Source organism: Lygodium microphyllum, chromosome 29 (assembly GCF_053477565.2).
Source record: "Lygodium microphyllum isolate KBCC chromosome 29, Lygodium_microphyllum_v1.1.10, whole genome shotgun sequence".
Lineage (NCBI taxonomy): Eukaryota > Viridiplantae > Streptophyta > Polypodiopsida > Schizaeales > Lygodiaceae > Lygodium > Lygodium microphyllum.
In genome coordinates, this window is record NC_141163.1 from 74300735 (window position 1) to 74372823 (window position 72089).

At 37.2% G+C, this 72089-nt stretch overlaps 1 pseudogene; it reads left to right on the top strand.

The window, feature by feature from the left end:
• The first annotated feature begins 30061 nt into the window (after positions 1–30061).
• LOC148010802 (uncharacterized) lies at positions 30062–39955 on the top strand (annotated as a pseudogene).
• The last annotated feature ends 32134 nt before the right edge of the window (positions 39956–72089 follow it).

Genomic DNA, 72089 nt, shown 5'->3' on the forward strand with positions numbered 1-72089 from the left:
GATCATGTAGGTGCATTAACATTGTCTCATGCAATGTGATTGCAATCAAGCAAACATGCAGTCTAAATTTTCTAAACTATCAGTGACCAGCAACTAATTCAAAGCCAAAACTGAGATGTATAAGTCATACATGCTCCAAAACTTCATAGACCTCTGTCAGTACATGTAGTAGTCCAAATATGGCCATATAGGCACAAATCAGTGCATAACTAGCAAGTACAAGTGTCAAAATTCCTATTCAGAGATTGCAATCAGCAAATACTCAGTAAAGAAAAGTTTATCCAACTCCAAAATGTCTTCAAATCAATTCATACATTTGCGTCAATTTGTCGGGGTCAATACATGGCCATACATACAACCATAGACACTCTGTCTTCAAAAAGCAATGTCATGGACTGCATTCCCTACTTGTAACCAGCCAAGACACTTTAAATGCATTTGTTTTCAACTTCAGACTTTAGTTTTTAGTAGCTTTCAATGCTTGTCCTAATGATCCAAACATTCCTAGATATATCCCAAGCCATACATTTGATAGGGACCAATCAATGTCATGTAGTGCTTCAGGAAAATACCATGCTTGTTGTCCACAATTTTATGACAGTTTTCTACCTGTAATTTTTAGATCTGTAAATGCATTCCAAAATTGAATTTTTAATCCTTTTAATCATGCCCAAGTGTACATATGTATTGCCTAGACATTTACTCATCATTCTAGATAGTCATATCCATCATTCCAAGGCATGGATCAAATGGTGCCCTGTATTGGTGCTAGAAATTGCAGGATAGATTTCAGCCTGTCAGATACTTCCAGGTCTAAGTATTTTCTTCAAAAAATTTCAACTCACATGCATAAGACACAATACATATGTCTTGCAAGATGTATCTATACTTCAATGGAGCCAAAAATGCATGGCAGATAGCTTCAATGCTTCCACCAAGATCCAGTGTATGATGTATATTCACTGTTTATAGCATTTCATTCTCTGTTTCAGATCTGTGTACTTGTGCACAACCTTCAAACTGAGCTTCCATCAATGCATTTCCATGTCAAGAACTTCAAGTACCTTCCAAAGTGTGTATGCAAGCTATAGATCACTTGACTAGTGATTATTTTAATAATTAGCACCCATGGGGAATACTTCGGACAGCAGGTGCAATCACATGATGCAACCTTGAGGTATATTTAGTAATCCTTCAGCCCACTGATAATTAGTGCTCTCTCTAGTATGCTCATTGAAGCCTCCAAATGCTCCAGACAGGACCAGACAACCTCTCCTTCAAGTAAGATGAAATTCCTTCAACACATACCTTGTAAAACAACAATGTCAGGCAGCTTGCTATTCACAGAAATCCTTGGCCTTCAGTCTTCAATCTTCTTCCAAAATGCTAGCCACCATAGAGCCCATTCATGGCTCTGCTACCATCTTGAGAGAGAGAGAGAGAGAGAGAGAGAGAGAGAGAGAGAGAGAGAGAGAGAGAGAGAGAGAGAGAGAGAGAGAGAGAGAGAGAGAGAGAGTGTGTGTGTGTGTGTGTGTGTGTGTGTAGAGGAATGGAGAGCTCAGTCATACTCTCTATCTTCCATTCATTATTCCATTGTTATCTCCACTTACTAAAGAGTAAGTTATACACTAAGTTTAGCTAACCAAGGTTAACTTTGGTTTGGTTACACTAACTAACCCGACTTATTGAATGTCCAACACATGTACAATTGGACACAGCTAAGACACTGCCGGTCACGCATAGGATAATGAGCTTGAAGTCTCATCAATATTTCACCAAGACTTGCCAGGGGATGGAAATATTTTCCATTAAACTTGATTTGAGGCCTTACATCTGCATAAGCCATGGCCATAATAGGAAGGTCTTACCTATTGCCCTAGGCAATGGTAGTGTCTAGTCCTTTACAAGTACAAACCAACTAACAGAATTGATAGCCTTACAATTGATAACCAACTTTAAAACTGTAAGGATGAAAGAGGTTGGAAATTATACATATGTAATACCTCAAGGTAAGATTTTGGCAGTCCTTTCCTTCGGACAACCCTTGATTTAAGTTTTACTATTTTCCTAGGATTGAATGAGGTGAACTTTGATTGGACCTTTGGCTCCTCCCCACCTTGTGGCTTAGTGAACGATTGAGCAAGGTCGATTAATAACTTTGACACTTGCTGAAGAGTCTGAGGAGATTTCAATCACATCAATATTCATGTTTCAACATAAGGCAATAACACTAATGTCACTAAATTCCATTTTAGTGCTTAGAAGCACTCGTCTCAAGATTAAGACCACTTGAAATGTTTAGGTATTTACCTTGTCAAGCTTTGTGAGATACTTGACTAATTACCAGTGTTGAGAGTAGGCTTCTCAATGAGCTTATGATGTCCTTCGAGTATTGAAGCTTTGTGAGATACTTGACTGATTACCAGTGTTGGGAGCAGGCTTCTCAGTGAGCTTATGATGTCCTTCGAGTATTGAAGCTATTCAGAAATTAGGAATACACTCTATAGCATGTGATTTAGTGACTAAAATCATTGTTAATGATTTCTAGATTGAAAAAAGTGAAAAATAGGAAGCTTGAAGCTTCTTGGATATGCCTGCCAGAAAACCCATAGTTAGGGTTTTGGTCACAAGTGACAGTAGGAGAGGAATTAGGGAAAACCATCTTAGGTGAAGATGGTCCACTAGGGGACCTAGCAAAAGCCTATGGTAGTTGGAGTGATTTCATCCACAATAGACCCTGCCGATCAGCTAAACTGGCATCAGCAAAATTTGCCCCAGATTTGGAAGAAACTGCAATGCTACCCTCCACATCACCTAATCTCTGCGTTTAATGCACCATGATGAAGCGCCTTGAGCTGGGGAGGAGATCTCTAGAAGGAATCATGAGCTGAAATGCTCTTGTTTGCTCTCCCTAGGTCCTCCAATAGAGGTAGGTCTAGCTGGCTATGGTGGAAAAGAAGATAAATGAGAAGGCAAAATATCTTCTTGTGCACTTAGGTGTGTAAAGAGGTTGAGGAAAGCTGAAGGATTAGAAATGGCTATGATACCATGTGAAAAATCAGAGTGAAATCAAAGATTGAAGTGTGCACAAGAGAGAGAGAAGAGCTCACAAGTACAAGAACAAGTCTTGCTTATTCAGTTGCTCATGAAAGTACAACTTGGGTCACTCTCAATCATTAGTTGATGTAGACCCATGGGATGTTTATATAGCCCCAGATGGCTAGGGTTAGGGTTTCCCCGTCCCCTCAAGACCATTCACACTTAGCTACCCTTATCCCCTCAAGCATAAGGATAGTTCACATGCCTATACTCTCAACAATAGTCACTTGTAAAATAAGAAGTTTATTCACATATAGGACAATCACTATAAACTTTTCAATATCCCTGTAAACATACAAGTTAGCATCTGAGGTATATCTTTTGACATTCAAACCTATAATGAATTTATATATAACTAGTACTATGCTCTAGGGGCTTGTTTCAACTCATACAATGCCTTCTTCATCTTGCAAACTTTATTCTCAAAAGGACCCAAACCCTAGTGGTGGCTGAGCAACATTCACCTCCTCCTTGAGCTCACCATTCAAGCATGTTGATTTGATATTCATTTGGTAAATTGGCCACTTCTTATGAGCAACCAATGCAAGTATTGTGTGAATAGTGGAAATTCTAGTAGTTGGAGAAAATGATTTTGAAAATCAAATCCTTCAACCTGGGAAAATCCCTATGTAACTAATCAGGCTTTGTACTTTTCTAAGTTGCCATCAACCTTATATTTTACCTTCATTGACCCACTTGGTGCTAATAATCTTCCTCTTTTTTGGCCAAACCACTAGCTCCAAAGTATCATTCTTTATTATGCTATCATACTCAACTTGCATAGCTACTCTCTATAGTAGATCGGCAAGTGATTCTTCCAAGTTTGTTGGCTCCTTTGCTTCTCTCATAATCTCAGCTCCATCAAGGCCATATTGACTATGTGAGCAGGAGCCTTTCTTTACTCCTCTATTCTCAATGACCTCCTTGGTCCATCTGCTTTTTCCTCAGTCGTGATAGGCATAGGATTGCTACAACCATAGAGCTACTTCACCCATCACGACAATGGCTTTTCCAGTGGCATGATTGTAGGTTGGTGATTTTTGTCCTCATCATTTGAAGACGATGCGTCCTCCTTAGTAGGGACAGTTCTTTGGATAGGTTCATAGTGGACTAGTTTTCTAGATGATAAAGTGAAAGAACTTATATTCTCCTCATCAACTATATGTGTATACTCCTTGAACACCACAACATGGCTCACTATGATCTTCTTTGCCTCTCTTGGTCAATTTGTAAGCCTTTTTCTCCTCACTATAACCTAAGAAGATACATTTTATGCTTTCTGGAATTAACTTGTTTCTATTATCCTTTCAAACATGTACATAATATTCACATCCAAAAGTTCTAAAATGTGAGATAGATGGTTTCGTACCAGAATAGGCCTCAAGAGGAGCTTTATCCTTACGAGCCTTTGTGTAACTCCTTTGAGAATGTATACTGCAATATTAACAATTTCCCAAATTTGATCAAGCAATCCATTGCCCTTAAGCATGCACCTTGCCATTTCCTTAATGGTGTTATTTCGGCATTCAACAATGCCATTCTCCTCAGGTATATGGGATGTCTTCAATTAGTGCTTAATCCCTTTGCTCTTGCAAAAGTGTTCAAACTCCTTTGAGTTGAACTCAACACCACCATTTGTTCTAAACTTCTTCACACTTTTCCATGATTTATTCTCAACAGGTTTTAGCCATTCTTTAAACTTACTAAAATCTTAAATCTTATCACGAAGGAAGTACATCCACATCTTCCTACTGTAGTCGTTAACGAGGAACATAAAATAAGAAGATCCTCCCACGGCTTTTGTAGGCATTTTACTGCACAAGTCATCATGTACCAACTCTAGAGGACCCTTCACTCCATTCTTGCTTTCTTTTGGAAATACCGTTCTCTATTGCTTACCCAGCATACAAGCTTCATATGGTTCCTTCATTTCAATTAGTGTAGATAGGTGAGCAACCATACCTTGTTTATGCATCTCCTTCAACACTGCAAAACCAATGTGACCAAATATTTCACGCCAAAATTTACTTGTGCCCACATCAGTAGTATACCTGTAAGAGTACTTAGCTCATATAGATTATTCCTCCTTTCTTCTGTGCCAACAACTTTTCCAACACTATTGATAATTTCTACATCTGTCTTAGTGAACCTCAACTCATGGCCAAGATTAGTTATAGAAGTAGTTAATACGAGATTTCTCTTAATCTCTTGAACAAACAACACATTTGAAAGATTCTTGAGTTCACCATTTGCAGTAACAAAGGAAATAGGACCTATGTCCTTTACAAGGCATTGTGCATCATTCCTAACCATCATAGTGATGATTCTTGCAGAGGCTTAATAAAACTGTATAAACATTTCTTGTTTGTCATGTGATGGGAAGTGCCACTATATTCAATACCCATGAGTCAGTGCTAGATATTTCTTACACTAAGGAACATAGCTTCCTCAATGATTGCCATGAATAACTCCAACTTTTCTTCAGCCATATTGGCTGTTTCCTTCCCTTTAGTTTTCATGGTGCCATTCTTTTCATCTACCTTCTTAACACAACAATATGCAATTGCATGTAGTTTCTTCTTGTAGTAGAAGCAATCTTCTTGAAACTTTTTCTTAACACCCTTTTTCATTTTGTCACTATTGGTAGAGGAACCACCTTTTCCTTTCACATTGGTAGAGAATGTAGCATCTTTACCATTGATGTTACCTTCTTGGGCTTTAAGCCTCAACTCCTCCTTCATTAGTAGTACACAAAATTCCTTAAAAGTCAAAGCTTGGGATCTCACATGAGTTTTTATAGCAATTACCAATCCATCAAACTTTAGTGGAAAAATCTGAAGACACCTTTGAGCTAGCTTCTTACTAGTAATTTGTATCCTAGTGCTAGCTATCTGGTGGCACAGATTCTTGATTTGAGTGATGAGAATGCTTCAGCTGTCTCTCCTTTAGCAAACTTCAATGTTGCTAGTTGATTCTCCAAGTTTTGAATCCTTGTTTGCTTTCATGTTTTCTACTGACTCCTCAATACGTTCCAAGCCTCTGATGCCTTGGTTGTGCTCTGAATCAAGGTCAAAACAATGTCAGAATAGCATGTAACTCTAAGGCATATGGTGCATTTGCGTTCCTTGTTTCTAAGCTCATAGAAGATCTACATTTGGAGAAATCCTAACACTCCAATTTGATGGGTCGTGGGTGCACGTGGTTCTAGGTCAATCCCTAGCACTCTCTCTAGAAGCTCATAAGAATCAAGGATAGTTGTGATTTAAAACCTCCACATAGTATAGTTTATACCATCTAACTTACCTTCGCAAAAGGTTGGTGAATGAATCCTCAATGTTTAAATCACCAATACAGTAGTAACACCACTTGATGTGGCAGCACCGCTTCTTGATGCAGGAGATGACATTTCTCGTATTCATTATTGAAGCCCTTGCCTCTCACGTACTCTTCCCTTCTTAAAGCCCCCTTTGACTTTGATACCATGTAGAAATTATACGACACATCAGATAGAATTTGAGCAAGGAGTAGAGAACACAAAATAAATATGAGAAGTAAAGAGACTACTTTCATTTCAAACTAAATGATACAAAGATGTCTCTGTCAACTTGTGCGCTTCCAGTATGAAGTTGAGATGGCAATCTAGATAGATAATATGTGAAGAGATTTGGGTGGTTGGAAGAACTCTAACTGAGTAAAAGATAGATTAATGATGACTTTAAAGGGGTCTTTCTTTTATAGCTTGAGAAGGTAGTCTGGTCCGCATATCTGATCATACTGTGAATATTTTCTAGTTGGCTAGAAAATTATATTTCCTTTAACGTTAAAGCCAAGGGCATTGCCCTTGAACCCTTGTCAGGGGGGCCGTTGTCATAGCATTTGGGTTGAAACTCTACCACGGGGGTAAAAGACAACAGAGTGAAGGGAGATTTAGGGAGGAGAGGAGTAGACAGAAGAGAAGGGGTTGAAAGAAATAGGAGATGTAGAAGAAAACTCACAAAGATGAAGCATGTCAATTTATTTCTGCATTATGAGAATATAAATCTCTTATAGACAAAAACATACATTAAAAAATACCTTCCTCTATGTTGCTCAGATTGCCAATCGGATGCTTTCATTGGCTCCAAAAGGGGAGTAAAATACTAGCATACCTGGCCAAAACTCTTGCCAGATCACTCCTTTTTCATCTCTGAGTTCGAAGTGCTATTCACTACATGAAAACTACGATCGTGCATTGCATGATTTTGCCAATCCTTCTTTTTACATAAAATCCTCCCAAAATGCTTGAAAGCTACATGATTTCTTTTACATGTCATCCTAATCTATAAGTTGTCTACAAATTTTTGGATTTTTACAAGAGATAATATCTAAAATATAAAAAATTGGCTACTTGTTCAACATACTAGTATTTTTGAACCATTCACACTACAAACACTAACATTAATATAGCATTGACTCTCTAGATCAATAAGAAAGCCACACTCTAGAGTTATTCACACATTGTGCATGTAGTGTCACGACACTGTTGGCCCCTCTAAGACCCCCCATCTAGAGGCCACTTGCGGCCCCTAGAATCTAAAAAAGAGATCCTTGGTGATAACTGCCACACCCCATAACTCGATGCATTGTGCCTCGAGTTGCTACTAGTATAAATACCCTATCTAACCCAAAGGCTAGATCCATAAAGGTCATTTTTTTCCATTTGATCACATAGATATCATCTGACATATAAGTCAAGACCCACCCAATGTCCATGCTCACACATGGCTTCTCCTCATTATGGGGGCCTTACGACTTAGAGCACCATGGATCATTGGTGGCACTTACAAGAATGGAGCATTGAGAATATCTAACACGCCACATCAGCAAAAGAGATCATTACCAAACATGATTAGAATGGTTTTTTTGAGATACATGGGCATTGTCAGTGTATGAGCTAATGAGTGGGTTTCATAAATGAGTGCCACATTAGGAGATATGGGGGAATTTGAGAGCCATTTGATGTGGAGAAAAGCAATTAGTGGGAAAGAAATAATGGAATGCAATGGCAAAAGGAATGTAACAAAATTTGGTTTGATAGAGAATGGGCACTAGAGCCGGTCAGCATGATAATGATGGAGTCAAAATTTGTTGACAGGCTTCAGCAATAGCTTACCCTATAAATCTATCAGATAGAATAAATTAGTGCCAAAATCATGAAAGTCTCAAAAAGGACCGCTCTAGTGGAACTTGATCTTGTCGAGAAGTTTTCTCATCTGGGTCTTAAAGACCAAGATGAGTTAGCCCTCTCGAAATAGTAGTTTCTTGGACAACAAATCGACTTGGTGCTTTTGTCGAGCTTGGACCTTGGACAAAATATAAGTGTTGCAGATTTGATCTTCTTCTAGTAGAGCAATGGCTTCCATCCAGAATGGAAGTAATTCTTCCAGAATAGTCTTTCACTACAAGTCAAAAACTCATGACTTAAAACTCCAAGATAGTAATGGCTTGCAAGTCAAAAGCTAGTTTGTATAGAGTTATGCCGATGGTGACTTTTAGGGAAGTCTCGAAAGCCCATAGTGTTGTGGAAAGCTTAGTATCCCAATCTTTTCTATTCTTGTCTACCAACTTGGTTAAAATTTTACATAAGACCTTTTGGTGGACTCAGCTAAGCCATTAGCTTATGGATAGTAAGGAGAAGGTTTCTTATGGGCAATAAAAATGATGTGAGCTCCTTGATGACTTTATTTACAAAGTGCGTACCTTTGTCATTGACTAGTTCAATTTTAGTGCCATATGAAGATATCTGTAAATTAACATTTGGAAACCTGACTTAGTAATGTTGTTCGGTAGGGCCCATGCTTCTTGGGGGTTCACCTTATAGAATATTAGGTCTAGTATCCACTTCTATTTGTTGGTTCTGGGTCTAGTGCATTCACTTCTATGGAAAACAATTGGTCATCCAAGAAGTCATTTTCAATACTAGTTGATGGTTCTCCAAAATCAATGTGGGATAGAAAATTTGCAATGACCTGCTAGGTTTCAGGATGATGAATGATTGTGTAAGCAAATTCCTATAGTGTGAGAATCCATCAGATGAGTCACCCTAGTGACATTTTGTTGCTTTTGACCAAGTAGATGAGCATTGAATGATGTACATGAAAAACAAAGGAATGTTTGAAAAAATAATATCGAAACTTCTTCATGGATTAGTTCATGCCAAGACACTCTCTTTTGGTGATTGAATAGTTTTTCTCAACATTAGACAATCTTATGTTGGCATAGAGCATTGGTTTGAACAAGCCATTGGTATCCTATTGCATAAGCATACTTCCAATAGCAATATTAGATGCATCTACAAAGACATGGAAAATCTTCATCCAATCTAGCATGAGCACAATAGGAGTTTTAGAGAGTAATAACCGAGGTGTTAGAATGCAAAGTCAACTTCTTCATTTCATTTGTAAGCAAATTTAGCCACAAGCACCAATTTTTTGAGGGGAATAGCCATGTGTGCAAAAAGTCGCAGGTGGTAGTCATGCCATCCAATTTGGCCTAAAAATCAAAGTATCATGGATGAAAAATCTGGTAGCTTTCATGATGGCCACCACCTTGGTGGGGTCGACACCAATGCCATTTTGTGAAATGATGTGGCCTAGTACAATACCACCTCCTTAAACAATAAATACACACTTGATCGGATTTAAACTTAAACTTACCTTGCAACATCTTGTGAGGCAAAGCTAAAGGAGCATTAGGTGAAGCATGGCCTTTGTAAAGACACTAAAATTGTCCCAAAATACCCTCATAAAATCAATGAATTAAGGGTTGAAAATCGTCCGCATGTCTCTTTGAAAGGAGACAAGAGCATTCTCGAGACTAAACCACATCACTGTACAAACATATACTACCCATGTAGTGATGAAAGTTATTTTATCTTGTTCTTCTAAATCAAGGTACACTTGATTGTATCCACTAGAACCATTGAGAAAGGAGTGCATCTTGTGGCCAACTACTTCATCAAGTATAGTATCCAAGTAAGGGATAGTAGGGATTGTGGTTGCATTAAGCTTTTTGTAATCCACAGATATCTGTAGCTTCTTGTTCTTTTTGGGAACAATAAAAATTTGGGAGATCCAATCCACTCAATCTATTGGGGAAATGAAACCTACTCTTAGTAGTTGATCCAACACCTTTTTGACTTGTTTAGCTATGTGAGGGTTCATTTGGTAGTGTTACATCCAGACTAGGATAACATTAAATTTCTATGGAATTTAGTGTTAATAGAAATGAGGATCCAATCCTTTCATATCTAAATATTCCTAGGTAAACATATCTTTGATTTTGGTCAACAAATTAATGAGTTGTTGACAAACTACTAGTTGCAATTTGGTACTAATCTTGATTTGTTTATTCTTTTTTGGTGGACCAAGATAGAATGTGTCTAATTCATCTTCTTTTACTCTTGCCACTTTTTACATCTATGCTTGAAACTTGTGCTCTTGATTCAAAGTTTCACTAATGTCAGCATTAGTAATCTAGTCTTGAATAGTATTGGTGTTACCTTGTGTGTAGTTTGAGCTCTAAGTTTTGGAACTATATTGAGTGTTGTCCTTTTCTTTTTCTTTTGAGACTTAAGTTTGTAGAATTTGGAACTGCAGGTACTATTCATCACTGATTTGGAGAATATTTATGCGACACTAGGGTACAGGATGTAAAGAAGCTAATTCCCACAGGAAGCCATTAAATTGAAAATACAAGAAATAGACATAAAATACCAAGAAACCATAGCCAAGGTGGCTAGGCATGAAATGATATTACCAATGTTGGTTGAGAATCAAATATGATGAGTGGTTGCAGCAAGGTATGCACCCCAAGCTATGGTGGCCAAGAGTATTCACCCTCTTAGATAGTGGGAGGTTGAGACCTTAAACAAGTAATGCTGTATAGCGGCAAAAAGATACTTCACATGCTATATCTCCACCTTTTATACTTAACCCTAGCCTACCCTAGACTAAGGCATTTATGCTTTATTACAAGCCATCCCAGCCTAAAAGAGCTTTGTCCAATTTACAAGGAAATATATTATAAGGAAAGATTTGTAAGTGATAAATCTATGTTGTAATGAAACTCCGAATTGAAGAAGATCTCATATGTGAATGAAGTACAAGTATGAAATTTGAATTGATTGCTGGAAACTGTCCAAAACAGGCTGTTGCACAAGAATGGCCATAACTTGAAGAAGAAATGTCCAATCACCATGTATGAGTTATAGAAATGTAGAAGATAATCTCTAGTATCCAGCCATGCCATAAAAATCTAATTTTGATGATCGTAGAGCAATTATTTTTATGACAGAAATTTAATATACCAAGTTGTCTTGTTCAGATATTACTCTATTTCATGCAAAAGCCATGGAATAGAATCAAGGTATGATGATGGTTTCCAAGTAGACTCCTCACTAGGCAAACCTCACCATTTAATTAGGTATTCCAGCAGCGAACGGTTCCTTAAAAACTTTTCTCTTTTGCCAATAACCTTTTTAGGCTCAAAAATGATAAGACCATCTTTATCCATGGGAGGTAACTCCTCTAAAACCTTTATGGCTAGACCCACATACTTCTTAAGTTGGAAAACATGGAAGGTAGAATGAATCCTTATTGAAGAAGTCAAATCAAGCTTGTATGCAAGCTCACCAACTCTTTTGAGGATCTGATAAGGCCCATAGTAACGATGAGCCAACTTACTATGATCGCCTTTGAGAGAAGCATACCTAGATTTAGGCACTTTGAGAAATACCCAATCTCCTTCTTCAAACTCCGAAGGTCTCCTCTTGTCATCAACATAAGTCTTCATAACATCTTGTGCCTTCCTAATGTTTTTCTTGCATTGATGCAAAAGAGCTTCCATTTTCTCAACTTTAGCCTTGGCTTGTGGATTCACGTCTTCCTGAAAAAGGGCTAAAGATATTTGCACATTGTATCCATAAAGTGCTTCAAATGGCGACATACCAATGCTCATATGATGAGTGTTATTATAACAGAATTTAGCAAGTTGTAATCAATGATCCCACAAAGCTTGAGTGTCATGGCAAAAATGACAAAGTTAGACTTCCAACCATTTATTGGCATGCTCCGTTTTGCCATCGGTTTGGGGATGATATGTCGTGCTAGGAGTCAAAATTGTTCCCATAGAAGTGAATAAAATGCTCCAAAAACTTTCCATGAACTTAGTATCATGATCAGATACTATTTTCTATGGCATACCATGAAGCTTAAAAATACATTCCATGAACTGTTCAGCCACTTGCTTTGCTGTAAATTGAGTCTTGGTAGGGATGAAATGAGCTTATTTAGTCAACCGGTCCACCACCACATAAATGCTATTCAACCCATGCTTTGTTGTAGGTAATCCCACAATAAAATCCATTGTAATATCAATCCACTTGTCTTAAGGAATAGGAAGTAGTTGAAGTAAACCACCGGGTAGTAGAAGAGAGGAGTCTTTATTTTGTTGACACGGAAGACATTGCATAACATAATCCTTAACATCCCTCTTCCAATAGAAACTCTTATGGATATTGTCAAATGTTTTGAACAACCCATAGTGTCCCGCTAAAGGTGAAGAGTGCATCTCACGCAGGATATGGTCTTTGAAAGAAGATTGTGATGTCAAGAATACTCTACCACGATACCATAAAAGACCATTGTGCCATTTGAAACTTGGATACTCTTCTCCTTTGCCTTGCTGAAATTCCTTCATCATCTTTGATGCTTACTCATCAAGCAAATACTCCTCTTGAATGTCATGGATCCAATCCTTATGCATGGTTGAAATGGAACATGCCCACATTCTTGATAAGGCATTCACCACCACATTATCTTTTTCAGCCATATAAGATATCTCAAAGTCATATCCTTGAAGAGTAGCTAACCATCTTTGTTGCTTGGGAGATAAATTTGGTTGTGAAAGGAAGTATTTCAACACACGATGATTGCTTTTGACCTTGAAATGGTTGCCATAGATGTAATGATGCCACTTTTTGATAGCATGCAATATTGCTAACATCTCTTGCTCATAAACATGAAATTGACGCTCCTTGTCATCAAGCTTTTGGCTCTCATAAGCTATGACTCCATGATCTTGATGTAAAACAACCCCAATTCCTCTTCCACTATCATCCGCACATATGATAAACTCCTTAGAGAAATCGTGGCATACAAGGATGGGTGATGAAATTAGAAGAGATTCCAGCTCATTGAAACTTTGATCGGGGATGGAGTCCCAAAAGAAAGTCTCCTTTTTGAGTCTATCCATCAATGGAGCTGCCACATGAGCATAATTCTTGATGAACCTTCTATAGAAGGATGATAACCCAAGGAATCCTCTCAAAGAGGTTGCATTCGTAGGAGTAGCCCATTCTTTAACACATTTTACCTTATTGGGATCCACTCTAATCCCTTGTTCTCCCACAACATGACCTAAGTATTCAACTTCATCTTCCATGAAAGAACACTTCGTCATCTTGACAAAGAGTGTGTGTCTTCTTAATGTGTTAAAAGACCTCTCTCATATACTTCAAATTCTCATCCTTGGATTTGCTATAGATTAGGATATCATCAAAGAAAACAAGGACTACTTTGAACAAGAAGGGCTACAATATTTTATTCATGAGGGCTTGGAAAGTAGTGGGTGCATTGGAAAGTTCAAATGGCATAACCAAGAAGTGGTATAACCCTCTTTCAGTCCTAAAGGCTGAATTGAACTCATCTCCTTCCTTCATTCGAATTTGATGATAACCTCATCAAAGATCTATTTTGGTGAAGACCTTTGCATCTTTAAGCTCATCCAAGAGATCATAAATTTGAAGAATAGGATACCTATTCTTACCGTTGACTTGTTCAAATCTCGATAATCAATACACATACAAAATGATCAATCCTTCTTTTTGACTAAGAGAACGAGAGAGGAAAATGGTGATTGACTGTGCTGAATTAAACCCATTTGCAGCAATTCTTTGACTTGTTACTCCACTTCTTCCCTTTCAAAATTGGGCAAGTAATAGGGAGGTTTGTTGATGGGCTTTGTGCTAGGCAACAAATCAATAGGATGGTCAACCTCTCGCTTTGGAGATAAAGATGATGATGGCTGAAATAAATTATTGTATTTCTCCAATAGCTCTTCCAATCTTGGATCCCTTTTCTTTGAAGAAGAAGATGACTGATTTGTTGATTGCACTTCATCTACTTTCGTAAGCAAAAGAGTGAAGATGCATGACTTGGTATTGATTTCTTTTCGCAATTTCTTCAAGGAGATGAGTTCTATTTGTTTGTGGTATATGCCTTTCAACTCCATGTGCTGTCCTTGCAATTAAATCCTATTTGCATTTACTCCAAGTCTAAGGTGAATTTTCCAAGTGTTTTCAACCAATTACATCCAATGAAAATGTCAATAGGCCCCATATCCAAAGTGATCAAGTCTATGTTTATTATGCAAGAGAGTGATAAATCAATTGAAGTGCACAGACACACTTCTTTACTAGACTCATGTGCACCATTGGCCTTGTATCTGCAAGGAACAATCCATATCAATGGGTAGCAACTTCAGCCCATTTAAAGATTTGGTGTTGATGAAGCTATGAGTGTTGCCTGTATCCCACTAAAATATGTGCAACCTTCTCATTAATGAAACCTTAGAGTCTAAGTGTATTTTTCCCTTTGCAACTAGTCCATGCATCATGTGAGATGGCACATAAGGAAGCATGAGAATCATGAGTACCACTTGGATCAAATGGAAATTCATCCATGGGATCATAAAATTCTTCATTGGTGGCATATGCATAAAAGAGTTTGTTGATTGGCTAAAAACTTGCCCATAGTTAGTAGGTTGATTGGAAATATTATTGCCCATACTTCTTTGCTGGAAATTTCATGCATCTCTCTTGTACTTCAAGGAAGATCTTTCAGCCAATTGTATGGCCTCATGTAATGTTTTTTGTTGTTGAGCTTCTACCTCTGATGATAGGGCAGGATCAATACAAAAAATGTATCTATTCAGCTTAGCAAAATTTGAAATGCCTTCAACATACATGGAGAGATTTAAGTAGGTGTTGGAATAGTCTCTAACGGGCATTCCTTTTTGAGTGCATGCATACCATCTTCTTTGAAGCCTTTCTTTTTCCAAAGGAGACACAAAGACATTAATCATTGCTTGCTTGAACTCTTCTCAAGAGGAGTCAAAGTTCTGCCCAATCTTGTGCATGTAACGCACCAAGTATGGGCGTAACCTTCAAATGAAGAGCCGTGAAACAAATCTTGGCTTCTTCACTTCTAGGATAAATGGTGAAGTATAACTCAAGTTTATTGATCCACTTCTCCCATTCCGAGGTGAAGCATTATCTCCTTTCAAATTAGTGATATTGATCTTTTCCTTATATTCTTTTTCATTGTAAGATAGCTGCCCATAAGAATGTTGTCTCCACAAATGTTTATTCCATGAGTAGGTGGCCCAAAACCGTGAGATAAAGGTTGTCCATTTGAAACATGCTCTTAGTTTTGGGATATCATGAGCTAATCTTCGCTCATCATGCCTTCCACCTTCCTGACCTTGATTGTTGACTGCATTTCCTTTTTATGCATTTGAGGGCTGATGATAGAAAGTCTTGTTAACATATAATAATGATTATCCCATCAAGTGTTATCTTGTTCCCCTTCATGTCTATGATTATCTTTTGGGCTACTAAATTGAGGCCTTGGGGTATGAATCCCATGAATTTGTGAAGGATGATAGTTACCCCCCACTCTAGATGGTTCTCCCCTTTCAAAAGTGTGCATAATTGGCAGAGATTTCTCTTTGCTTGGATGGGAAGGATTACCAACAAAGGGAATTTCATGGAAGTCTTCAATAGTGTGAGGTTCTCTTTGTGGCTTGCTTCCAATTTCCTTTTATGGCTAAGATGAGATCTTGGAATAAAGATTTATTGCTTTACTGCAATTCAAAGATACCTTTGTTTACTTGTGCCATCCCTTGTAACAAAACTTGATTCATATGTGTTAAGCCTTCATTCAAAGCCTTCAAATCCTTAGAAATGCCTTCATTGACATGTCCCAACTCTTTTGACAGTAAGAGATAATCATTCACTGCATGCTCTTCATGTATGTCATGCTGTTCTTGATGTGTGCTATAAGCAATCCCAATGCTTAATTCTTCATCTATTTGATCAACATTATGGGCTTCAGTTGTGTAATTTTGATTCTCTTGGAAGTCTCTAACACTATCATTCAATGCCTCAATAATGGGATCCTTCTTCTTATTCTTGGCCATTAGGAGACAGTGATGTAATAAGAGACAGTTTGCCACTTAATCCCCTTTTTTCTCTCAAAATATGGCACCAATCCCAATGCTTAATAGCTCTATATAAAGCTTATTATATAGGGGTATACCGGATCTCGAAAGATATGGACTTGGGTTGGATACTTTGAGTGGAACAATGTCAAACAATGTCCCCTTGTATGCTATCTGGGTGCTGTCTCAACATACCTAGTGTCAAAAAATCAGCAATAACTTGAGCTCACAATGTCGGATCACCAAAATTTTTCATTCAAATCGGAGCTTAGGATCCCCTCTTCGAATTTAGTTATCAAGTTCTTAATTTGGATTAGGACAGAATTTCTTGTGATTGAATCTTCAGGTCTAAACAGGAAATTCCTACATCCTGTCCACCACCTATAAGTACCCTGTTTGACCATGTAGGAATACCTTGAGTGGAGAAAACCCTTGTATACCAATGTAACAACTAGAAGAGAGTTATGGAGCACCTATAGGGATCAAGAATAACCTATAGATTGGTATATACCTACTGTTTTATCTATAAAAACTCTATCCAACACTTGTAGGTATCCTAAAAATAGGAGATGCCCTACACCTATTCCAATGGTCCTTCAACTACTTATGGAACCCTGAATATGACTAATCAATGATGTAATAGTTCCAAAATCTAATAATGGAGAATGTACCTGCACCTAAATTGAAAATTGCATGGGCTCCAAGACAAGAGGGGTGTGCAAAGTTCCACCTCAAGCCAGATTGTGCACCCCTTTAGGGTCTTAATTGAGAAGGGAGGGTCACCTCTCTTTTGTCTTCCCGACTCACCTAACATCTGCTTTTTCTCGCAGGAACCAACATGGCAAGTACATTCTAATGGTTAATCAAACAAGGATGCTATGCATTGATTGAAAAAGCCTTTAAATTCTTTAATGAAATGCAAGTGGGTATTGGAAAATGACTGAATTGAAAGGGATATGGATAGGGCATTACTCTTTTGCAGTGACTCACTACTTTTTACAATATTCCACTTACCATTTTCATCATTATTTTAGTCCTATAGCGTCAATGTTCAATCATCCCCCACAAAAATCCAAGTCAAGTAGGCAATGAAGAGCATTTATGCAATCAATTGAGCTTCAACATTTGAATGGGAGGGAAAGATACTCATCAAGCAATCATAATCAGTCTTGGGCTAAATTCTACATGCCCTTCAATAGGAATTAAGAGGTTCTATTACACTCAATCTCTCTTATGAACAATGGAAATAGTTCAACAATTGGATGAAAAGAGAAATTAAGCTGAAAGCAATAGAATTACCTCTTTAATGTTAATGGAAAGTAGTAGATGAATCCAATTCAATCAACATTCAGCATAAACCACCATCAATAGATTAGAAGACCAACTTCAAGAAAGCTTTGTCCAATATGATTGCTCCCATGTAATCTTTAGATCCTGATCAATAAGATTGCTCCAATGCAATCAAAAGAAGTTAATGATTTGATAGAAGTCTACAATAGCTTGTTGGAGAATATCCTTTGAGCTTTGATGAGTATAAATTCACATTAGAATCATGGATTCCATGAATTTTCAAACATTGCCATGTTCAAGAGGCTGAAAATGCTTTCAAACTTGAAGAATTTCTTCAATGTAAGCCCAATCTTTGAAGAATACCTTCAATTGAACCTTACCGGGGTTATAGACAACAAAAAACCCCATGAATTGAAGCCTCAATGAAGCAAGATTTGATGAAGATTGATGGCTGCCATGTTTTCCCCAATCTGAGATGAAAAAAATGCTTCAATCTTGCTTAGTAGCTCTAATGTTTTCTCAATGTCGGTCCAATGCTTGATGTAGATGCTTGCTCTTGCTATTAGGAAGCTAGTAGAAGCCAAGAAGATGCCAAATCTTCAAGAAATTGGAGGATTCTTCATGCTATACATTTTCAGCCATGGTTAGGGTTTGAAGAGAGCTTCAATCTTCAAGGGAAGAGGAGGAAGAATGCCATTGATGCCTTATACATCACCTTTGTGCTCCAAATAACCTTGTGGAAGAGCTTGTAGCCTCCAATCTATCAAGCCTTTGATGAAATGGCAGATATAGGTACAGGAAAATTGGCGCAAAATGTTGCCAACATACTCCTTCAATCGCGTGATGAATACCTCATTAAATCCAAACAAATAGGTGTTTAATCTCAAGCTAAGGATGCCTGGTTTAATCCTATATAGTTGCATAGATTATAGAAACAATGGGAGAGAGCGATGAGTAATTTCCTCCATGGCAGCTTGAAGAGAAAGCTTGAGAAAGAGGAAAGAAGCTTGTTCCAAAAAGTAACCATGGTTTAAGCTCTCTAAACCCCGTTTAGGCTTCAATTAAGTCCATGATCCTTCAAAATGGCCAAAAATTGACCACGTACCACCAAAAATGACCATGAATCTGCCATTGTTTCTTCAAACATTCTTCAAGACCATCAAATTTAGGCACGGTTTACTGCAAAGACCTTAACTAATCATGGTTTTAACTGAATCAAATCATGTGACTAATTCTTGTCCTCCATTTACTTTGTGCCTAAACTATAACCAGATTCACCATGAAAATGACTCTTCCCATGGATCAAAGTACATGCTCTCATACCAATGTAAAGAAGCTAATTCCCACAGGAAGCCATTAAACTGAAAATACAAGAAATGGACATAAAATACCAAGAAACAATAACCAAGGTGGCTAGGCATGAAATGATATTACCAATGTTGGTTGAGAATCAAATGATGAGTGGCTGTAGCAAGGTATGCACCCCAAGCTATGGTGGCTAAGAGTATTCACCCGCTTAGATGGTGGGAGGTTGAAACCTCAAACAAGCAATGTTGTATAATGGCAAAAAGATACTTCACATGTTACATCTCCACCTTTTATACTTAACCCTAGCCTACCCTAGACTAAGGCATTTATGCTTTATTACAAGGAGGTTCCATTAGCCTTCAAGAATTCCTCTTTCTCATCATCACTTAATCTCTCAACCATATTGAATGTTTCAGCTATACTTGGTATAATGCAGGGGAGGAAGGGGGGGCAACATTAGTCAAGAATACCAATACTTTGTGCTGATTCCAATGGATTGTCACTTTATCCTTATCCTAGTTATGATTGAATCTTGCTTAGCATAGCCAAGTTCTTCCTAATAGTAGATAATAATCTTCACCAACATGCTCCATATTCAAGATTATGAGGGAAACCAAAAATTGAAGTATGGATATTTTGAGAAGTACAGACATGAGGATGCCCAAATTCTTACCCATTATTGCTAATTGGCCATCCTCATTAGGAACAGGGATGGTTCTCAATACATCAATCTCAATTATTAGCAAGTCACTAGTGTGATGATATTGACACTTGATCCACTATCGAGTAGGACATTTGAGATGATCTAATCCTTGCATCAAAAATAGAAATCACTAGAATAGTTGGACCAAATAGAAGACAGACTGGGATGTGCTATTGATGGATCTTTTGAATTGTTTCCTTTAAAGCATGGGCCATCATGGACCTACTTTTGTTCATATGTGCTCGACTTGAATCATTTTTAGGAGGTGATCTTTGAAAGTTGAGATCTTATTTAGGAGATCATATAGTGAAATAATAAAGTTGACATGTCTCCATTCAGTTGATGCTTCAGATGAGTCTAAAACAATCAAAGTGCTTGGCATGTTCCCTTCCACTATTATGAGTTGGTTGCTCAATATTCAAAGAAAGGAAGAGAGAGAGAGACAGACATCAGGAGCATAGAGAGCATAGTAGTCTCTTTAGTTTTCTTCATTTTCATTATTCATTCTTCTACTAACTTACACACCCAATATTAAGTAAGACCTAAGTCTATATAATAATGTAAAGGGACTTAGTCAGTAATTGACTAGTATAGCTAGTTTAATCCAACTAACTTACAGCTAGAGAGAGTCAATACATCCTAGAGCTTGATTCTTCACACTTTCCCTCAAGCTCAAGTCACATCATGTATTCCAAGTAGTAATCTAAAGTAAGTAAACTTACCCTTACCAAGTGATTTGGAAAATATATCGGCTACCTGGTCTTGTGTCTTCACATGGATAAGATCTATCTTACCTCCAAGTACCATTTCTTTGATGAAATGGTAATGCAATTCTATTTGATTCAATGTTGTGTGATAAATAGGAGTACTAGCAAGAAGCATAGTGCTCATGTTATCATAGTATAGCTTGACTAGTTTATCCACACATACACCCAAGTCATCCAAAATCTTAACCAGCCATACAACTTTGCATGCTGTTACAACTACACCTTTGCATTCTACTTCAATACTTGAGAGAGCCACAGTGGGTCACTTTTTACTACAACTAATCATGTTGATTCCATGACCAAACACATATATAGTTGTCGATTTTCTATCATAAACACATCCAACCCCATCCACATCATTGTAACTTGTCAATTCAAGAGTCTTACCATGCTCATATAACAACCCATAGTATAATGTAGCCTTCACATACCTCATAATCCTTCTCACTGCATCTAGTGATGGTAAGATAAATCAAGTTACCAACATAGTCACATTCTCAATCTCATTTCCTCTATCAATAATCAACTTGACATTTTTCTCTAGTGGATTATCCATGAGCTTGCATTCCAATATACCATACTTTTTCAGTATATTATATGCATACTACTTTTGCAATATCCAGATTCTTTGAGGTATCTATATGACCTCAATACCAAGGAAAATTTTCAGCAATCCCAGATCTTTTATCTGAAACTCTTCCTATAGCATAGATTTGATCTCATCAATGCCTTGTGTATCATAACCTGTAATGACCAAATCATCTACATAAACCACCAAAATCACATAGCCATTCTCTATCTTCTTAGTAAACAAGCTATGTGTTAACTTCAGCACAAAAAGAAAGTGAAAAAAGTGAAAAAGCGCAAGCTAAGTCCAAGGTATAAGCACATTCTTATACACAAGGTGCCCCTAAAATATTTTGTAAAAGAGTACTAGGCTCCCTCCTATGCAAATTGTAAAGGTAGATGGGTAGTGGAAAGGAAGTTAGGAAGATAGAAGGACTAAGGGAAGGAGGGCCTAGGTGTCACTAAATGGATTGCTTATTACACATTATCTATTTAGTAAATTTATGTCAATAAATTAATGACTCACTTTTCTTTAAGTGTTGATGATGATCTAGCATAGCCATGAGACCATTTAGAGACCAGTATTCCTAGTGCATCACTTAATGAGGTGATCAGAGCACTGTGATGGGGGTATTTGGTGTAGGCAGTACAAGTTATGAAGGGGGAAGGAAGTGTCTACCAAGTGTGAGAGTGTATACAAGAACCAAGGAGTTACACATAAATGAAGATGGATTGAGTTCTAAGAAGAGGAAGTGCATTAGCATTGTGTATATGTATTTATGTGTGCATCTGGGGACGCCTATGAACATTTACTTGTGTGTAATGAGCATTGAATTCATTTGGGGTCATCCTCTCCCTTACAAGTCAAGGTTTAAGGTCTTTTCTCTCTTAATGAATTAAGGAGTGAAGTAATTCCTTCACTAAGAAAAATGAGAGAGGTAATTCTCTCACTAAGAAAGACAAGAGACGTGATCCTTTGGAAGTGAGGAGAGAAGTGATTTTCTTTTTCTAAGGTCTAAGATGATGCAAGCTTTTGTGTGGAAGTCAATCTTAAGGTTGAGGCCCAATGAAATCTAATGAACTCTCCTTATCTATGGCTCAAGGTGGTTCTCAAATAAGTTACTATGTATAAAAATGTGTATCACATGAGTTCAAAAGAAGGGAATTTTAAAAAAGATAGGCTTACAAATATACATTCATAGAAGGAAAAAATTTAAAATGCATAAATTTATTAATAAAAGGAGTATATATATTCAAGGTGTATATTTTTTACATAAGGGTGTTATTAATTCATAAAACCAACCAAGATTTTCTTACAAAAAAGGGGGTCTCAAATAAAGCCTTCCACTTATGAGCACTCATGTAGTGATAGAGTTGTCAGTTTTGTAGACTCTTTGTCTCCTCTTTGTAGACAATAGAACTGCTTAGATGTGATAGGAGCCAAGATTTATAGGTAGGGGCCATTGGAGGTCTTGGAATGTTTGTGGAGGTTGCATAAGTGAGACATCCAAAAGCCTTAGGTATGGACAGGTTTAGTGGCATGAGTATTGTAGTTGTGGAGCCAAATGGTGACCACATGAGACCACTTGCTCTTCACTCACTCTTCAACACTCCAACATCTCCACAAGTTGGTTTGACATGTGTATGAGATGGCTCCTAAGAGTTGCATCACCCCTAAATACATGACTTGAGTAAGAATGCAAAACAACCACATGTAGGTAGAGTTGTATAGTGGACGAGTAGTGGACTCAGAGCTTGATCTGCTACACAAATGAGAGAGAAACCACAATCAAAGGAGAGAGAGATAATCCAATGCTCAACAAACTTCCATGTTTGGAGAGTCAATAGAGCAAACCCACTAGACGAGGTTCCTTATTTTGTGGGGTTGAGGTGGGGTTAATGTTTAGAGAGTTATTGGACACATGCAAGTCAATGGCTCATCAACGGCCACTTTTGCAACCTGCACATGTCAATTGACCTACATGTGTCAAGCGTGTGTCTTGGCCCTTATACCTTTTTCATTATTTTATAATTACAACATAATTTCTCTGAGATTTCTCCCTAATTAAAGTGATATTGAAAAACATGTATTTTCATGCTCCTCTCTCTCTCAAATAGGAGTGTGTGCATGTGCACACACATACACATACTCTATCTCCCTCTTGTAATACTTGAAGCTTGAAGGAGGCTTGAAGTCACCACTCAGGTAAGCTACTATGTTCTCACTATGTATAAATCCTAGGCATTACATGCATTCAAGGCATCTCTATCACTCTCCCAATGAACGTGCACCAAGCTACCTAAAGTTTTAGACCTCTATAAAGAATTAAGCTTCAAGTTGCACACTATGGTCATCCCCTTGAGCCATTCTCTCTCTCTCTCTCTCTCTCTCTCTCTCTCTCTCTCTCCCCTGAACAGATTGTGCTTCATAAAATAGGTGAAATTCTTTCTTATGTTGATGCAAGGGCCTCAAAGTTTAGATAAAAATTTACAAGTTCTAAACTATTCTAAAGTTCTTTTTGCTAATTTCAGGTCTAGTTATTCACAGCAAAAGATGCTCCTTGTTAGACTGGCACAAATTCCAATAGGATCTTTTACAAGAAATCTTTACATGCAAAAGGCCATGTCAGTGCAGACGACTCACCTCCAGGATTTGAAGGGATTATTGTAAAACATGCCAAAGTTAATGTACTTGCCTCTCACTTGCCTATTCAGTAACAAAAACACACGAACAACACACATACGAGACACATACCTTGGCACTGTATTGACAAGGTCATCTAATGAAGTAAGCTTAGATTTGGTTAAAAGCAGTCACTTTTTTATTCTATAATGCTTTTGCAACTTCTAAATATACATTTATGGATATTTCAGATTATTTATGACTCTCCCCACAAGTTGTTTTTGAATGTGAAAGTACTAAAGTGACTACGTAGCAACAGACAGAAGTGAGAGTATTGGAAGCTATACATCTATAGATTTCTGTAATCCCTCCTCAATCCCTCAAAGGCTCCTCAATGGTGTTCTTTCTTGTCACCTATGAAATTTCATGTGAAACATTAAATGTGATGTAGTGATACTATGTTGTGCAATCTTCCAGAACCCAAGGAAGTGCTAACAAATGTTGAGGATAACTTGGTTCCTTCTATAGCTTTGATACATGTTGAAGATGATGATGGATTTAAGGAAGGAAGTGTGCCAGATAAAGTGTGGCAATGCATCTTGGTATGAGATATTGTATACTTTTTAGTGTGTATTTTTTATTGTCTTAATTGTTTTTCAGTAGTAGCAAGTATAATACATGGTACACCTCTTCAGAGATTTAGTAGTGAAGTCGATGGAGAGTCAATGGACAGGTCTACACTCCTCTTAATCAATGTAGCTCAAAGGAAAATACAAGAGAATCTGTTTCGCTAAGATCTGGCGGCATTCTCCTAGTCTCCAGACTCCCAGTGATTGCAAATAACAATGACAGTACCTTAATGACTGCAAATTTTAGTGGTAGTACCTCAGCTCTCTCGTGCAATAGTCTCATGCAACAGTCTCATGCAGGCTACCATTCCATGATGCAAACATGTTCACCAACCTCCCTCTTTCTTTACATGTCGCAGACTCATTCCCTCTACTGATTTCTAGTAGAGCTGATTGCGAGTCACTTCCTCTCACTGAGTCACTTCCTCTGACCAAGTCACTCTGCCTCTAACCAAGTCGTTGACTCATTTCTGTCTCTTTCTCTCACCAAGGCGCCTCCTCCATTGCACCCCTTTCTCCATGGAAGCATCTCTGTCTGCAACCAGATCACATGCTCATCAAATCAATGCTCATTAGATGCTCACTAGATCAGACACTCATCAGATCAACGCTCATCATATGCTCACCAGATCAGATGCTCATTAGATAAGACGCTCACCAGATTAGATGCTTATCAGATAAGATGCTCACCAGATCAGATGCTCATCAGATAAGACATTGATAATCCTTCGCATCAAACGAGGCACCCATCAAACAACAGCCCCATCAATGTGTTGTCTGTCCGCCAAATCCACTACTCCTTTGCCACAGTCCTTCGCCGGTCCAAAATCTCCTCTCCAGCAGTCCACTACTCTAGCCTGCTATCTATTGCCAATCCACTACTCCTTTGCCAATCCTTCGCCAAGTCCACTACTCCTTCGCCAATCCTCTACTCTCATCTGTTGCCTGTCAGTAGTAGTGTCTCTTCTACGGCCTCATTAAATGAGCCCACTTTTGATTCTCCTGCGGCCTCATCAGACAAGCCTACTTCTATTACAGAATCTCCTACATCTCCTCTTCATCAATAGACTTCTCATATCCACAGCATGGAAATAATCATGGCCCATAACAATAATGGTCATGGTACCCCCTTTTCCATCGTTTCTCCATCAATGTTGGCCACTTGCCACCACCTCCTTCTCTGCATGTCTTTAGAATCCCTCCCCCCCCTTAAGGAGATAGTACTTAGTGCTCCTTTCCTTTGTTGTTGCTAATCCTCAGTAGTAATTGATCCTTAAACTTTGTTTGGAGGAAGACAATAGGCATCACAATATTGGTTGATAAGCTAATCATTTGGTTTTTGCATATTAGTTGATAGAACTCTTCATCATGCAAGGAGTTTCATTTTATTGTTCAATAGAACATGTTAAATGGAGCACTGCAAACTTAGAACAATATCTACAACACTTGACTAGAAAACCTTTTGATGTTGTTGAACTTGATGATATTGCAAGGAAATGCAAGTAGATGAGGCACATTGTTTGAATACATATTAAAGAAGCTTATAGTGCATTGAGAAGAAATTGCTACAAAATAAGGGCATTCTATTCAATAGGCAAGCTTTATCAATGCTTTAGCTTTGAAGTACTAACATTTTAAGAAAAAGGAGTGTACTTATGAGTTAAAGTATTACATTTGTTTAGCTTGTCTTTCTATAAGTTTTTGACTGCATGCACAAATTGTAAAGTTCGCTCAATATATGATTTTAGGATGGCGAGATCTAGAAAAGACAAACACCAATTATTGCTAGAGCAATGTAGAACCACCATTCCAAGCTTGCATTATGCTGGAATTGAAATTGGAGATAATTGTGTTCTCAATGGAAAAAAACAACATATATGCCTAGCTATGTCTCCTCCTAGAAGTTATTGTATCCATGATCATACTCTATCATTGTCTTCTATTTCATTATCTTCTTTATAGAACAATGTTATTTAGGGACCTATGTTTGTGTGGCTCATAATAATTTGAAAAGGAAATGCCAATTATATAATAGAGGGCATATTCAAAATGTGGTTAACTAAAGGATTCTAGATTGAAAGGGTTTCTTGTTACTGCAGATTTTCTCCCCATGGCAAGTGCTATTTTACTCTCCATAAATGTGTTCCCTCAAGCAATCAAGATTTGTATGATGTTTAAAATCATTAGCCTTTCTTTAAGAATTATAAGTGCTGGTCCTTGAAGTAATGAAAGCAACTAAAAATTGTGTTTTAGGGTATGGCAAAGCTTTTATATGAGTAGTTAGTGACTTAAATAAGCTTGTAGATAAAAGAAAATTTCTATAATATGATTAGTCCCATCTTTGTTATCTATGTATTTTGATATGCATGTTACTTATGTGTTTTGTATGGTTGATTCTATCTTCGTTATTGCAAGCTATCTACAAAAAGTATAAACTACTATAGTTCAAATTGTACATGGGAGTTTTCGTGACTGCGTGTATATGTGTATGCATGGTAAGGAAGAGTTTGATGATTGGCATACGCTATGTGTGTCATGAGGTGCTTCTTACTTGTTGTGCTTTATTTGTATATATTGAGTTTTGATGTATATGCAAGTTGTCTTGTTACTTGTGGGACATGTGGATTGGCATGTGTCATGAACTCAACATATACATATCATGATATTTGTGTCGTCTTGTGATACGTGTATGCAGGGCAGAAATGTGCTTGCCAAATAGGCACTTAGCCATGAATTCGGCAAGTGAGTGTCTTTTGGTGGGCATGTCACAATCGACTTGGCACTGTGTCGTGAACTTGACATAGAGGTGTCATTTTAATTGTGACACCCTCCCTTCTCCCTTGGATATGGATGGGCACTTGATCATGAATTCGGCTAAATAGTGCCTTCCCTTACATATGATGAATAAGTGATGGGAATTTGGTCGTATATTTGGCTGCACAATGTCTTGACACACTAGTTATCTAGTATTGTTTGATGAAATGGGCATTTAGGTCGTATACTCGACCAGAAAATGTCCTCACATGTGTAGTTTAAAAAAGTGGTAATGTTTTAGCATTTTTTATATTGTTGAACTACGACTTAATGTAGTTTATGTAAAATTTTCAATGTCTAAATGGTATCATGCAATTGTATAGTTTAATCAAGGTTTACATAGAATACCAGTATAACTTGAGATTGATGTTACACATTTTTGTTTTCAATCAAAGATCACATGTCACACTAATTTATTTGAATCAATCATAGGTGGAAATTATGTTTTCAATTGAAGATCTAATGCAATCTATGTTGCATTTTCAATGTTTTTCATATACTACAATCCTATATTTCAATGTTTTTCATATGTTGTAATCGTATCTTTCTTTTAATTGTATAGTTTGATCAAGGTTTACATAGAATACCAATATAACTTGAGATTGATATTACACAATTTTGTTTTCAATCAAAGATCGTATGTCACACTAACTTATTTTAATCAATCATATGTGGCATTTATGTTTTTGATTGAAGATCTAATGCAATCTATGTTGCATTTCCAATGTTTTTCATATACTGCAATCATGTATTTCCTTTTTAAGTTCATACTACAATTGTGTATTTAAATGTTTTTCATATACTATAATCGTGTATTTCTTTTAATTGTGATTATAATTTTTGTTAGGTTTTTGTCATGTCCATATGCAAGTGCATGGTTTAAACCTTTGTTATCATGCATATATGCTTGCCTTTCTTTATTGTGGACATTTTATGATTTAAGATGGCCCTCAACATTGCCAAATCTCTTTGTATTTGCTTGATAGAGGCCATATCATCTTGCATAGAACATCAAATATCCTTTGTTAATAGTAATGATGTTGCATTTGTCATCTTTTGCAACTGGGCATGTGCAACCATGTGTACAATGTTGCATCAACAAGGGCTTTCACACTTAGTCATTGATGTGCTTTGGGATTCAGAGAAAATTTTACATCTTTGTCACACATTGCTTGGAAATGCACCCAAGATGCTAGAAGATCTTGAAGAATTAGCACCAATGTCTACATCAAAGGAGAAGCTAGCCTTATGGAACACTAAGTGGAGAGAGGAGGTAGCATGCTCAAAGAGGACCAAGGACTTGTCTAGTGCAATTTCTTTGCCAAAGCATCTTAAGACCACCATAGGTGCAAGTCCTAGTTTCAATCCCACCAGGCAACAAGGTGATTTGTTAGGGGTAGGAACTATATTGCGCACATTGAGGAATCGCCAATGTGCACCAACAATTGGCATTCCCTTTGATGCTATCAAGCCAGGGAGAGTTATTGGCCAAGGTGCCTTTATAAAGTGTGTTGAAGCTACCATAGACAATATTAGCCATTTTCCTTCAAATTTAGCATATTGTGCTAAAATGTACAAGGGCTCCAACAACACTAAACTACAACAATTTCAAGTGGAGTGTGGGATGCAAAAAGTTAATGCATAAATTATGTGATGCATTGCCTTTACTTTTGAGCCCCCTTGGGTTATAATATTTCCCTTCTTCAATGGTGGTACACTGAATGATATATTGATGTGGGGTCCTTTTCAAGAATGTAAATACAGAAGAATAATTGAGCGTCTACACAAGCCATCAATGGGATTTAGACCTGCTCCTAACATGGTGCCCAGTGTAGAGGAAATGGCCAGAATTGTGGGTGTCATAAAAAACATGCTGAATATCATTTATGCATTGGTAGATGGGACAAAGACCATGCGTAATTCCGGTGTCATCCATTCAGATTTGCATGCTAACAATATGGTATTGGACTTTACTAGAGATAGTACCCCTAGAATTGGTATCACATATTGGGGTCTAATGCTTATTTCTGGTATGACAAGACCATCCCTCAACTGGAAATGTGGGGAGGTAGATGATCCCATGCATATTATAGATGAGCGTAGATGGAAAGGAGTGTTGGAGAGGAAAAGAAGGCCATGGATTGCACCCAATATCTATGACCCACTATGCTAGTCTCCATATGGTAAGGAGTCAGATGTGTATGCAATTGGATGGCTCCTCATCTACCTCGTTGAGTTTTAGTGCTTAGGCCAATGCTTGTGGTTACATAGGGAGTCGTGAGATGCTCCAAATAAAGAGATCATGCACCTAATAGAGTTCAAGGCAAGGAACCGCATGTTGGTAAATGATAGGGCCATGCGAGTATCATTTGCAAATCTTGATGACTTTTTGAGGACGAAGTGTGGCATTGATCCTACAAAGGCACAAAGACCGCTCGTAGAGCTTGGCCTTATCCTAGCTCACCCTTACTAAATAATCCACATCTTGCAATCTCTTCCCATATTTTGTAAGACATCTAATCTAGTTTTACTTGTCCCTATGACGCATGGATCCAAAGATGCCTCGAAACAAATCATAATTTTTTGTAAAAATCTATGGAATACAATCTGTAATTTGTACTATATAATACCGTCTCATGAGCATCATACTCCATCTCCATGCCATCACGTAGAATGTAAATGCTTTACATGCTTGAGTAATATTTGTATGGGTTGCTTCAAGCCATTTGACTCATATATGAATTTTACTATTATTAATCACATCTTGATAATTAGATTTTAGATCAACGGTCTTTCCACAATGCTTTTCACTTTATAATTTATAAAGATAACACTTAAAAATATCATATTTTCTCGTGCAATTAGGATATGCTTCGGTAACAATATTTTAATATTGAATGCAGGTTTTACAATTGAATAAGTGATTTTTCATTTGGATTTCATGGGAGCTTTTTACAAGATTCAAGTAAATTTTGATGATACTCAAGAAAATCTAGGTCTTGTGAGACTAAGAAAAGGAGCCAAACCTACCTTTGCTCAAATTCGTGAACAATTTGAAGGTGATGAGCTCGTAGATGGATCTTTTAACTTCATTGAGAACAATTATATTATTAAAAAGTGACAAGAGGAGCGGTTGACTGTTAGTGATAATCTTCAAGTTTGCATCAAGAGGTGTGCTAGTGTGACGAATGAACCACGTTCTCCAAATAAGCGACAATGTTTAGAACAAGTTATAGATGATCAAAATGAACCTTTATGCAACCTCACTTCAAAGCTAAAAAGCAATTTGTTAAGTCCAGTCCAAGCACTCTTGAGACTTGGAAACATGAATGCAATAGAATAAGGCTAAAGTTAAAATAGTCAACAATCTCAAGGGATGATAGGTTTGAATCACATCGTGAAGATATCAATGGAGAATCTCGAGTTTGTGTTTGGTGTAACGAATGTAACTCATTGTATGGGAAGGGATCAGTGGAAGGGAAGCATGCTGCATATACTTGTCTTTCTAACTTCATGAGGACACACATCATGCAAAATAAAAGTCATGAGAAAAATTAGCTTATGTTTCGAGGGCTTACAAAAGTGGATATACAACTACTGTAGTTGATCAAGAACTAGATGATAAGAAAGAAATAGAGACATCAATAGAGAAGTTACATTCTTACATGGAGAAACATAAAGGTATTATCTTTTTTCTTTGTTTAAGTTTATATATGCAGTTCTTTCTATTGAAAAATAGATTGTGCATTAGATTAGGCTTTTTAATATCAAACTCGTTATATAATATAAGTCTACTTTTCATCATGTAGATTGGGATTTTGAGGTCATCGAAGCTACCTTACATGACTTCAAAGACAAAAGCTTTGCTCGTGTAAGGTGCAAGTACAATGACACGTGGCTACGTTTGTGTCCTTCAAGGTTTGACCTATATACAATTTTGATAGAGCATACAAAATCAATATTGCACACAAAGGCATTTTTGAAGGAGGAGGAAAAATCCAAGCCATTGCTCACAGGATTGCATGGACGTCCTCGAAAGGGTATAGTGCATGATCCAAAACAAACATCTCTTAGCAAGTTCATTGTATCTACAAAGGCTAGAAATTCAACTCAGGGTGATCCATTGGCCTCATCTCTAAATGACCATAAAGATTATGAAAATTCATTGGGAAGTTTAAACTTGTTATGTTGGGGTTTATGGAATCACATAATTGAGGTCAGCAAGAAGAGCATCAATGTGAAATATTTATTAGATGATCAATGTAGTGGCAAACTCTGGTTTTCAGAGCCTTTTACTAGGGAAATTTTGAATGATGGAAATACATGCTTTCAAATATATGGTTGTTTTCGTCAAATTGATTGTCCACGTATTTCAAATAGTGGGCAACCATTCATAGACTTCTCTTGTGCTCATTGCAAAGGTATACCTAAGCTTTTTGACTTTAGGATGAGAGTATATAGGGAGAAGTTAGCCCAATAGAAGAGAGGGGATAGGGGAATTGGATTTGGTAGAAGATTAGATTATCTCACTAGATAGGAACTCAAACAAACAACACTTGTTGCCAAAAAGCATATAAGAGAACTCACTTTTAAACTTTGCAAGTATAAGCTTCGGCTTGCAACTCTTTCAGTGAAAATAACGAGCTTACATGAAGCCAACATGGAATCTCTTAATCGAAGAGATGTAAAGAGATTTTGTAACAATATAATAGAAGCTCATAGATTTGGAAAATTTGGTGGAAAACGTGCTCTATGGGACTTCTTGCAAGACATAGCTACAAATATGTTACAATCAAAGGGAGGCTAGAGATAAAGTGCAAATACCAAAGCTTTGTTTGAGGTTGCAAAGATGTGGGGTGGACCAAGGTTACGTGATTTCCTCACTACTAGCCTCAATGGCCCTTCACTCTCAACAACAAAGAGCCCCACTTCATACCTGGTATACATGGATATATTTTTGACGCCATTGCTGAAATATATTGAAAGGAGAAAGAAAAACATGGCATTGCAGGAAAGATTCCCTTTATTTTGGTGGAAGGTGAGACTACCATAAAGAAGCAAATAAGGTACACATATTGCCAAAAAAAAAGGATCGTAAAAAATATTATCGATCAACTTTTAAATTTTATGACATTTTTTGTTTTGATTGTAGGTGAAACCCTAAAGATGATATGCTTATTGGGTTTGACGGATGCAAGTCTTTAGACCATGAGTGCGGGACTTCATCCATGATTAAAGTTGGAGAAGGAAAAGCACGCTATGATGTAATTGTTGATGCATCTAAGACTCGTATCATTGGTGGTTATGCAAGAGTCTTTGTTCCAAATCCACTTCATGAAGCACTTCCGCACTTAGTTGTGGCTGCTCATTGCACATGCAATCGGTTTGATGCAAGTTTTGTCCAAAGGAAATGGAGTGAAATCTCAACATTGTGGGATGAGAAGCTTGCCTTGACAATAGATCCTATTATTGGACATTCATCAGATGGAGATAGGTGAGGAAGAAAACTAATATTAGCTAATTATGTTCACAAACATGGCACCATATACAAGATTGAATGGGATGGATGGCCTCTCTCAGCCAAATTATCAAATGGAGAGGTTTTTGGTCTACATGATCAAGATTTTATACATTATTGAAAAAGGCTTGTCAATATTCTTGACAAATCAAAGCGTCAACTAGCTCTTGGTGATGTTTGGGTTACCTTGAATCATGTTTCCATTGTTTATGATTCCTTTTTAGTTGACAATCATATGCTCAAGGAAGCTGATATTAGGTGAGATGATCGTCAAAATTGGGTTGTAGCACAAAGAATGTGTAGTAGGCAAGTCCAATGGTGTTTGGGAGAGCTAGAAAATAATGGAAAACATAGAAAAGAGAGGAGCATGGTGGGAACACAAGCTTACCTTGAAATTGTAGGAGACTACATTGATATTTTCTTGTCTCCACACTTCAGCTTGGTGGAGAGATTCCATTTAGTAGCAAAAGTGGCATTTTTTTTTCAAGTTCAGAGATCTTGGATTATGAAAAATGCAACATATACATTGTCAAAAAAAATTATTAGTAAGGAGGAATTTCTAGATGTACAACTCGTGCCACTTTGTTGTACTACTCATAAAACAATTTAAAGACTTTCATTCAAATAAGATACTTTCAATACATTTAACTAGATCTGATGCAGTTGAAATCTTCTTTAGCAAAGTTGGGAGCATGGTTGGGAAAGAGCGCACTTATGATTTGATGGACATGCTACATAGTATAGGGATCTTGAATAGGCTTTCATATTTTGAGTGCAAGGAGAATAGTGTGAAATTTACATGTGCCCATAAGAAACAGGAGCATGTATGGAGAGAGTTGAATCTCAAGGAGACCATGGAAGAAGCATATTTAGGTGATTACAAATGTGTTTCAACTGATGAGAAGATAATTGATGCCTTGAAAAGGGGATTACAAAGTGCTCACCACATTTGTGAGCATTTACAAATGAAACCAAAAGGTAAAGAGGATAAGCAATGGTAGGTGGAGCCTTGGTCTGAAGGTTTTTTTAATGCTTACGCGGACTCTAGCTTTGAAAATGCCAAGGTGTTGAGTAGAACACACTTATGGATTGGAGAAATATTTTGTATATCACATTTTTTGTACAGCTATATCTACTTTGTGAAGGAATACAAAATAAGTTTTGTATAAATGCAAAAATCAAAAACCATATTTTTCATTGAATCATCATGTGTATTTTGTATATTCACATTTTTTGTATAGCTACATCTACTTTATAAAGGAAAACAAAATAAGTTTTTTGCAAATGCAAAATTTAATTATGTGGATTATTCTAGAAATTACTTTTGGGCTATAGAAATACAACATGTTTTTTCTTTTAATGTACCTACCTCCTTGAATCACAAATGAAGTGTGGCTTCATTCTGTTGCTTGAATTATGGAATGAATAGCATTTATCTCTTATCATCTGAGAGAGAGAGAGAGAGAGAGAGAGAGAGAGAGAGAGTGTGTGTGTGTGTGTGTGTGTGTACGTGTATGTATGTGTGCGACATATATGCCTTTGATCTAGAAAAGAGGAGTAGAAAAGAGGAGCTGTGGAGAGGATATTTTGAGATGAACTAGATACAACATATATAATGATATACCTTGCTAGAGCCCTACTACCACCATAATAGTGCAACATCAAGATCAATATTGCAATGTAAGCGAGCCCAAAGATAGTAATAGGATGGTCAAAGTATTTAGTTTTGTATTTTTTTTATTAAAGACCTCTAAGACTAGCTTTGGGCTAGTCTAGCTTCCTAGTGATTGTGTATCATAGCTTTAGGCAATGCTAGTCGTAAAGATACAAATGTGAATGCCTTTTGGTAGCTAGTTCTGGATTGAGAATTGCATGCTCTGTTTATATACATGATGTCTCTATCTAGAAATTATTTTAAAGTCTTAATTTTATTTATAAAAATTTGAAATCTATCTTTGTATGTCCTATATTACAATGATATTTTCGTACTCACTAGAACTACTAAGAGATTTTATGAACCATTGGGAGTTTCTTTGTGGTCAATTCAATATTGTCGTATCTTGTATTTATACTATTACATAGGGATCTATTAAATTATTTACTAAAAAAAACTCACAGTAAGAGATTTATAAATAATACTAAAAATTCACATAAGGGCCAATCAAATTTTACAAAATAGGTTACATAGGGATATTTAAAAGATGCCTTGAATGCACGTGATGCCTAGTATTTATACATAGTAACTTACCTGAGGTGTGTGTGTGTGTGTGTGTGTGTGTGTGTGTGTGTGTGTGTGTGTGTGTGTGTGTGTGTGTGTGTGTGTGTGTGTGTGTGTGTGTGTGCGTGTGTGTGTGAGTGTGCGTGTGTGTGTGTGTGTGTGTGCGTATGCGTGTGTGTGCACGCGTGTGTGCATGCGCGCGCGCGCGTGTGTGTGTGTGTGTGTGTGTGTGTGTGTGTGTGTGTGTGTGTGTGTGTGTAGTACTTTTGTATATAGTCTATGTGTTGTCAAATTCATATAATTTTGTAGGCTCAATCTATGTGGATAGTAAGCATGGCATGATAGGCTCCATGTGAATGAAAATAACCATTAAATGTGTTTGTCTTTGAGAAACTTTAAGAAGCTATCATAATGATTTTCTAAAGATATAGTCAAGGCTTGATTCTGTTGACATTGATCTTCCATTTCCTATATACCAGTGAGTGCCACATCCTCATACATTACATTTCATACATTCAATATTGTATTAGTCTAAAAAACCAAATCCTTCAAAGCTTGACTTATGTTCATTATATCAACCTCTTATGAACCCTTTTTCCATATATACCATGTACTTTGAACCTTGATGCAAAGCACCAGAACAACACCAATGTGAAGTGCGAAGAGAATCTAGCACGTTGTTGAAGCATTGTGCATGCAATGGTCAGAAGATGTGGGGTCTCATGAAGCAAGCATGGCAAGGCAAGAGCTAGTACCCTCGGGGCGGGGGGGTGGGTTTCACCTTATAAAACATGTAATATACCATGTGGCTTCAATAGAAAGGGCATTTGTATTATGTTGACTTGTAGTTTTCCAAAAAAAGAAGGGGTTTATAAATGCACCTCATGTAAAATTTACATTAGGGGTCTTTTCATTTAAAAAAATTTCACAAGCACACTTTTTTAGGGAGGTGAGGGGTAGGGGGTGTTGTGGGGGGTGGGGTATAAAAATTTGATATCTGATGCAAAATGATCTCTGTGGCCTCCAAAGGGTTAGGCGGTACAAGGAATGATAGTCATACCATATTAGAGAGACTAGGGTTTGTAGGAGAAACATAGAGTGCATGACAAACATTGAGAAAAGAAAACTTAAAAACTCAGAAGAAGATGATGATGAATGATGAATATCAAATCATGTTGAATAGATCAAGCTAATACAATGGAGCAAAGCTCAAAGATGATTGCACTGCTCTAGTTGATTAGGTGGCAATATCTAAAGGGAATCTGCACAATGAAGCTCGTGAAATGTAGTCCTTCGGGTAATAGAATATCGAAGTAGGTGCTAAAAGATGAAGGACAATAGTGTAGGGGGAAAAAATGCAATACTCAATAGTGATGAAAACGCAAAAACGCAGGTATTTGATGCAAGGCTGCTAAAGAGAGTGTAACTTGCTATAAGTGACCTAAATCTGCTATGCAAATGAAGCTTTCACAAAGTGGCTAATGGCTAGGAACTATCATTGGGTGCTGGGGTGGTAGCATCTAGCAGAAACTGAAAACACACAATAATGATAAAGATAATATGTTGTATCAGTCCATAGAGGAGTGAAACCAACAAATGTAGGTGCAGTAGGGATGATGGAGAACAGGTTGTCAAGTTGAAAACATAGCAATCTGTAGTGCCTAAGTGCATAATCCATCTCCTTGTCTCTGCCAATGCATTTATCATCCTCAAAGATGACCTAAAAGCCATGCTTGTTAAAAGCATAGATAGATAGCAAGTTCTTTCTAATGTCAAGCACAAATAATACATTTAGAAGCATGAAGTGAGAACCATTTGCAGCAGTAATAGCGATTCTTTTAATGCCATAAACATCATAATTGTTGTTGTTCACACATGTAATATGCTTTCTAGTAGGGGTTGAATGCAAAGAGAAAAGCAAACACTTCCTATAAGTGATGTGCTTTGAAGCTCCACTATCAAAATACCATGTTTGCTGCATTTCAGTAGCACTAAATACTAAATCAGCCATTGAAGAATAACAACTGCAAGTTATAAATGCATAGTCCTTCTCCGCAAAGTTGGTTGAAGCATCACCATCAATAGATTTGTTGGTTGATGTCTCTTGGACAACCAAATCGGAGTCCTTTTTCTTCTCTTTGGCTAATCGATTATGGTATTCATCAATATAGTGATGTGGCTTCTTGCAATAATGCCATTTTACCTTCTTTTTCTATGTGTTGGGGACAGTCTTATTTTATGGATGTCTAGCATCACCCTTTTTGTTGTTTTTTTGGATTTTGCTTGACTTTTCCTTTGCCTTTGAACTTGAAATGCCTAGCCACATCTCTTGGACGCAATGCAACATTCTTTTGAGTTTATTCATCTTGCAATAAGAGGCCTTCTAACTCCACAAATGTAAGAGCTTCCCCCCCAGTGATGCCCCACTCACACCTTAAAGACAACGCCAAAGAGGTGTGGAGACCAAGATATAACTCTGGAAGAGAGTTTAGTGTGATGTTTATCAATTCAACATCTTGAATATTTCATCCACTTTGAGCAAGTGCTCACGCAAATTCTCTATGTGAGATTTGTCATGCTATCACCCTCATCCGTGTTCACATTGGCCAACTCTCTACATAGATAAGATATTCTGGCCTTGTTACACATGTAGCAAACATGCACTCAAGTACATTCCATGTTCACTTTGAAGTCTTACAAGACCCGTTGACGTGTGAAATGATCAATATTTTCATTGAAAAGGCAAAGAAAGTGCATGTGCATCTTTTGAGTCCCATCTTTTTTCATCCTTGCTAGGAGGGGGAAGAAGGGGAAGTAGCACCAATAGCATGTCCTCTAGCATTACGTTGAGGTGTTTGAGGTGCAAGACCTCTTGGTCACTGCAAATCACTTGCAACATAGTCCCACAAGTCCTTCGCTACTACTACAAGAACGTTGCGGACCATAAAACTCCACAACGGGTTGTTTGATCCATCAAGTTTGTCCTCCTAATGAGTGAGGACACCAAGGCTATTGCTTTGATCATTAGTCCCTTAACATGACATGTTGTTAGTAATGGAGAAAAATTTGCAACTAAATACTTCTTTGCTAAATTATAGATTGTACTTAAAGTACTAAAAATCCCCTCGATATTATGCAACAAGTACCAAAATGTCACATAAATGCCAAAGTGTGCCCAATTTGATCCAAATCAGCACACTCGGCCAAGAAATAATAGCAATGCACTATTGTACCAAACCTGCCTTCTTGTAATGTGTGCCCTCAAAAGTACAAATTATAGTAACTTAATGTTAATTCTTACCAAAATTTACTGAATTTTCCCAAAATTTTCTACTCAATCTCAATGTAAACAACAATTAAATGTTGATATACCACTTATTTTGCTACCTTGGAATACATGTTGGGTAAAATCTCCAAAATTCTTCCTAAAATTTCAAAGAAATTGAAGAATTTTATACCTTACAGCTTAATTTTTGTAGTAATGTTACCTCGGCGGTGTGTGCCAACAGTGAACAGTAGTTGGAATTTGCTTTGTGATGTGTGTCGAAGCCTCTAGGACAATAGGCTCCAAATTTCTTGCACAAATGTGAATAAAATTGTGTAATTTTGGCATTTTGAATGAAGATTCACACGTGCAACTGCAAATCGAGAAACAACCCCTAGCTTTTTGGCCAAAATTCAAAGAAATTGTGAAATTTCTTCAAATTGGTTGTCAATTTAAACTCCGGAGCAAAAAATAACAAAAGCCCCAAATTTTGGGCTACACAAGTTGAGATTCAGAAAGAGATGGTAAAAATCGATGGGAAATGGCAAAATTTTTGAAAAACCACAAAATCTGAAAATTAGGATTTTGCACTTTTTATGGTTTGCAGAAAATTGCTGGTAGGAATGAGAATATTGCATGTAGAGGTGAGAAAATAAGCAACAGAGCTAAAAATAGCAGTAGCTCCTCCAAAACAATAGCTGCTAGGGCTGCATATGGACTACATACAACAAATTATGCATAGGGATACGCGCACAGGCTGAAAATAGTAATAGCTCATCCTTCTCTTCCTCGGACAGAGAGCTGGCTGACAACAATAGGACCTTAGGCGTGGTGGCATCAATTGATGGTGGCTGAATTGAATCCGTGTATAAAAACTTGCTCCGATACCAAATGTTGGAAAATGACTGACAAGAGGAGAAGAAAGAGAGACATGGAGGGTGTATTGAAGCAAAAGAGTAGAGTGTACTTGCTGAACTCGAAGAATAAGAATATAAGGTACAAGATAGGATCCATTCTTGATTACTGCGATAGATTTTTCAACATGGTTGACCATCTTTTACTAATTTTTGGCTTGGTTTCTAATCTTCTTCTCAGTATTTTTTAGTTCACCATTTGCATTTTAGGGATACCAGGTTGAGCTGACCAGGAGCTGACCTACTTTTATGCAGGTTGACTACATTTATTGCATTAATTAACTGTGTTTTGACTCTAGCCTTTGCATTTTCACTACTTGTGCTTGTGCAGGGCTGGGTGATAGTGTTTCAAGCTCATTTCAAGTTGATTCTTGCTATGTTTGGTCCATATTTTCACCTTATCCATTGTGTGTGAACTTTGTCGTAAAGTCTGTGCTCTTAGTTTGGATGTACTCTTTTTGTCCTCCTTTTCTTTCCATTCTTTTCTATCCTATTGTCTCTAGATGGCTTCCCCCTATTGTTCCACTGATGAAAAATTGCACGGCCCTAATTATCTCACATGGAGTGCTATTATGAAAGCTTGGTTTGTAGAAAAGCAGTTTTGATACATTGTATTTGGAGCTTGTGAGCATCCTACTCCTCTTTTAGCTAATTTTGACTAGGATACATTGTATTTGGAGCTTGTGAGCATCCTACTCCTCTTCCAGCTAATTTCAACTATGATAATTATGAAGAAGCTATGCTCACATTCAGATATTGATGATGCTCTTGAATATTCTGCCCTTCTTCGCTACATTTCCAAAGAAGTTCTTTTGACAGTCATCACTTGCAAGACTTCTCTTGAAAATTGGCCAAAGCTTCAGATACTGTATGAGGCTTCCTTACATATGCATGCCATTACTGTTTATGGACAACTCTAGCAGATGATGTTTGAGCTGAAGGATATTGATGTGCTCTTTCTTACTTCATGTCAGATAGGTATAGGGCGAGCTTTAGCATATGCAGTCCACCCTTCTTGAGGCTCATCTTGTGGGGAGTGTGCTCTACAAGCTCCCTCTAGAGTTTAATGGAGTGGCCAATGCTTTATGGGCTCAAACAACATCCACACTCATAAGTTTTCTACATATGTTCTTTCTCGAGCATGAGATGTCTTTGTAGTTATAGGAGAGGCTTCTCTCCTAGTCTAGTGGATCTAGTGAGGCCTTTATAGCTTCAAAGAGGGGTGATAAGAAGATGAAGTTGAAGGCCTAGCCTACTATTATAACTGTGGTAAGAAGGGACATTTGCGCAAGGATTGCAAAGAGTTAGCGGATTGGAGGACGGCAGAGATGAAGATGAAGTAGGATCTAAACTCTTTGCTTAATCATCCTCTTTCTTAGACTCTGACTTGGATCTTGGCCAAGGCCAAGGCCAAGCTTTAGACATGAAAATCTTCTTCAAACCATGGAAAGGGCTTGGCAGCCCCTCCTACTTTCTAGTACCGATGATGCAGTCATCCCTCATGACTCTCAAGTGCAAGAAAGGGAGTGTGAAGACATGGTGAGATGAGGTAGGTACACCTCATCTATAGAGGTATACATGTGCATAGGTTCCAAAGAGGGGCATCCCTAACACATCAATTGAATTCTGATAGGTTTTGAAATCTTGGAGTCAGGGTTGACATCTAGGTACATGATGGGCTATTATTTTGACAAAGATGATATTGGATTCTAGTTTGAGTTCATATGAGGTGACACTTTGACTGTCTTGGTGAAAGGCAAGAAATTGATAGTCACGTATGTTTAGAGGCATTTTTGATAGGATGGTCTTGTACCAGACACTTGACATAAACACTTAGGTACTCTTTGAGGCACCTTGGTGGTGGCTTCATGGCCCATTTCTTGGGTATCCATGGTCCTACTTTGGTGATCTTTGTTGTATGGACTATGATGAGTCATTATCATTGTATCATTCTATTGTATTAGATCACCCGTGATCTGAGAGAGGGTGTTAGCAGTGGTTAGCTTGTGTAAGTTTAGTTAATGCTTGATATTTCTAAGCAATTTAGACATTTTATTGTGACCATTGTGATGTTTATTTGGGCATTTTATGCAAGTGAATTTGTTGCCATTTTTAGCTTATTTTTGTCCTTCATATTCCGGCTAGTCCTTCTCAGTCAGTCATTATATCACACATAGGTTTTGTTGGAAAGAGGGAATATCCATCTTAGATCATAGTTAAAATTCCAGGGCTAAGGTATTATAGCATCACGTTTTAATCTGAATTATATAGAAAGGGCCATGAAAATAAAAATCCTTTTGAGTTTTAGATTTTTAGAAGGAATGTAACTATTGCCTCCAAAATTCACAGAAGGGGTATATAAAATGAGGGAAAATTTTAAAAAATGGGTTTTTAAACTATCCTTTGAATGCACATGATATAGAGGGCTTCTATAAGGTGACCCTCCCTCGCCCTCGCCCCCCTCGAGCTAGTACCTATGCAAAATAACAATAAGCCAAAAAAGCTAAAAACACACTCGAGTAGACACCTTATCCTACAAGCCAATAGCTCAAAACTCATAAGAAATACTATAGGCAATTAGCTTGTAACTCGACTCCTTTCCCAACATTTCACTTTCAGGAGAAACTCTGACTCTTAGTCAAGTCCACAACACATCAGCTACTAGCATAGATCGTATCATGGCAATCAAACCTAGTGTTTTCCTATCTTCCAACTCATAAAGCTTAAGATAAAGCCAAAGTGCCTCTCCTTTGAAGATATTGTAGAATGAATACATAAAGGATTTCATAATAATGTCAATCTTATCTCAAGGTAATTGAACCATAGCTAGAGCTCCAATGATTTCACATAGAGCTTCTAAAGACATCTATATTAGGTCTTGTGCAAGATTATAGAAGACTTAATTAATACCTTTGCAAGATAGATAAATGGGCAACTAGGATTGAAGTCAAGTGGAGGGAGAGGGATCTTTCTTATGAATATTTCACAAGTCAATATAATCTCTCAAGACTCCAACTCATGCAAGCGATGATGGCTCCCCTACAAACATGACCAGCTGCTACTATTCCATGATGTCACTTTTAGCACAACAAGTGAGAACTTGGCGATGATAAAAGAGCCAAATCTTGAGGGCAAAGGTGACACGTGCTTCTATTAGAACTTTGATCAATTTCAAGTTTTCCATATGCAATAGTGATTCTTGTCATCCATCACGCTACAATTGTACCAAAAGCAGATTGGTTGTAGGGTACCATATCAATTGTTTGGATTGTTTGCAAGGAGACAAAGCTCATGACAAATTAGAAGGCACCTTCTCCTTCACCTAATAATGATGCATATAAAATACATAGTCCTAGTGTAGCTCAAGGATTGCTTCCTATTTAGTTGACATATCTCAAGCTGCCACCTAAGTTGCCCCAAAAAGATATCAATTTTTCATTAGTAGATAAAGATCAGGATCTACATTTTTAGGCTTAACTTTTTGAACTTCCTTCTAGCGAATGTCATTGGTGTGCTAAATAAAGTTGATATCCCTATGGATGTATGACAAAACATAAAGTAAGTTTAGAAATAGTTTGAACATCTTAGGTATGGGATGTCACTTAGTCCATGGTATAGTGATCTCTCTCTCATGGCTCTCTCCTAATTTTTGCACTTTTTCTCGATGGAAAACCTTCCTTGCATTCCTTGCCATGCAAAGGTCCTCCTGATCTCTCCATCTCCTCTCATTACATTGAAGCTTTTATCTATTTTGCTCAAGGCCCCACACCAAAAGAATCCCCTCTCTCATGCAAAACCACTTCCCCAAAATTTGTCACTCTCCAAAGCATGTAAGTAGAAAGCTTGCATAAAGACAAGCTTATTATAGTGCCAAAAAAAAGCTAGCTAAAAGAGCTAGAAAAGCTAGCATGCTTTTAGCTCCTTATTTGTGCAACCCTTAACCTTTCCTCCATTCCTCCTTCTAATGCATCAGCTTAGAAGGTTAATCTGTCACATTTAAGAGTATACATCCTTCTAACATGTCAAGGACTCCAATATCATTTGCAATACACTCTCTTGGACCCTAGCATGTGTAACATGCATGCATCCAAGACAAAGTATAATAGGCATGAAACTTACCTTGCCAAAGCATAACTTTATTTGCATCCTCTACTCATTGTCACTAAAGTTTTATTGAGACCCTCTTTTGTAGTGCCATTGTCATGTTGTCCATCAGTTTGTAGTTAACCCATCACATGAAACATTCTGAGGTTTCACATGGTGTAAGATAACCTGCACGACAATGTAGTGCCTAGTGCCTAGTGCCTATTGTAGTAAGATTCACTCATTGTGGATTTTTAAGTCATTTTTCTATTTTGTGCATTGTTACTAAATGAAAAGCCGTGTCTTACTCTTATGCTTTCAATTATTCAAGGTAGATATTATCTTATCATATGAAGGAGTTTATTTGCAGTATTTATTCCAAGCTATTTCCCAAGGGCATTGGTGGAAAAAACATATCTACTCCTCAAGATTGATACTTGATGGAAGATAGTGCATGAGTTGTGCTAGGCTATCACCTAAGAGCATTTGTGGACACATCAAATCAAGGCCTTCCTTGAGATTAGCACTTTGCCATGAAAAATGGTCAACATATAAGCAACAAGGTATGCATATTCTTTACATCTATTTCATGTGATCTTGATCATCAACCTTGAAACATGCTTCATTGGAAAAAATTTCACAAGGTTTGTCATTCCTATGTGTGAACATTATCTAAAGAGATAGCTATTTAATATGGAGTGATATTACCTAAGAATTGTCCCAATGATGAGTGATAGCTCTAACATCATGATAATTCGAGTGATTAATAGATCTTACACTTGCATAAATTGTCTTATGTAAAAAGAATATATCTTATCATTGATATGCTTGTTAAAAATTGATTCTATAATACATGACAAGTTATTTAACAAAATGAATAGGGTTAGCAAAGATCCATTGCATCCATCAGTGTTTTGTATGGCGAATATTTTGACTATTTTATTAACATAAATTTGTCATAATAATTATGTAGATTAAAGAGAAGCAATTTGCAACAAACTATTTGTTAGCAATTAGTAGTTCGCTTCATTGCCAATTCTAGTTTTTGAAGCCAAAAAATGAATATGCATTATAACTACTTTAGTGCTTAGTATTTCAAATTTTTTTAGAAAACATAACACTATAATATAGTCATCTCATCTTCAAGGGGACACCAAACTTTGACCTTTATGTTCATGTTTATATCTTTGTAGAAAGCTCCATTATCTATTTTATGTAAGTGGAAGGAGTTGTTAGGAGATAAGAGTGATTTTTCATTTGTCTCTTGTCATAACATGAGCTACTTTGAATTCTAAACTAAACTACATTATGTTCTTTGGAGCTTACATTTGGGGCTATTTTATAGAAACCTTGTTTGTATTTGAAGCTTCTACTTTTCATTTAGCTTTAGTACTAAAACAAAGAAAGAAAGGCAAATGCATGGAAGGAATTCACAACAATATAAGTTTTTTGCTTCTAGATAGACATATCAAGAACTTGTTTGCATTTAGATGGATATGTCATAGAAAACATTTTGGATAGGAAAACAAAATTATAAATAAGACATAGAAAACCATACCCATTTGTGTGGCAAAAATGAATCTAAGAAAGGTACAAACAAAATGTAAATATCCTCTCAAGCATAGGCGAGAATTGCTAGGTACTCCACCTCAAAGTTAGGACTCCCAAAGATGTTTGCAATAGCCTATATGGAAAGACAAAGTAGTAACCACAACCTACATGTTTAATATCACTAAAGACTTGAGAATTAAATCCCTCATAAAGCATTGGGAAAAAGTGATTAATTGGAAGTTAAAAACAAACTATATAGGTGTTGTCACACTCCTACAAGTTATCTAGTTATGTCATGGAGCATCCAATGACCATTTCTCACATGTCTCTTAAAAGTTGAGGCTCTTGAAAAGCTTAGATAAGAAAGGTTTGGCTAAATGGGTTAACATTTGGGCTATGGATGATTCAAGTTGAATCATAAAGAGAAGGAATATATGTGTTTTGTGCTTTGAAAACAAGAGAAAAATGAAATCTAGCCACCATAATCACTTAACTGTACTATTTAATAATGGTGGTCACACATTGAATGGAAAATGGATATGTTTTATTCATGAAAAGTTCAAAATAGAGGGGTTTTTAAATTGGACCTTGAACGCATGTGATAATAAGGGTTTACATATACTAAACCCTTCACAGGGGGGCTTGAAGGCATATGGAATTGTCTAGTCAATCATAATAGGAGATCGACCAATAAGATAGAGAAAATGCACACTCTCTAGACATGATCAAATGATCTTTTCATTCTTAAAAAAGTGAGGAATGAAAGGGGTTTTGAAGACATAGATGCCCTAGATGAAGAGAGTTTCAAACTTTGAAACATATCTAGGGTTGTGATATGCAATCATTTGTGGAATAATAGAGCAAGGTAACAATAAGAAAAGATAAGAAAGTTTCAATAGAGACTTTAGTTAGTGTTTGTGGAGCTGAAGTTTTAGCACTATTCAAAGTCTTGAATAAGAAGATGCAATTGTATAAGTCTCAATGTATTGAGAATGGTGGGGGAAATTGGGCATAGAGGACTATGGATGCCCTCTCTTGGGTCAGTAATCCTTGTCGAGAATGCATGCGACCATGTAATCCCTCTTCCCGAACCTACCCCCTTCCCAAATCTCCCATTTCTTAAATAAAACCCCCTTTCTCTCACATTTAATCACTTCCTCTCTCTTCCCCCTACCCTTTTTAATTAAGCCCCCCCTCTTTCTTACGTGTAGACTATCTCTCTCCCTCTTCCCTCTCCCTTTTTTAATTAAATCAAACTTTTCACAAATATCTCTTTCTCCCCCTTTTTAAATTAAATCTCTCTCTCTCTCTCAGATTATACTTTTTTACTTGGACTTCCCTCCTTTTTTCCCTCTTTTTTTAATTCATGTTTTTAAAAGTTATTTTTAATTATAAGTATTTTTGACATAGTTTTTCACATACTTTGAGAAGAAGAAGAAGAAGAAGAAGAAGAAGTTGTGTGTGTGTGTGTGTGGAGAGAGAGAGGGGGAGAAGATAAAATTTAAAAGAGATAATGAAAAAGGAAAAAAGAGGGGAGAGAGAGAGACAAAGAAGGAAAGAAAGGAAAGAAGAAGAAGAAGAAGAAGAAGAAGAAGAAGAAGAAGAAATAGAATTATAGAGAGAGAAAATAAAAATATATAAAGAGAATGAAGAGAGAGAGACACAGAGAGAAGAAGAAGATGATGATGATGATGATGAAGAAAGAGAGAGGAAAACAAAGAAAGAGAAATATAAAATTATAGAGAGGAAAAATAAAATTTAAACGGGAAAGAAAATAAAAAAGAAAAAAGGGGAGAGAGAGAGAGAGAAGGAAGAGAGGAGAGAGGAGAGAGGGGGAAGGAGAAAGGGCAAAGAGAGAGAAAAGAATAAGAAGAGAGAAAATTAATAGAGAGAGAGAATTAAAGAGAAGAAATATAAAATTTAAGAGAGAGAGAGAGAGAGAGAGAGAGACAGAATTTAAAGAGAGAATGAAGAGAGAGAGAGAGAAGTAGAAGGAAAAAAGAGAGGAGAGAGAGAAAGAAGGAAAAGATGTTGGGATAAAGGGTAGTGCTTGTGTCTAGTCCGTAAGGACCACGCTGTACATAGTACATATACCTATCTAAAACATTATTGAGGTACACTCTTCACTACCACAAATATTGTGTCTCTATCTCTTCTCTCTCTCAAACTACATCTCTACACCAAAGCTCCATTGCAGCTAACTCAAGAAAGTGGTATCAGAGCTTGGTTTAGGCAATTAAGAGCTTGGCATTTCTTCAGGTGCTTGAACTTGAAGTTGAAGAAGAGTTCACTGTGAAGAATTAGTAGGAAGGGTAGCAAGGTTTGAAGCTTCTTCTTGAAGCTTGAAACTTCCCTCTTCATTTGAGCTTGTTGGTAGCCATCATTTTGACTGCATATGCATTATGTCTTGCTTCTAGACATTAGGAAAACAATAAACTCACAAATGGGCCTTTTAGCCCTCCCTCTCTCCTCCTTAAAACAAGGAAAAGAGGAGAGAAGAATAGTGAAATAATCCTCTTGTCTCTCCACTTTTGCAATCTCATTTTGCCTTTTTTATATTATCTGCAAAGATATACTCAAATTCCTTCTCTCTCCTCATTCAAGAATTTTTTTTCAACCAAATTTTATTTTCAAAAAGGAGTTAGTTACGAGAGTGTGGTGCTTCGTTTTCAATGCAAAATGATTAGTAGATATGAGATAGTTGATTTTTTAATTAAGAACAAGGAAAATGAAAATTTAAAAGTTTCTTTTAAGATATTTTGGGGATTTTTTATATTCTAGATTTTGGTTTAAAAACAAACTATTGGTTAAATTTCGTGTTTTTTGGAAATGTTTTTGGAGGTAAAATATAAATGTTTAAAATACGAAAAGTCTTGGACATCCCTCTCTCTAAGCTATTTTCCCCCATATCTATACTCTCCCATGGCTCTATTGTGACCTCTTCTCTGTGTTTATGCAACCTTCATTAATAGACTGGATTTGGTCATGTGCTGATGAAGAGAAATAGAATCATGTCTCTTTCTCAACCTTCAAAGTTAATAAAGACCTGACAGTGACTTAATACAAAGGTTTTGAGTTGATAGGAGATCCCATGCATGTTCAATGCATGGAAACACTAACGGTTGGGACCAAAAATACATATGAGGTGAAGTTCACCGAACTCAACATTTACTATTTAGATTTGTACAAGGTGCAATCGGCAATAGTAATGTACTACAATATGCCTGTTAAGGAATATAATGGTAAATTGCAATTTGTTATAAAATTGGATGAAAGTGAGATCGTCAAAGGAGTAAATCTTGAAAGATTTGGTGTAACTTTGATGAAAAGAGCTTTACAATTCGACAAGAACAACTCAGGGAACTTTAGTGCTCAATCCGAGAGCCATGTGTGGTGGCTGGCTACATTTGAAGTTCCTAAGGAAATATTTGAGGTGTTGTAGCTATTCTTTATATACACAAGAATTCCAAGCATCATCAATCATTAGGAACATGGTGAGATGCTCTTGGTTGAAGGGTATGGTCAATAATTGGTTGAATGGTGTCTTGCAAGAGACTTGAAAACTTTAAAATGCATGTATGGAATCTCCAATGGTGTGAATACAAAGAAGCCATGCCTATATTGCTTGATAGAGAGGGTGGAAGGAAAAGACGAAATGAAGAACTGGCAAAGGATGATAAGTGCTGCACCGACGCGCAATAGAGAAGATCTCACTTAGAAGCCCATCTTTAATATTCCATTGGATCATATTCACATTTGTTCATTGCATGTTTTTGTCAAAATCATGGAGAAACTTGTATACAAATCCATTTGCTTTACTTATAGGATGCAACAAAAAAGAGAAGCCATTGCAACATGTAGGAATGTGGAGCGAGTACTATCAGAAATTGGGCTATACAAGCATTAAGTGACGATTGAAAAAGATGAGAAGAGATCAGGCAAATCTGGTAACTTGCCAAAAAAGCCTTGCTTTGGAGTAGCAAAGGCCGAGAACTTTCTCTTAACACCATCGATGAGGAAGGGAATGTCATGGTTCGTAGACCCTAGGACTATGATGGGTGAAAAAAGTTACATTTTTTCGTTCTTGATTAAAGTAATGGAGGAAAAAAAAGGTTGGCCAAATATAAGGTTTGGATAAGTCCTAAGAAATTGGCTCCCTTACTTCACAAGATGGTGTTTAACAATGAAGATAAGCAAGAATTTATTAATGTTGTGCATAGCTTCTACGAAAACATGGTGGAAGCATGGGGCAAAAGCTCTATCACACATTACATGGTGCGTACTAAGTTAATATTTAAAATTATATGAATTGTATAAACTATTGAGCATAGTTTTACTTATGTGTGATATGTGTCTTTTTAGCATATCCTTGAGGCACATGGGTCATACTTTGCAGAAAAGGGAAGCATCAGAGTTTGGTCCACACAAGGGATGAAAAATTCACATTGGATAGTGCATGGTACATACCAAAGAAAAATCAATCATGGTGGAGGGGTGAATGGTAGCAATCCAATGATCCAATTACTATATTGGTGGTATAGGATTATAGTAGCAGATGAAGCTAAACTCTCGCAAAAGAGAGGAAATGAAAGTGGTGATGAATTGGTTGTAGACATGATGGAATTACGTCATGTCAATAAAAGAGTGCGTTATGAAGCCTCAAGTTCCAAAGAAGACCATGCCAAGTGGCTAGAAACAAGGCTTCGACAAGGCAATAAATGGGTTCGAAGAGAGCTAAGATAGTAAGATGAATAATGTGTTCATTGTGAGTGCAATTCATAAGTTAAGAGAGAAAGAGACAGTGCGCATCTATGTGAATGAGTATTGCAGTTTAGGGTTATATAAAAGAGGGTTTCACTTTCAATCTTATTCATTGAGTTCTCACATCTCTTGTGTAGGAAAGATGGTTGGGCCTAAGGTAGTTGTAAATAAGCTTCTGCTCAAAGCCCCATATCGTATTCAGCCCCTTAGAGCACCTACTAGCTCAGATGCAACCCCTTCTCAACCTAATCTAGCTTCATCAAGTCCCCTCACAAGGATCCTCCTTAGCATCCCCACAAGAAACGCAAGTGGAAGCAAGATACAGTGGCAGTGAGAGAAATCAAGAGGTATCAACGCTCTTTTGATCTCATCATTCTGAAGGCAAGCTTCTCAAGACTTGTTCGCAAGATTGTGCAAGACCTCTACCGCACAGAAAGCAAGAGGTGGTTTTTGGCATAAGATCAGGATAGACCTGATCTCTTCACAAAAGAATGTCTTTACGCTCTACATTGTGTTGCAAAGGCCTTTTTAGTTGACTTGATGACTGATTCAGCATTTTGCAATACATGCGAAGCACATCACTGTAACTCCCAAGGACTTCCAACTTGTAAGAAATCTTCAAGCAGTGAAGGATGCATTCGTTCCAATGGAATGAACATAGTTTGTAATGTTATCTTTTTTGGCATAATGTTCTCCTTGTGCATTGGACATATGACTATGTCCTAGTGCAAAACTGTTGTATGCACCCTTAAATATGAATTAAATTTTTACTCTTGTCCTTTGTTCTCAACTTTGATTGTGCATCTTCGCTATGTTTTCAACTCTTAATTATAATTTTTTCTAGCACTCTCAATTTCAAAAGGAAAAACATGCAAATATTTACCATTTCTTGTTGCACACTTTACTCTTGATGCCTCTATATATTCTATGTAGTGTGAAGTTTCTAAGGGCCAGTAGTCATGTGATGTTGATCTCTCGATTATCAATCCATCCATAATTCTGGTGTGGGATAGTTTTTAAAATACTAAACTGTATCAGAATGCGATGAAACTTCACATGCGCACTCATTAGGTGGCCATGAGCCCTTTTTTTTGGGGGGGGGGGGGGGGGGTGAACAATGCCTGCAGACCCTTGGTCCAAAGTCTGGCGTCTCGAGCCACTTTTCTGAATACTAACAAGTGTGCCTGTGAAGTTTCGTCACATTTCGATACAAGGTTATGGATTTACGATCACACGATGGACAGTGTGTATGAAGTTGTATTAACCTACTTTTGGGGTTTAAATGGGTTAAAAGTTTATTTTTCTTCTCATTTTCATATTCTTTCTTTTCTTCCTTCATTCTCACACCCTCAACCTATGTCTCTTCTCCATATTTCCCTCCTCACGCTTGCATGGCACGCACCAAGTAATTATGTCACGGTTTGGGCCATGGGAAGGCCTCACGCCAAGGCCCACCACCTGGAGCACAAGGTGGAGCCTCCTCTAGTGTAGTAGGAAGTGCTCCCCATAGAGCAGAAGGACCACCACAAAAGAAGAGGAGATGGAAACTAGACATTGTTACCCTTTGGGAGATAAGGAGAATCTAGTGCGAATACAAACTTCTCATCCCAAAAAGATCTTTTCATAAGGTTGTTCGGGAAGTCATGCAAGACTTGGAGTTGAAAGGGATGGAAAGATTTTGGGCGTGAATGCGGGATGGCCCACCAACACGAAGGTGGAGTGTTGCAGCTATAGAGGCCTTGCAAACGGTTGTAGAGGGGTTTCTCATCGACTTGTTTGATGATACACAGCTAGCGGCTATCCATGCAAAGCACATCGCAATCACAGATAAAAACATTAACTTTATCATTCACTCAGCTTAGAAACGGCAGGGGGACTTCTCCATAGGTTACAAAATTAATTATGCAAGGTTTTGTAATGAGTATTACAACACCATAGAATCTTGGAAGGCCAAAAAATTTTGCATACTTTGCCTTATTGGAATATTTTTATATATGCGTAATATCTCGTGCAATGTGCACTGAATTCAAATAATTGAGTAAAGTTGTTTTGTTTTGTTTCTTGAAATGCACAACTCTTAATTCATATACACGCATCAAAAGTAGTAATACATATGGATACGAGTTATGCTATTGCATATGCACAATCACAAGTGCAGTACTATGCATTGACATAATTAAATTGGATTATGTTAGCATATGCGAATGCGTCATTCATATACCACAAATTATCATCACACTTACACAAACCACACATTTATTCAATAAATATTTATTAATAGAAACAAAGTAAAATTAATTATATTCATCAAGAAAAATACATGTGATGGCTAATAGTGATGGTAGATATAAAAAGCCGATAGTAGCCAACAAGAACTCTTATTCGTTGCTTGGCTTTTTCATCGGTGGAAAGGAGGGGACCAGCTTCTGATGAAAATATAAGTTCCTTCTTCGCTTAAAAAACGACACACTTCCCCTTCAGTTCTTTCTCCAGGAGAAGCAGATTTGATACTTTAGCAAGGTCACCTAATATAGCAAGCACACACATTGCTCCACCATGAATTTGGTCAAACAAGTAAAGAAACTTTGACCGCTTGAATAGCACTACCTTCTCCAAGCTGCTAGATGTCAGATTTCATAGGTATCGCTCTAAAAGATCAATGCTCAAATTTTCATGATTGTTTCTTGCCCTCATGGTGAGCACTTCTTATGGAAGACCATTAAGTCTACAACAAGGTTGCCAATGTACTCCTTCAGAGCTAAATTCTTCAAATTGATATGCATGTCGAGCTCCTCCTTGCCTTGATGCAAACTCATCTATACACAGTATGTCCTAAATAACAATGTCAAATTAAAAAATATATTTTGCAACTAACCTGTTGAGGAATAAAAAATTATGTATGCTTCAGGAAGAGATGTCCTGAATCCCATATTCACAAAGAGGAGAGTGAAGAAGCTAAAAAGCTATAAAGACATGTACTTGGTTCATTTTTCATGCAATGCTACTTTGTACTTTGTACTTCATTCTGTGTCTCTGTCATGGTCAGCTCAAGATTGTGTTTATGACATGGTGGATTCACTAGTAGTAATAAGGAGATGTCACCTGCATGCAAGAAGTATATGAAAATACCCATTATCTACCCCCTATTTATGGGATCTTACCTTATAAAATGTTCCTTCCTTCCCTTAAATAACCCCTCTCCCTTATACTCACGTGGTACCATAAGGTAAACCCTAGTGGACCCCGTGAGGTTTATGAGTCCAAGCCTACATCTTAGAACCTAATTCACTTGAGCAATAGTTTGTATTCTTGTCTATGTCACTATGCATCTTGTTATCGACTTCCGTCCTCCATAATCAATGTTCCATAATCATTGCTATGCTCTAGATCCATGTTTTGTCAGACCTAGAGTTATCAGAAAGTGACGAAACTTGACAGTACGGTGCATTAGGTCCCCTCAAAGTTCACTGGTGAAATCTTGGCAAAAAATGATACCTACAAACTTTGGACAAGGAAATTGCAAGCATCATTTTTTGCCAAGATTTCGTCAGTGGAGTCTGGGGGACCCGATGCACCCTACCGTCAAGTTTTATCACATAAAAATATATGGAAGTTAGAAATATCACCTTCTCCAGATCATCTTGTATCTTTATTTCCTTGTGCGTCAACGAGGCACCTCTTTGGGCAGATGAATCTATGGTAGGAAGGTGGGGCCTTGGTCCGAACAGATCATGTAGTAGTACTTCAAATTCAGCATCTAGCACAAGGTAATCTTTTTCAACCGAGGTAGTATACTCTTGTGCTGCTATGATGGCACTCACTGTATCTAAGTGTGTGCCATCATATCTTCCAATCTGTGCGATTGTCGGATGCACATCCATGTAATCATAATCAATCAAGTCTTCCATCGAATCCTTGACTAGGATGGAAAACAACTATTCTACTTTCATTTCCAAGTATTGTAGCACATGTGACAGAAGCAAGTATTGTACACCATCTACTTCAATGGGCAACAAGGATGCAAGGTTGGGTTTGTCAATTTGTGGCTACTCTAAAGAAGATGGCACCATGAGAGCCAACCCTTGCTCTACCACCACCCAATGTTCCTCTTCAACATTTATGATCTCTTCAATCAGTTCTTCTCCCATGTATGTGATAGCAACAACCTATAGAGTTGTATCTTCATCACTCTCCTCCTCTAGGGTATATCCAATTCAAGGAGGTAAATTAACAATGCGCAATCACACTCCACGAGACCCAAAGGTGTTGTACCTGATGCATTGCCCATGGGAACAGTGCATACTTTGTGCAAAGGATCCACGTGGGCTAAACACCTATTCACCACTTTTTAGTGATTCTTCCCTGCTTGCAATACCATGAGCTATTCCAGAGGTACCCAAGTCATGTCAGATCAATCGATAGAGTATGTGCGGGTAGCAATGGTGCTCACAAAGTCTTCCAAAACTTTAAGAGAGGCATCCAATAATGAGAGCACGCTTTCAATGTTGAAGTTCTTAAAGAAAAGCTGAAATATCTTGTCACCCTGGCTGGCAAAGATAGTCTCGTGGATCCACTTGTCAAAGTGTGTGTGAGCATCCATCATAGTAGGTAGGAGGGATGTGTTGGATATAAAGAGATGAATAGAGAAAGTGTGAAATGAAACAATGAAACAAGAACTAAACTAGTTCTACCTTAAAAACCTTAAGTTTTAAACCATTAAGGGTTGTTTGCATATAATATTTAGTTATAGCTTTATTTACGTCTTTGTAAAGTTTACATGCATATGCAAATGTGTTGATGTGAAAAGTGTATAGCAAGTGTATGATTTTACATAAATACCTAATTATAAAATATTACAAGTTTACAAGCGACAATATTCTATTGGCCAAAAATTTTCAAAAAATTAGAACTATTGGATATTACAACATGTGGTGTTGGGATTTTTAGGGAGACTCTACAATTTCTAAAATTGTGGAGTCACACACTTTCCATTGGTAACAGTATCCTCAGCTTAGCTTCAAATTTTCCTACCATCTAGTTTAAAATAGAAGCTAACAAGTGGAATCTGTATTAACATTGTAGTTTCTTGGCGCATTACACTCAATGGCTAATCATCCTTCATTTACAACACTTGGGGCTCGTGGCCCTCACAAAAGACAGTAACATCCACAGTTGCACTTTCACGCATGTCTTGATCAAGGCACAACCATTTACCCTTGAGCATCCTCCATCTACGATACTTGAACACTAGGCATAAAGTCTGTCATGTGACAAAGTATCTGTAATTGGAAGGAAAGTTAGCCGATCCATCCCAAAGTAAGATAATAGTCAACTAAGAGAGAAATTTTTTACTTGAAAGTCATATCCCTTGTTGTGACTTTACAATACTCCACTATGTCAAGACTATGAGTCATTTTTTATGTCCAAGTTTTGCCTGGAATCCTTATACATAATCCTCTAATACACTTTTTATGATGTACGTGCTTTTGGTACGTCTCAAACCCTTACATTCCTTGAACATATGTGCAAAGATTGCAATTGGTATGAACTATCTTAGATGTGCATTCTTTGAGCCAATGCTTGGCTTCATAGAGTTCAATATGTTTGCTGAAATTTTTGTGCTACACATGTGCAAAATGTTGTTACTACACAATGGCCATTCTATGCTATTGAGATTTGATATGTGCATAGATTCAAGGGTTCCATATTTTCAACCCCCCTTGGGCAATATGTACTTGGAGTCTTAGAAAAAAACAAGGTCCTCTGCGAGCTGCTTAGTTGTATGCCCCTCAAAGAGAAATCTACCAATTTTGAGGTGGTAACACTTAAAAGAACCTGTGAAACCCTCGACATTTTGCCATTCTGTAATCTAAACGGTATAATTCTATAAATACAAACAAGTAGTTACATAGATATCATGAAATTTCTCATTCTCAATGAGTTGCAAATACTTATTGTTTGCAATGTTTCATTGAAAGGGCATAGTGGGTGCAATATGTATTTGTTTTTGCATGAATACATGTTGTACAAATGCCTCTATTACAAGGTGAGAATCAACATTCCTTTGTCTAAGAGCTAAATTTTTACCCTTCTAGTGCTTTGATACATCTGCATTTGCAAATGCTTTTACCCTGAAAACTCCCTTCATACTTGGATGCATATGTACCCAAGGCGAGCAATGATACGTATCAGTGATCCAATTCCCTTCTTCATCTTTTCTATTACGTACTTCTATCAAGAGAATGCTTATTCTTCTCTCAGGCATTATAACCTAGGCATTAGATGTAAATATATATGTATTAACTCCTAAATAATAAGCATTTTAAGTCTATCTACTAGTCATCACCAATATACCATACAAATTAACATGGCATTAAAATATGTTTACACTTTTGTAAACAGTCACAAACATCAATATTAAAATGCAATGGATATGTACATCGACACAAAGTATAGATCCAATTTCAAGGCCTCACTTTAATCATACTATTTACATGAAATATAATGGAAAGAATAGCACAAGAATACTCAAAGAATTTTACCAAAATAAATTTCATTATAATGAATAGGGTCTAATTTGACTCAATACATTGTATGAAACGTGGGTATTATAGAGTAGTTGTTACAAGGATAGTAGCCACATGGCATGCAAATCTTAATAGGCACATTGGATTAACACCTGAGATATTCTATGACTCAACACATTGTGCGTTTTATGGATGATATGATACAAGAGTTTCATGGATCATTGCCAATTGGCATGGAGATCCGAATGGACACACATGACCAATAAAGCAGAGGATTTTTGAACCATCAACTTTTAGCAAATCCATATCATCTAGCACATTGTCAAAGGAATCGCTCACCACATTGAAATAGTTGATCGAGAATTATATGCTTCACCTAAACCTTGTACAATACCTGCATGTACAAAAAAATATTTGCATGAATCACTTTTAACAAAAATACTTGCATGCATTCCTTTTAATAAAAAATATCTAGATAATTGCATGAAACACAATACTAGTGAGTTTGGGAATCTCCCATTTTTTGAATGCTAAAAATGTGGCACCCAAATAACATCCCCATAAGTTTCTCAAAACCCTATGATGTCACCTATCATTGGAAAGCGCTTGGAAAATGAAATCTATTGAGCCATAGAGTGCTCGATTTGGAGTTATAGTGTTCAAGTTATGACAAATCCAAAGATTTGACCACATGTCCCAAACTTATGGAAAATTCCCATATTCCCCAATATGGTGTTATGAATAGAAGCAACACAAAATAGGGCCAATTTATCTATAAGCTAATTTACTAAAGATAAGATTGAATTGTTGCTAATCAAAACCCATTGCAAATGATGGACAAAAGAAAACATCAATCCCATCAAACATAAAAGTCACTAATTAAATGAATAAATTTTGACACCACAAAATATGAAAAATTTACTCGTAAATTAAGGTACAGAATCTCTACCCTACCTTGTGTTAAGTATTGCAACAACAATTGATCATTAAGTTAGAACTAGCATCAAACCCTATTGTAAAGATAGTAGAAAAGGGAAAATGCAGAGAGAAAAAAGGAGAGAGTGTGTGAGTACGTGGAAGAGAGAAAGAAATGAGCACCTATCCAATCTTTCCCAAATCAATCTCTACAAAAGACAATAGTAGGAGTTAGTATTTACATTAAGGTATATTGAAAAAATAGTAGAAAAGAGGAAACATAGAGAGAGAAAGAGAGAGGAAGAGAGAGATGAGCACTTATGCAATGTTACCCAAAATGATCTTTGCAATAAAACAACAATGAGGGTTAGAACTAACATCATGTTGTATTGAAAAGATAGCAGAAAAAAATAAATAGAGAGAGAGAGAGAGATTAACACCTTTGCCTCTTGCTCCAAATAAACTCTGCAAGAACCAACATCAAATTCTATTGAAAACACAACATAAAAGAGAAACAACACATAGAGAGCAGGGGAAAGAAAAGAGAGAGAGATGAGCACCTGTGCCTCCTACCCAAAACAATCTCTACAATAAAGCAACAATAACAGTAAGAAATGACATCAAACCCTATTGAAAAAATAGCAAATAAGAGAAAATGCAAAGAGAGATGGGCACCTGTGTTTTGCCCAACATCTAGAGCTGCATGGAGAAGAAAGTCCAGAGGTAAGCAAAACGCTCAAAACCCTAATTACTCTCACCAGGGAGCTTCAATGGAGATAAAAATTCACCAATATAGAGAAGAGAGAAAAAGTGGTATGTTGCTCAACTTTTGGGTCAAATCAATTTTGTGAGAGGAAAAAAAACCAAAGTTGAAAATTCTCCAAAAATAGGGAAAAATACGAGGCGAGAGAAACTCAAATTTTGTGTACTATTCATTCTCCCTTTTTTGAAATCTCACACTATCCTTTTTTTTAATTAAAAACCTAAGATTTGAAGAGAGAAGATTCACCCTCCATGGATGTCAACATCTAGCCTTCCTATTGGACAATCCAAAAGGTCCACATCTTAAACTATATTATTTTTAAGGGCCAATTTGTGAGTTCATTTTTTTCCTAATGCTTGGTCTCGCGCATTCTAAATCAAGTATTCATGCTTATGGTTGATGTTGCATGCTTGGATTTGGTTCCAAAATGTATTTGAGCAGTGATTAAAGCTCATTTTTGAATTAGCTTTACGTATAGGTCTATTGTTATACATTCAAGACAATTTCTTACATATTCAGGACAACATATCTCATTGTCAAGAAACTTGATATGTTTCTATGCAAAAAATTATGGTGATATTTTGAGCAGCTTTGCATGATCTTTGGAGCTCAATCTCAGTCAGGTTTGAGAGGTTATTTCAGTTCTGAATTTTTAGGTTAGATATTTCTTGAATGTCATGTCTGCGCTCCTAAATTGCAGGACAATCACCTATATTGTCAAGAATTTTTGGACTGCATTTTGTTTTTGTTAGGAAAATGGTATGTTTACTATAATGAATGCTTTTGAGGCATTTTGGGCAATGAACTGATGTATGTTCTTTTATTGCTACATACTTCGGGACATTCCTAACATACTACTGAGTGGATTTTGGAGCTTCCATTGCTTGGCATTAGCTGTCATTTACTGTCATATAATTATTTGGTTGTGAATCATGGCTAGTACCAGTGACAATCATTTTATGCATATCGAGAAGCTTGAAGGAGCACACAACTTTGCAATTTGGCAAAAGAAGTGCCATAATATCTTGTTGCAGAAGAAGCAAGCAAAGCCAATTAAAGTAAAGAGAAGAAAACCAGCTGATGTAGAGCAGGACAATTAGGATGAGCTGAATGAGCTTGCACGCTCGACCATTGAGCTATCAATTTCTGATGCCTTGTTGTTTAACATTGAAGGGTTAGATTCTTCTTATGACATTTGGAAGTGACTTGAAGAATTGTATGCCCAGCAGAGTATTGCAAGCAAAGTCTACTGGTTGAAGAAAATCATGGATTTGACTATGAAAGAGGGTACTGCAATGTCTACTCACCTTAGTGAGTTTAACTCCATTTTCAACCAACTTTCTGCTTTGAAGTTCAATATTGATGATGAGTTCAAAGCTACATAAGCTACATTCTTGCTTTGCACTCTGCTAGAGAGATGGGATACCTTGAGGACTGCTTTGGTAATTCTAATGCTATGCTGATGCAGAGAGAGCTCTACTCATGGAAGAAATGAATCGGTAGAACAATGCATCCAGTAAGTCTTCTAATGATTTGCATACTAGAGGTAGATCACAACAGAAAGGAAAATCTAATAACAAGGGACACAGTAAAGCACGTAATAAGGATGTTGAATGTCATCACTGTGGCAAGAAGGGTCACTTCAAAGGTGACTGTTATAAATGGAAGAAAGAGAAAGAAAAGGGCAAGAAGATGGATGATAGCAAGGAAGAGAAGAAAGAGAGTCAGCTTGCTAAGAAGAACAGTGTAAAGATCAAAGAGGTGAATGTAGTTAGCCATGAGAGCGATAGTGGAAATGATGTACTCTTTGTCTTTTCATGTTTGAGTGCACGTGATTTGATAGCCTATACGGATGATGACATGCACACTTGGATTTTGGATTCAGGTGTCTCTTTTCATGTCACCCCTTACTGTGAGTGGTTTATAAACTATACAGGAGGTCAACATGGTGTTGTCCATCTTAGGGACAATCATGCATGTGACATTGTAGGCATTGGCAGTGTGCAACTGCAGTTTTAGCATGGATATGTCTTCACTCTTTAGAATGTAAGGCATGTACAATAGCTCAAGAAGAGCTTGATTAGTACTAGTCAACTAGATGATGATGGTTTTTATACCACCTTTGGTGATGGGAAATTGAAGATTCGTAAGGGATCTAGGGTTATTACCAGAGGTTGCAAGAGTGATACTTTGTATCCACTTCATGTATCTAGTGTGCATGACCATGTTGTCGTCGTGACCAAGCAACAAATTATTTCCTTATGGCATGGCCGGTTGGGACACATGAGTCAAATAGGAATGAAAGTACTTTCTCATTTCGGTTACTTGCCTTGTCTTCGTTATGCTAATTTTGAGTACTATGATCATTGTGTTTATGGTAAGCATGCATAGACATCCCATAAAAAGTCTATATCATTGAAATCTTTGCCTCTAGAGTTAGTGCATTCTAATGTATATTAGATGCTTGGGTTATCTCTAGGAGGAAAGAAATACTTTGTCACATTTGTTGATGATGCTACATGCAAGATATGGGTTTACCCTATTCATAGCAAGGATGAAGTGCTTGACAAGTTTAAAAAATTCTTGGAGTTGGTAGAGAATCTGATTGATAAGACACTTAAGTGTCTTTGCTTTGACAATGGTAGGGAGTACGTGTCCAAGGCCTTTCAGGCATTTTGTGATAGTAAGGGGATAAAGAGGGAGCTCGCTGCCCCTCATAATCCACCCCAGAATAGACTTGCAGGCACATGAATCTGACTATAGAGGAAAAGGTCTGTACAAGGTTGTCTCATGCTACATTACCCCATGCTTTTGAGCTGAGACTGTTATCACAACCAGTCATTTGATTAATAGGTCACCAAACAGGTCTTTGAGGGGAGAGTCCCTCAAGAAGAGTGGTCGGGAAAGCCACCTTCATATGCTCATTTGCGAGTGTTTGGCTATGAGGCTTTTGTGCACATAAGGAAAGAAAAGCATAGCAAACTGGAACCAAAGTTCTATAAATGCATATTCCTAGGATATGGTGATGAGGGTGAGATGGGATGGGATTCGAAAAAGAGAAAGATAGTACGCAACAATGACATCATCTTCCATGAAGATCGCATGCATAAGTAGCCCATAAAGACTGATGAGGTCAAAATGTTCAAGGAGGATGTACCATTTGGGTAGGAATTTATGGACAACAACGCATACCTATTGTAAACACTCCTCAAAAAGTAGAAAACGGTGCTAGAAATGACCAACAAGGTATTGTCCATGATACACCATAGTTTCATCCTGAAAACATTTAGTTAGAATAACCTAAATTATCAGGACAACATGTTGAATTTTTAGGACAACAACCTGTACATGCAAAATTGTAGGCTTGTATTTCAGGACAACAACTTGTACATGCAGAATTACATGCCTGTATGTTAGGACACCAACTTGTAAATGTAGGTTTGCAAGCCCATTAGCCAGCAAATGCAAAACCTTCGCTGCGTAGGTTAACCTGACCTTCAAGGTAGTCAAATAGGTTTATTCCTTGTGCACAATATGCAACAAATTATGTCATGTTGATGGATTGTGGTGAATCATCATGCTTCAAGGAAGCAATGACTAGACCGGAGAACAAGAAGTGGTTCCAGGCCATGGTGTCAAAGATGGAATCTCTTGAAAATAATACTACTTGGGACTTGGTGCAGTTGCCTAAAGGGCAGAAAACCCTTCCATGCAAGTGGGTTTACAAGATAAAGGTCACTTTTGATTCTCCGCCAAAGTACAAAGCACGGTTGGTTGCAAAGGGGTACAAGTATGAACATGGAATTAACTTTGATGGGATCTTCTCTCGTGTAGTCAAGATAACTACTCTGAGAACCATATTGGGCTTGGTTGCAACAAAGGATATGGAGCTCATACAAATGGATGTAAAGATTGAATTTTTACATGGTGATCTACATGAAGACATATGCAATAGCGTGAAGGTTTTGTGGCTAAGGGAAAAGAGAAGATGGTTTGTAAGCTCAAACATAGTCTATACGGGATGAAATAGGCACCGATGGAATGGTATCATAAGTTTGATACTTTCATGTAATCTCAGGACTTTTAGAGAAGTCAAGTTGATCATTGCTTTGTACACCAAGAAGGCAGCAAATGGTAGTCCGATTATCTTGGTTATGTATATTGATGACATGTTGATTGCTGGCAAGGATCTTGGTGATGCCAATCACATTCTTGGGATGAGATAGATAGATTCAAGGGGTTACTCTATCTATCTCAGTAGGAGTATGTATCCAAGATTTGTAGCGTTTCAATATGGAAGGGGGGAAAGCAATCAAAGTTCCATTGCCTCCATATGTGAAGCTCAGTGCAGAGGACAACCCTACATCTGATGATGAGAAGGCTGAAATCGTCAAGATTCCGTATGCATCAACTGTTGGCAGTTTGATGTATGCTATGGTTGCTACATGCAGTGGAAGCAGTTAGCAGGTACATGGCAAAACCTAGCAAGAAGCATTTTGAAGTAGTGAAATGTATTATTGTTAAAAACACGAATTTAGAGCATGATAAGAGTTATGGAGGATGAAAGATAAAGTCAAGACTGATGTTAACATAGACAAAGAGAGACCAACTGTTCCACAAGTGAATTAGGTTCCAAGATAGATTAGCTTGGACTCATAAAGACAATCTTGTGTAATGAACTGACACTGACAAGGCACTAAGTGAAAGTACAAAGCATCATGATATTGTATTTATTCCCTTGTCAAGTACAATGCTTTATAGAAGTTGAGTTGTTCCAATCTCCTCACTGTGCATATGGGATTCAGGTCATCTCTTCCTGGAGCATACATCATTTGTCTATCTCTCAACACCCCCTCAAATGATGAGTCCCTACACTTGTTGCTGGCTTTTGCCCCCCCTACTACATGATAACATGGCCTGCGAGACTTAGCACATAGGTAGCCTAGTCAAGTTAAAGCTTGAAAATTTACATCTTTGGCAATGGTTTTTAAAAAAAAAAGGCAAATCCACTAAGGGAAACACAGAGATCCACTATGGGAATAAATTCTTTAGAACAATTTGTCAGAGTTGTTGATGGTAGCGAAAGCATCTTCTTCTTCTTTTTCATTCATGAATTGGTTCTGGTGGTGATCATTCTGCATCTGTTGTGCTTTTTTCTTGTGAAAACATGCACTGGCTACATGGCTAGTCTTACAACAATAATGACATATCATCTGAATTTTGTTGTTGGTGTTGAATCCTCAACCTCTTCCTTTGGGTCCAACAGCTCCTTTGGTGTATAAGAGATTTTCCCTAGATGATAGAATACCATCTTTTGCATTCTTGTTCTTTTTTTTGTTCTCTTCATTAAGAAGAGAGTGTTCAATATCTTTAAGTGAGAGGTTGGGAGCATTACTCATTTTTGAAACAAGGTTCTCATATGGTTCATGATTAACAGTGGCAAGTAGCATTGCTATTGCCTCATGCTCATCAATGTTCTTTTTAAGAGTTGCTAGCTGAGTTTTAAGGCTCTTGAACTTATTGATGTGTATAGTCATAGATGAACTATCTTTTACATCCAACTTATAAAATTGTATAAGTAGTTTTACCTTTGAGTTCTTTGCTTGTGTACCAAAGATCTTGTCAAGTTCTTCCCATGCCTTCTTTGTTAGAAGGCAGGCATAGGAACCCACTGTAAGCAAGGGATTATAAGGGCAGATGAGTGTGAATAGCCCTAGGGACAGGGAAAACCCTAACCCTAGCTTGGCAAAGGCTATATAAACAACCTATGGGTCACTATCAAGTGTGGGAGAGTGTACCCAAGTTGTACTCTAAGCAACTTACTAAGCAAGATTTCATTCTTGTACTTTGAGCTCTCTTCTCCCTCTTGTGCACACATTGCAATGCTGCAACTCTGGTTTTCAACATGGTATCAGAGCCATCTCTAATCTTCTCAGCTTCCTTCAGCCTCAGCTATCACTAAGTGCACATGAGCCTCTACCTCCTACATCTTATCCTTCTTTCCTCCATAGCTACCTGTAACCTACCTCCATTGGAGGACTTGGGGAGGACAAAGGAGGCCATATCTCCCTCTGATTTCTTCTAGGAACTTCTTGCCTATCCCAGGGTGAATCAGCTTGGCACGATAGACCTCGGGATTAGTTGACGGCGTGGGAAACATCGCCAAAATCCCAGAAACGGCGCAGTTTCTGACAGCGTGGCGTCTTCAGGCATGGCGTGGGCAACACGCGGTGCAATCTCAGCCACCACCATAGGGCTTCTATAGCCCCCCTAGTGGGCCATCCTCCCACAAGAGGGCTGCTGGAAATTCCTCTCACAGAGAGAGATCTCTACCAAAACCTAACTATGTATTTTGAGGTAGCCATAGCCAACAAGCTCCAAGCTTGACATTTTGTCATTTTTTCACTTTGAGCTTCATTAATAGTGATTCTAATCACTAAAGCAGAGTCTCTAAAGCCTATTCCAGATTCTAAAGCTCTTGGGCATGCTCAATGGACATCACTAAGCATTGGGAAGCCGACTTCCAACCGGGTTCCATTTAAGCACTTCACTAAGCTTGACAATAGTGTTTTCTAAACACTAATCATGAATCATCTAATCATTTTCTTGCTGGGCATTCACTAAAATCCAGTGAGTTTTTTATTCCTCTTCGTATATTGTTGTAAGGTTATGTGTACAATTAACACATAGACCATCATACACTAGAAGTGTATTGCATACCGTGAGTGAGTTTGTCTCAAGTACACTGGTCAATGAAATCAAAAGCATGAGTGTCATTGTACTCTCCTCGGAATCATTAGCAACAAGCATTGAGATCATAGACCAACCTTGTCCAACACAAGCTTCATCCACTAAGCCATACCACAAGGAGGAGCCTGAAGTCCAGTCTAGGTTACTTCATTAAAACCTAAAAAGACTATTAAACCTCGGAAGAAGTTTGCACATAAGAAAGGACCACAAAAGTCATACTTTGAAATATTACATTTATATGATTTTCAGTATTTCTCTTCATTACAACTTTGATTTCAAATTGTCTGATTTGCTTCCGCATTTAGTGGAAATTTTGTAAGGGACTAGACATTGCCCTTGTCCTAACAAGTGGTAAGACCTTCCCAATGACCACAACATATGCTGATGTCCGTCCTCAAATTCGAAAGTTTGATGGCAAAGATTTCCACCCATGGCAGGTACTTATAAAATACAAAATGATGGAGAGAGAGTATTGGCCTCTCATTCAAGGCAGTAGAGCTATAAACTCTGCAAATCTGGTTGATATAGAGGATGACCAATGTGCTCAAGCAATCATAATGCTACACTTAGATGAATCCCTGATTCATCATGTTGATCAACTAAACATTGCTAAAGAAAAATGGGATGAGCTTGAAAAGCTCTATGGAGCCATTGGCAAAAATACTAAAATCTTCCTTAAAATTGAATTCTTTAGCTTGGAATATCGTTTAGGAGAAGATTTGGGAAAATTCATTTCTCATATGAAGGGACTTATGGCACAGCTTGCCTTTGTACAAGCTCCAATACATGAAGAAGATGCTATTGCTATTCTCCTAAAAGTTGTAAAATAGGTGTTTCCTACTCTTGTAACCACTCTCACCAACGTTCCAGATCCTACTTTGGCAAGTACCATTCAATCCTGTTTGGATGAAGAAAAGAGGAACCACAAAGAAAGCAGCAATAGTCAGGCAACTTCAAATTCCCGTGATCAAGTATTGGTTCATACAGTTCTCACTAGATGTTCTTTCTGTAAGAAAAAATGACATCTTGTAAACAACTGCTGGAAGAAGTATCCCGAGAAGATGAAATGTAACAAGTGCAAGAAGACAGGGCATATCACTAGTCAATGCCCCAACACTTCTGATATACCCAAAGAATTGGTATCCAACTATGCCTCCAATCCATCTAAAGATTGACTGTTTTGACTATTTAAATCATCTACCTAAAACAACCTTGTAAGCCTGTTTTATAAAGGCATCCCAAGAAAGGGGGGGAACCTCTTACATGCTTTGTAATCCAATGCCACCATGGCATTGAGGGGGGGTGTTAGAAGGCAGGCATAGGAACCCACTATAAGCAAGGGAGTATAAGGGCAGATGAGTGTGAATAGCCCTAGGGGCAGGGGAAATCCTAACCCTAGCTTGGCAAAGGCTATATAAACAACCTATGGGTCACTATCAAGTGTGGGAGAGTGTACCCAAGTCGTACTCTAAGCAACTCAGTAAGCAAGATTTCATTCTTGTACTTTGAGCTCTCTTCTCCCTCTTGTGCACACATTCCAATGCTGCAACTCTGGTTTTCAATATTCTTTACATCCCTGATGCCAGAGATGTGGTGTAATACATCATCTAATAGATCCCATGCAATAATGCACCTAGAACTTTGTTGTTCATCTTCTTCCATGCCTTTGTAGCATCTTCCTCTTTAGCATCTTCTTTCTTGTCATCTGCATCATCTTCCTCAAAGAGATCCCAGAGGTCTTTCCTCATAAGATGGTACATGGTTTTCTCCTTTCAGGCATGGAAGCCTTCACCATTGAACTTTGTTATCTACTCCAGTTCATTCATCTTTTAAGGAGGTCTTACCATGAGGACATTCAGGCAGTGTCTTTCCTTTTACAATGAGATTGAGACTTTGGATCAAAATTTCAAATCATTATAGACTTAGAATAGTCTTTGAACCAGTTGACATGAAATCATAAGATGAGTTACTCTTGATTAAGCTAAAGCCCTAAGTGCCAAGAAGCACTAGTTGAGTATCAATAGATATTATGTCTTGAAGATCTTGATATTTGGCTCGATATTGCTAGATAATCTTTGAACTTCCTTGGGCACTTCCAGATCTGCAATAGGCTTCAGAGATAATATCAGAGTGATCAAAGTCACTATTGATGATGGCAGTGAGAAAAGACAAGTTTGCCAAGCTTTTTAAGTTTTTGGCTATGGCTTCCACTGTTTAGGGTTTTAGACAGCCCTGATTTTTTTGTTGCCGCACGTGATAGGCACAACCATTTGGGCCAAGAATTGGATGGAGGATAGCCTATATTATAGGTTTTGAATGCCCCATATAGGCAGGACGAATCGCAACCTCCACAAGTAACACAGACAGCACGATCATCACAGGGCACAACAAAGACAACAAGGTTAAATTCTCATAATGTCGGGATCCACGGTGAACAATGTCACACCTTGATGTGATAGGAAGCTACATTGGGAGTAGAGGAAGAGTTTCCCTGAAGACACCTCGAGCTAAAATCGCCTCTATGATGAGATCTAAGTGCTCAACTGAAGGTAGGTGTAGTCTGGCTATGGCTGCCAAGCAAGGCAGTGAGAAGAAAGAGTAGGAGATGGGGTTCTACACTTGTCCTGAGCTAGATTGAGAGCTCAAGCTGAGCTAGATAAGAGTGAAATGAAGCTCGAGGATTAGTGTCATGCCCGACTGAGCTCTAATACCATGTTAAAAACACGGATCTAGAGCATAGTAGGAGTTATGGAGGATGAAAGATGAAGTCAAGACTCATGTTAACATAGACAAAGAGAGACCAATTGTTGCACATGTGAATTAGGTTCCAAGATAGATTAGATTGGACTCATAAAGACAACCTTGTGTAATGAACTGACACTAACAAGGCACTAAGTGAAAGTACAAAGCATCATGATATTGTATTCATGCCATTGTCAAGTACAATGCTTTATAGAAGTTGAGTTGTTCCACTCTCCTCACTGTGCATATGGGATTCAAGTCATCTTTTCCTAGAGCATATATAATTTGTCTATCTCTCAACAATTATGAGATATCTCAAGGCCACAAAGGATTTGTGCATTTGCTTTGGTAAGTATAAAAGGCATTTGTCATTGGCTTTACGGATGCAGACTATGTTGGACATTCGGAGTGTAGGAAGTCCACTACAGGGTATGTGTTTTACTTCATAGGGGGATCTGTCTCTTGGATATTCAGGCTACAGAAGTGTGTTGCACTGTCTACTACGGAGGCAGAGTATGTGGCTGCTCTACTGAGGCATGCAAAGAGGCCTTATGGTTGTCACATTTGCCTATTGAGATATAAGAAGAAGAAGAAGAAGGAGAAAAAGAATAGAGAGAGAGAGAGAATTATAGAGAGAGAAAATATCAAATTTTAAAGAGAGAAAAAAAGAATAAAAGAGGAGAGAGAGACAAGGAAAAGAGAGGAGAGAAAGCGAAGAAGAAAAGGGAGAGAGAGAGAGAGAGAGAGAGAGAGAACAAAAAGAGGATAGAGGAGGGGAGAAGAAGAGGAGAGAGAGAAGTAGAGAGAGAGAGAGAGAGAGAGAGAGAGAGAGAGAGAATTATAGAGAGAAAATATAAATGTTAAAAGAGGGGAAATAACAAAATTTAAAGAGAGAATGAAGAGGAAGAGAGAAGAAAAAAGAGAGAGAGAAAAGATAAACATTAAAAGAGAATAAAAAAGAAGAAAAGATAAGAGAGAGAGAAAAGAAAAAGAGAAAAGAGTAGGGAGAAGAGAGAAGAAAAACAAGGAGTGAAGAGAGAGAGAGAGAGAGAGAGAGAGAGAGAGAGAGAGAGAGAGAGAGAGAGAAAGAAGAATAAGAATAAGAATAAGAAGAAAAAGAGAGAATATGATAATAGAAAGAAAAAATAAAATTAGAGAGAGAGAGAGAGACAAAAAAGAAAAAATTTAAAGATAGAATACAGAGAGAGAGAGAGAGAGAGAGAGAGAGACACAAGAAGAAGAATAAGAAAAAATGAATAGAGAAGTAGAGAGAGAAGAAAAAGAGAGGAGAGAGAGGGCAAAAAGGAGAGAGAGAGAGAGAGAGAAGAAGAAGAAGAAAAATAGGTAAAAAGAGGAGAGGGTGAGAGAATGAAAAGAGAGGAGAGAGAGGGGAGAAGAGAGAGAGAGAGAGAGAGAGAGAGAGAGAGAGAGAGGAAAAGCAAGGAGAGAGGGGGGAGAGAAGAAAAGGAGAGAGAGCCTCTATGACTATGTAAGAGAGAGAGAGAGAGGGAGATGTCTCTTTCTCCCCATTTTTAAATCAAAAGTTTTTCTTTCTCTCTCTTATAAGTTAGATTAAAGTTTTTAATTTAAAATCTTCACTTTCTTTCCTCTTCTAATTAAATAATTTTAAAATATTTAGTTAACATTTTTAAAATATTTTTTAATTTAATAATTTAATAAATTTTTGATATAGTTTTTCACATTCTTTTTAAGAGAGAGGAGGGAAAAAGGGAGAGAGAAAAAGAAGAGAGAGAGAGAAAGAGAGGGGAAATAGAGGGAGAAAAAGAGAAATGTATAAAATTTAAGAGAGAGAGAGAGAGAGAGAGAGAGAGAGAGAGAGAGAGAGAGAGAAGAAGAAAAAGTAGAATAGAGAGAATATGATTACAAATAAAGAATTATAGAGAGAGAGGAAAAATAAAATTAGAGAGAGAGAGAAATTTAAAAAGAGAATAAAATGAGAGAGAGGGAAACAAGAAAATGAAAAAAGAGAGAGAGAGAGGAGGGAAAAAGGGAGAGAGAAAAAGAAGAGAGAGAGAGAGAGAAAGAGAGGGGAAATAGAGGGAGAAAAAGAGAAATGTATAAAATTTAAGAGAGAGAGAGAGAGAGAGAAGAAGAAAAAGAAGAATAGAGAGAATATGATTACAAATAAAGAAATATAGAGAGAGAGGAAAAATAAAATTAGAGAGAGAGAGAGAAATTTAAAAAGAGAATAAAATGAGAGAGAGGGAAACAAGAAAATGAAAAGAGAGAGAGAGAGAGAGAACACGGAGGTAAGAAAAAATAAACTAAAATAAAAGGGAGAGAGAAAAGAAGAAGAAGAGGGGGCAAAACAGAGAGAATAAAAAAGGAAAAAGGAAGAGAGAGAGAAAGAATAAGAGAAGGAAAAGAGAAGTGAGGAGGGAGAAGAAAATGGGAGAGAGAAAAGAAGTAAAAGAGAGAATTATAGAGACAGGAAAGACAAAATTTAAAAGAGAAAATTTTTGAAGAGAGAGAGAGAAGGAAAAGACATGGAAGAGAGGGGGAGAAGAAACGCAGGGAGAAAGGGAAGAGAGAAGAAAAGGAGAGAGAGAGAGAGAATGCAAGGAGATGCAAGAAAATAAACTAAAATAAAAGGCAAAGAGAGAAAGAGAGTAAAAAAAACATTAAGACAAGAAATTAGAGGGAGAGAAAGAGAGAAGAAAAAAAGTAAAAACAAAGAAGGAAAAGAAGAGAGAGAAAAAGGAGAAATAGATTGTCGAGCTGCTCGGTAACTTTGCTTGTAGATTCCATGAAGCGACGAAAGCTAATGGGAAATTATGGAATTTCAATTAAATTATGGAATTTCAATTGGAAAGTTATGTGAAGAGAGAGAGAGAGAGAGAGAGAGAACCTGAGGGGTTGTGGTAGGAAGCAAGGAACGAAGGGTGTGGAACAAGCGAGTCATTTGCTTGCGCTGCACGCTCTCAGACACTACATGCGTCGTGTACTGCAAGAGCAGATCATCAGCAGCAGCTGCTTGATCACGATCCACGTTACTACTGTTACGAGTACTGAGTACTGCCATTACAGCCATGATTCATGGTCATCACAGACTCAATATTGCGCTTAAGGCACAAGGAACTTTAGACACAAGACTAGATAGTAAAAACACAAACATCTAGTAAATGAACTAATTTTCCTAGTTAGTAAGTAGGAATTTTCATCTTCAAACTAGGTTTTTAATTTTACTACATAGAAATGAAGTGATAACTAGTAAAATGACTCTTAGCTCGTAAATGTATGAAAATTTTCTAGTTACCATGTAGGAAATTTTGGATTTAAACTAGGTTTTAATTTTACTAGATAAATGTATATAAAGCTAAAAAAGTAAAATAAATGTCTATATAGCAAAGCAAACAAATAAATTTTTAGTTATAGTAAATAATAACGTTTATATAACCAAGCTAAGAAGTTGTTGCAAGCATGTTATGCTAGTGTATTGTACCTCAACCTATGATGCAGTTGTCAAGCATAGGAGAGTTATTAGTGTAGCTTATGTTCTCAATCTCCTCTTGCATGTTTTTCATCTAGAACATACTATTTCATGTAGAGGCAATGATAGAATAATTTTTCCTTGTAGCCATTGTTTGCACCAAACATAGTTTTGCAATGCAAAGGGGAGGATGTATAGAATTGTAGAGTGATGTAATACGTATGGAGATTTTATAACAATATCATAAGAAACATGCAAAATTATTAAAACACAAACTTGTCAATTCAATTCTTGCATATCCATCTATTAATATTCTCATGCATGGTTTATGTTTGATATCTTGATAATCATGCATTTGCATGTACTTTCATTTATAAAAATTGTACATGCACACGGTATGTATTGCAAGAGAGAGATATTTTATATGAATTGAAAAATGTAAAACTTAGGTGAGAATCTTGATCACTGCAAGGCATAAACTTGAATATTTTTATGCTTGTGTAAAACTTAAGATAACCTCATAAGTGAGCCTATTCAATGCTATCAAATGTAATAGATTTACTAAATTAACTCCCTCAATCACTCACACACACACACACACAATCTCTCTCTCTCTCTCTCTCTCTCAACACATAATCAAAATACATTAGAAATGAAATGTTCACACATTTTTTTAATCAATGTCAATTGTTGTCAACTAGACTTCAATAATTTTCATAGTACTCATGTTTAAGTGGAGCAAAATATCAATAAAGGAGGATTTTCTTATGCAAATCAAGTCTTGTCTTGAATTTATCCATGCTATCATACAATTTGAAGCCATTCTTGGTCCATCTTGCTTTGCGATGCTTATCTTAGAACTTCTCATACCACAATTTTAGTAGATTAAATGTTATGACTTTCCTTTATGAACCATCAAAGTGTGAAGACAAAAGCAAAGGAAAACTCACTAATTTATGTAATGGACTGCCCTTTAAAAATGTGTTATTTTGTTAAGGCAAATAGAAAAAGAAAACTTACTAATCTAAAGGAACGAGGGTGCACATGCAACATTGCCCCTTTTTTTTGTCTATTTTGAGTTCCTATAAAGGGTTCATGTCTTGCATATTTCTTCGACTACTATATCATTTAGAGAAATGGCACAAAACTATCACAATGGCACTTAGATTGACCAACAATTTTAGCTTTACAAGATAGGAGGTTCGAATAACATCCTTGCAAGGTCTATCACAAGAGGTTGAAAAAATCATTTGATTACTTAATATTCTAACAATAAAGATGAACCTTCTAATTTAGGAAAATATTATAAGATGAGATAAGAACTCATTTATTTATACCTAGAGGTAGTAGAGCTCACAAGATGAGATGAGAACCCATTTAGCTCAACCAAGCTCCAAAATTGTTTAAGCACTAGGAGATCACACAACTATCATGGACGTGTGGTACATCATTTGTATTAGTAAGTACACTATTAGTAACTTTAAAAAATTTCTCTTTGCCAAAATTGATCA